Here is a 72,089-nt window from a genome sequence, read left to right as displayed (position 1 = left end):
TGCTTATTTATCTTATGCAACCAACAACCACTGACAAAGCCAATAGTCCTGCTATGTTGTAAGTATGATGTTACTTGTATCATATATCTGGATTTAAAGACAGAAACAACAAAATACCAGTCGGGCAGCACACTATGTTAAGCACAAACTTTTAGCTAACGTGTTTTAAGGCACGCCCTTATTTACATTGGCAACGCCCCCTTGAGAGACCCACCAGTTTTTCCATCCCACTTAAAGCCCTGGTCTTACCACAAACACAGCTGCTGCTTGCGCACGAGGAAAGCTTTGTTTATTTACCAGTAGCATTGAAAATAACAATTAAGGTCCCAGTGCGTTTCGGGAGAGCCTATTTTTCATTGACTCGGCCCCATCATTGCTGTTGTCAGATTCACCAGACAATCATACACCATGCTGCTGCCCTGTCTGCCCGGAGGGCCCGCTTTGTAAAGTAAAGGTGTGCTCTGTGGCAGCCGGACCCTTGCCCCAGCCGGTGTTCAGCAAGTTCAGGGACTCTCAGAGCCTTGGCCTCTGCTCATGCTAATAAGTCTTTTGTTATGCGTGATCGTGCATTTGCACGTCACTGGCTGGGCTGGGCTGGCTGGTCTAACTTAAGCGCTGCTTGGGAGTCTCACTGTCAATAGGAACAGTTGCATTGGTCGAGACTTGTTTCCTGTAAACTATTCAAATTCCTACATGTTTTTGTACTGGATCTTTATTTTAAACAAGTAGAAAAAAATACAAATAATGGCGCGATACTCCAGCGAGAAGCTAAAGAGTCTGCATTACATTCAAATCAGTTTTCATCCTGGCGTACCCAATTGATAAAATATTGTGAGTGAACAACTCTCCATGTTGCATGAAATTGGAACACTAAAATTCATGACCTAATGTTCATAAAATGGAGCAGCTAAGGAGCACCTTTTGTTGTTGTCCGCATAAGATTCTTTCCTGTTTTTGTACCCTCAGCGCAATGAATACATATGCACACAGGTTAAGAATGGCTCACATCTATATTGTGCACCCACTTTTTTGATTTATATGCACACAAAAACCTGCAGCATTGCATTGTACCAAACATTATGTATGCTGATGCTAAAAGGACAGTAGTTTCATGATGCTAAACGTGAATTTGAGTTTTACCGTGAAGCAAGTGTAAGCAGGAAAGTGCACTGTGTGAACTTTGTACTCAAAGCACACGCTCCCTTACAAATCTCTTCATACCGACAAAAGCATAGGGGTCAAATCGTGTAGTATGTGCAATTGTGCCGAAAATTATACATGTGTTGCAATATCACACAATTTTCTTTTGCCCATTGGTGGATCCTGTTTTCATTACGTTATGAGTCAAGACTTTGGCTGATCTTGCTTTGCATGGAATCTGAGAGGTGTTTTCGCTGTTATCACCTCATCTCTTTTTGCACAGGGATATTGCCCATGCTATACAAAGCTTTGCATTTGTCACTGTGCTTGCATCAACTTTCGCATAAAAAATCCTTTTTAAAGAGGAACTTTATCAGTGCTATAGTTTGATTTGCATGTTCTCTCTCATTAAAGTTTAGTAAATCTAGATCTACTTTGCTTTCAATCTGTTCCCGATACTGAATAGCTAAACAAGAAGGCGTTAGACACATTAAGTCTTGGGGCTACATTTATCAAGAAATCACGTAGCGCGGCAAGCCACCTTGCTGCTGTGTGTGATAGGGCAGGAATGTGGTGTATTTAACATTATACGGCACATTCCTGTCTTTTCCTTGCACAGGCCCACAATGTGCTGCCTAGCGCAAACGCAGTCACCCTTGCAATATGGTGCAAGGGCACCTGCACTGAGAGCAGGATTGCTTTTGCGCAGGAAGCAATCCTGAGAGGCAATGTGTCGGAGGAAAGGCATGAGTATAGGAAGAGGGAGGAAATAGGAGCAGCTGTGGAAGGTAACATTAGAAGTATGGGTAGGAAAAAGATGGGGTAGGAGGGGGTTAACATAGCTAGATGGCTTAGGCAAGTTAAGAAGGGTAATTAATACGGGCATTGATTAGTTACGAGGATATTAAGGTCTCTCCTGATAACAGGTGAGTAAATCGGAATTCGTAGTTCGGCTGATTTTAGATGAATATTTTAAAGTTCTAAAACTCCACTCTTTAACACCTTGGCTGCTAGGTGTTTTCCCCCCCTGTGCTGGAAACTGCACTTAGGCTGTATTCATGACGAGCTCAGCTCGTCATCAGCACAGCTCAACTGTGCATCATGACGAGCTGAGCTCGTCATCAGCATCGAAAGGGTTAAAGAATATCCAAGTTTAACCAGTCAATGTTAGCCTATGGAAGACAAGTGAGTTATCAACTTTTAGGTAAGTACTCGACTGGCAGAGTTAAGGTTCTGGGCATAGACTCAGGGGTCTCCCAGGGTCCGGTAGTTACAGTTGGAAACCCTCAGCGGCACAGGGGCAGTCGGGGGCAGAGGTAGTTAGGCCAAATGTTATCCAAAATAGGCAGGGGTCTTCGGTTGGTGGCTGCTGGCTAGCAGGCCACCCGGCTGTGGGAGCTGGGCTACTGGTCACTTGCTCAGGGCAAAGGGGTAAGTAGGGTAGTACAAAGGTTGCACTGCCAGGGGCACTCGGGCGGTTGGGTGCAGGGTGCTTTTGAGCCTTCGGGCGCTCAATGTTATTCAATGGAGTTCTTGAAAAGGGAACAAAGGCTGCAGGCTCAGGAATGGAGGATCTTCTGGAGCGACCAACACTTTGAGGGGTAAGTTGGGATCTTGGAGGATAGGTAGGCACCCCGGAGTTGGGCACAGGAGGCCGGGGGCGCCAGGTGCAGGGATGTCTTTGGACGTCGGGAAATCTTACCTCTGCTGGTCGTGGTTGGAGGGGTCCCTGGTACTGAGTCTGTAGGCATCGTCTGGGTCATCGAGGAGGGTCTTTGGGCACGGGATTTCAGGTCAGAATCGCCGGGGGGACGTCCTAAGTGTCTTTGTCCACTTGGGCACAGTCCGGTCTCGATGGGTGCAAAGTGAGTTGGATTTGCGGTTCTTGGCTGGAGAAGCTCACAAAGGCGGCATGCCTTTGAAGCTTCCCCCTGTCCATCCTGGAGGAGGAGACCTAGGACCTCGCCCAGGATGTGCATTGTTGCAGTCCTAGGAGTGCGGGGGGCTCTCCAACCAGGGGTCCAGCAACATGTCTGCTGTGTGGCAGCCTAGGCAGCCTCTTAGACAAGACGTGGATTGTAGGTTAGGTTTCAAGTGGCATCTCTAAGACGCCCTCTGTAGTGCATTTTACATTAAATCCCACACTGGCATCAGTGTGGGTTTAATTTGCTGAGAAGTTTGATATCCAACTTGTCAGTCTTCAGTGTAGCCATTATGGTGCTGTGGAGTTCATATTGACAACATCCCAGCACCATATACTCTTAATGGCATCACTGCACTTACAGTGCCCAGGAATGGCCCTGGGTACTGTAGGGGCACAGGGCTCATGCACCTGTGCCCACACCACTAGTATAGAGCACCCAGCTAGAGGGGTGACTGATGTATGCCAGGGCAGTGGGTTTGTGGGCATAGCACACAGAGATGTGCACCATGTTGACTCTTTGTTTAGTTCTGCACCAGGATACTCAGTCTGCAAAGGCAGTGTGTGAGTGTCAAGGTACAGGGCCCCTAAGGGTGGCACAATAAGTGCTGCAGCCCATAGGGGTCGTCTCTGGTCAAAATTGGACGGTATAAGGGTTGGCGCAGGTGCGTCACTCTATATGCTCCTGAGGCTTGAGCCGGGAGAAAAATGCTGCTGCTATATTTTTAGAAAGTGTACTTTTACCATTGTTACTTTTACCATTGTTTTATAAATTACCTTGTGTCCATTCGTTTTTTAGCCTTTACGTGATGTTTTTATGTCCGTTCTGACTGCTGCTAAAATTTGCTACCTTGCACGCATGCTGCTAGAGCCTGTTTTAATACTTAAAAACAGTATTTACTATTAAATTTGGGAAGGCACTCTGGGATCTTGGTGCTCAATTCCGGCTGAGACCGGGTGCTGTACTGGTCAAAGTGGGCCGCCATTTTGGGGGAATTACGGTCAGCGGGCTAGTCTTTTTCACCCCTGATGGTATAATTGGAAAGGATAGCTCGTCCACCCAGCGGGCGCGCCGCTGGCGCGCTGAAGGCGTGCCAAGGGCAAGCCCGTCTGCGCCTATCCGCGCTCGACCAGCGCTCCGCGCCAGCACCCATGTAGGTTATGGAGCTGGTGAGCCAGTTATACAACAATACTCTAGTGTTTACGTAAGCAGTGTTAATGGCAGGGCCGGAGAGGTGGGGTGTCCCCCCCTTGATAAGGAGGTTCCCTGCTGCTCTACTATGTGCCCTAAGTGTAATGTGGTGCTACCTGCCCTACTTTACAGTCCTGCTAACTCCTGTAATCATACTAGAAGGAATAAGGCAGACACCTTACAATTGCAAGGGCTGAAGTGCATTTTGTTGAATGCTAGATCCTTGGTAAAGCACAGTCTGGAGTGCGCCAGACTAATTGAGGATGAGGCAATAATGGTAGCCTTTATCACAGAATCTTGGACTGATGAGGCATCGGGCCAGATTTAGTGAAGGCTACGCCCCCAGGTTATGCTTGGCGCATTCAGTTCCAAAATAGGCCTGGGCGGTAAATTCTGTTCCGCTCACGGAATGTGCAGAATTTGGGTAATTTTGCGTTTTGAGAATGCGAAATTGTCCAAAATTCTGCGTTTCGCGACTTCGCAAATTTTTTTGCTTGTTCAGGTTCTCAAATGCATGTCTGCAAGATATTTCCCCCGAGCATGCAAACAGCGATTGTGAACAGTAAAAAAGCATCGCGAACAAGCAATCCCATGTGTTCGCAGAATTTCTGCGTGCTCGCGGAGATTTTTTACCGTTTCGCAGAGATTTGCGTAACGCCATTACGCAAATTCCACCCACCCCTATTATGTTATGTTATATGTTATATGCTGTTTTGTAACGCGCACAACTACTACCAGAGTATCCTGGCGCGGTATACCGCTAGGGAACCCGTCCTGGCTTTCCCTGTGGGATGGTCCCTACTGGGAGTCCCCAAGGTGAAGCCAGGCAAAGAGATTGTGTGTGAAGGTAATCATGTTCGAGTCACCTCAACGATTGTGTGTGAAGATTATGATGATTAAGTGCCCACACAAATAGTGTGTGAATATAGGACCGTTCAAGAGCTCACACAGATTGTGTCTTATTCATTTCCCCACAAAAAAAGTGTTGGAATATAATGTTCAAATCTCCCCATAAATAATGTGTGGTTACTAACATGTTCAAGTCCCCACAGAGATATGATGTCTTTCCTGGCTGGCTGCAAATCCACAAACACACCTGTTGTGGATGATCACTGTTAAGTGGGAAGTCTGGGACTCTTCTTACTCCAGTTACATGCTGAAAGAGTCCGGAAAGCATATCCTGCTAAAGGGAGCAGTATATCTGTTTTCAATTAACCCAGAATGTCTATGTGGGTATGCAATAACTTGAAAAGTGCAAGTTAGTGAATAAGCTGGAGCCAGTACAGCTGAGAAACAGGTGTGTCGTGTTGCTTCAGCAGCTAAAGTGGGGGCTATAGTTCTTTGTGCTCCTATTATGTCTGCACCTGGGCAGACAACATATCGTAATGAATGCAATAAATTTATACTGCCTCAATAGAAAAGCAAAAAGGAGAAAGGAAGAACAAAAGATGGGTAAAGAGAAAAGGAAATGAAAAAAGGAATATTTTAAGGAAGGATGGTTGAAAGGATGGAAGATGGGTGTATGAGTAGGTGGATGAATGAGTGGGTTGGTGGAGGAGTGGGTGAAAGGATGCATGGAATGAATGGATAGGTGGATGGACAGGTGAAAGGATGGCAGAGGTAAGACATGGATTGATGGCAAAGCGATATATGGATAGATAAATGGAAGGAGATGTTAAAGAATGACAGAGTAAGTAGCTGGATGGATGAGAGAGTGAAAAAATTGGTGGATGAACATGTGAAAGGATGGCAGAGGTAAGACATGGATGGATGGGAGCGTAAAACAATGGATAGAAAGGTATATGGACAGGTGAAATGATGACAGCGTAAAGGTATTGCTGGATGGATAAATGAATGGATAGATGGATGGGCAGGTGAAAGGATGACAGACTAAAGTGATGGATGGATGGACAGATGGATGGATGGATGGATGGATCGATGAGTGGATGAAATGAGTTAATGGATGACAGAGTAGATGGATGGTGAATCGATGGCAGAGTGAATGGATGGCAGAGTGGATGGATGGCAGAGTGGATGGGTGGCAGAGTGGATGGCTAGATGGATGGCTGAGTGGGTAGATGAACAGCACAGTGGATGGATGATGATGGATGGCATGATGGATGGCTGAGTGAGTAGATAGATGGTAGAATGAATGGGTGGATGGCAGAGAGGATCAGTGGAAGAGTGAATGGATGGATAGTGGAGCGGATAATGGATGGATGGCAGAGTGGATGATGGATGGATGCCAGAATGGAGAGAGGGATGACAGAGTGGCTGGATAGATGGATGGATGGATGGATGAATGGATGGATGCATGGCAGAGTGGATGAATGGCAAAGTGGATTGATGGATGGCAGACTGGAAAGATGGATGGCTTGATGGATGTAAAGGGGAAGAATGAATGAATGACTGATACAAAGTAAAGGTAAAATAGTAGATATCAAAAGGTGGTAGAGTGAAAGGATGCTTGGATGGAAGAACCAAGGCAGCTCAGCTAGGGCAGGTTTGACTCACTTACTTAGGGTCATCAAAGCTTTAGTTCAAAATCGGGGAGTATGTTCATTTTCTGGCTACTCTCTTGTTTAGAAACATAGAGCAGTGATGCCACCCAGTGATCTAGATAAACTAAACATGGGGCAGTGCTATATAAACATTTGTAATATTCTGTTGCACTCCCTTGGACAAACAGGAAAAATAGTGGAGAAGTGTGGCTCAGGGGTTAGAGGCGGCAGACCCGGAAGCTGAGATCGGCCCTGGACCAGGGTTCAATTCCCCGCCTCGGCGGGTCTTGTGCTCAAAAATTCCACGGACCCGATAATTCTCGCTCCGGTGCCTTCTCAACTCACGGGTTCACACTCTGCGACTCTGGGCAATAGCTTGCTTAATCTCCACAATGGCCCCTCGCGGCGGGATGCCTGGCTTTCACCTTGTGGATACCCTGCCGGGGTTATCTCACAGGGGAATACCAGGACGGGTTCCCTAAGCAAGCGCCGGGAAACCCTTTGTGGGTAGCTGTGCGCTATATAAGCTCAAATACATTTACATTACATTTACAAAGCACCATATTTTCAAAGAGTCGCATGCCAATGATGTCTGTTTTGTGTGATTCTAAGCATTGCACGACAGTGTCAAGGCAAGCTAGTAGTGTCTTTTGTGAAATTTATATACGACGAAGCCCTCCAGTACAAACTTCAACATAATGTCAAGAGTCTAAGGGTAAGCTGTGTCAAGTGGATATTTTTGCAGAAATTATATGTGTGTCAGGAAATATCCTAGGCTTTTTCGTATACCCATTGTTTGCTCCTGGTTTCATTTGGTGGTATCACTTCATGCAAATGCAGGACACATTAGTTAGGTAGATCTGGCTTTGTGTGGATTCCAGTTGCCATTGAACTGTTCCCACCCTAATAGTGGGGTTGTGACCACAAAGCAGAGAATTTGGTGCTGCACTCACATCAATATTTGACACATAAATCATTTTATGTGGCAAAGTTGATTGAATCCCCCTAAATGTCATACGAGTACATGATAAAAATGTGAATAAATCATGGCTGTATTTATAATAGATGTAATATTTATAATATACGGTCTACAGCTTAGCCACTAACTTAGACTATTTCCATGCTAGGGTATGAGCTGTAGGTAATGTAGCACAATTACATTCCAAAACAGACAAACATCCACTGTTTTCTGCCCACACCCATATCCATACCTATGGCTCTTTCTTCTTAGATGTATACCAATATTTTCTAGGCTTACCCAAAATATTAAGTGTAGTCCCTCGTTTTAAAAAGTACTGCTCTTCTTAAATGACAGTCTATTTACAGCAACATTCATGCTTCAATTCCAATATACGTATGGTAGATTCCTTGCTAAAGATAGGCCTCCAAAACCTATAAACACTCTTTATAGTCTGCAGTTACGCAAACCCCACAATCTCTTCTCCCAACTGCTGACCAATATGATCATAGAAAACATATTATGGCAAAGACATTTTTCATTTCTAAACAAGACACTTTTCACCCCCTGAATGTGATATACTTGTCCATACTTTAGGCATCCTATGTCTGCAGTGAAAGCCATTCGTCTCTTGGGTGGAGTATGAGGCTCTCCAAGATTGAGTCATTTTTATACAGAATAAGTGTATAGTCATAGAAGGGCTTTGAGGAGTTAAAATAGTTCAGTTGTGTACAGCAATTATGTGCTCCAGACATTTTGATATTGAAGTATGTTATGCCATGAGCAAATGTTTTTGATCAGTGAGGCCCTCTGTTTTGGATGCTTCATTCCCTGACTAGTTGCTTTCAAGGTCCTAGGTCAGACACAACACATACTACTTCCCTTTCCAGAGGTGTGCTGTTACCAGCAGGGCCCATCACCCACTATGGGAGTGGAATCAACTTCAGAAGGTTTAGGTGCACCGGCCTATTCACTTGTTAATGGGAAATTTGTTATGTGCAGGGGTCATTGCCCTGAAGCCCTGCCTGAGTTTCTTCTCCAGGCAGATGATAGTAACATTCCCAATTGAAGGAAAGATGAAGGAATATAAACACACATGCAGTTCATCTTCTCATGTGTAACAGGCTGCAGCTACCTCACGACAGATCTCGAGACCTGAGCAGTAGTCTATATCATCCTCACTCATGGCTGTGGTTGCATTAATAGACTTAACCCCCACAAAAGTTCTCAAGTTCAAGCAACAGAAGCCGCTTCTCACATACTTCTGTAAATGCCTCATTCCCACTAGTGCTGAGCTTGTGTCACTCCACTTTGAAGCACTTTACATGAGCACCAGTTAAGTCATGTACAATTTCTTTAGGCACAGGGAAATTAAGTATTTGACCAGAATCACAGGATGTCAAACTAACGTCAAGAATTGAGTTTGAAGTTTGCAGCTCTAGCATAATGCCACATCCTCTCTACCCTTCCGACTTGAAGACCTTCTCACTTATAAGGCAGGTGGTTGAGCACAGCCTATGCTACTGCAGTATGTTGTAGTTAAACCAGTATGATCTTGGAAGGCAAACTATATTTAAATACAAAGGAAGGGCAAATTGAAGTGGACATCAACATGAGGGTGCCCATTTTACAGCAGAACTTTGCACCTTAGCTGAAGCACTAAGTCCAAACAGTAATAAGTGTGGGTGCCAATGCAGTACTAAGGGCACTGTAAGCCCAAATGTAAGCTAGGGATTTGGTCTCCTATCCACCTCCACTTTTTTGACTTTTAAAAGATACCCACTAATTAGCATGAACTAGGAGTCTGTGCCTCTGCACCTACTTCACTACGGTTTATATATATCAGAGTCTCATAGGTGACACCTGTTGGCTTTGCCAATGCTTGTTATATGACTGTTCTTCACCCATCTATGGGAATGAAGCTGATTTAATTTTTAAAGCATTAGGAACAGTTTTAAAATTAAGCAATTCAAGTAATTTCAACTTATGGCAATATTTGAATATATTTTTAAGAATGTCACTAATGTTCTAAGAACATGCTTTTCTGGTAAAATTAAACTTCCCATTGCTGTAGGCATGACATTACTGCAGATCGGCATCTGAGAGAGCATAGCTGTTCACACAATGCAACTCTAGGCACTCATCTAGCCATCATCTTAACATATTCCAAAGTGCATATTATTATGTAATCAAATTTGTAAAAAACAATCAGATCAGTTTATATTGTATCAAGTTTTAATGCACCATCATTATTTAATTGCAGATAAGGATCATACCACAATAGTGATGTAATCTGGGATTCAAATCGTATCCAAATTGCTTGTAACAATGTTTAACAATTTTTAAACTCAAATAGTCTGAATTCAAAATTTTCATGTAAATAAAGTTTTACTTTATTAAATGGGGAAAATGTTAGTTTGCATGAAAAATATGTTTTAACCCTGGGTTTTGCAGCTTTTCTCTTGAAATATCTGTGCTTTCTGCTGCTAACTTGTGTTCCTGGTGAACAAAGTGTGTTTAAATGCAAAGTGTGTTTAAGCCTGCAGTACCGCCTCCTGTCTATGGGGGCAGAGGGAGCAAAAATATAAACACACTTTCTGAAACACAGGTCCCCACAAGACAATTTTTTTAAAAGCTGTAAAAATTGAGAAAGATGTTTCTGAAGCCATTTTTTATCATTTAAAGGACATTACCTTGTGGGGACCTGGGTTCAGGTCCCAACAGTGCAATCAAGTCCCCACAGCGTGAGTGTGTTATCACACCCAAGTCCCCACAAGGATAGTAACACAAACCCAGAGCCACACACACACACACACACACACCCAGAGCCACACACACACACACACACTCAGAGCCACACATACACACACCCAGAGCCACACACACACACACACCCAGAGCCACACACACACACCCACACCCAGAGCAACACACACACACACACACACCAAGAGCCACACACACACACACACCCAGAGCCACACACACACCCAGAGACACACACACACACCCCCAGAGCCACACACACCCCCAGAGCCACACACACACCTAGAGCCACACACACACACCCAGAGCCACACACACACACACACACCCAGAGCCAAACACACCCACCCAGAGCCACACACACCCACCCAGAGCCACACACACTCTCCGGGGGCAGGGAAGCAAGCACAGCGACGGGGCAGGGAAGCAAGCACAGCAAGGGGTTTTAGGCTATGTAAGATACACTATAGGGTAGCTTTTCCTCAACACAGTATCTAGAAACATGACTTGCCCCTGTGTCACTGTGATGAAGTTTCCACACAAAGCACAAGTCACTTAATACTGTTTGCCCCTTATACACAGATTATAGGCAAGATTATTTAATTTCTGTTCCAAAGAATTCTAATTCAAGAATGCATAAAGAGGACTTGACCTTCTTAAAGAAACTTTCTACCCATGAGATATACTAAATTTGATAAGTAACGTCCCTGAACTAAGGAAATATATGAAATGCTGGCATTATGAGTAACATTTGTAATTAAGAATTTTTAACCTTGGTATAGTGCTGGTGATGTAATCGGTTGGAGTTTGGGTTTTAGAAAATAACAAAATATTGTCGAATTGGTGCATTATGAGACCCAGTCCAATTTTTAGTAAAATGTGAACGAATTTAAATGCTTAATAAACAAGCAGCAGGCAACAGAGGCAGACGCAAAACCGGAGCACAGGCAGCAGGCAACAGAGGCAGACGCAAAACCGGAGCACAAGCAGCAGGCAACAGAGGCAGACGCAAAACTGGAGCACAAGCAGCAGGCAACAGAGGCACAAGCAAAACCAGAGCACAAGCAGCAGGCAACAGAGGCACACGGAAAACGGGATGTAGTTTCCGTGATGACGTGGAGTGAGGTGGTCACCCTATATAGGACTGTGGGGGTGACCAGTAAAATCACGAGGCCTAACGGAAGGTTGCAGCTGCATGCGAGAGAGAAACAGTGAAAGACAGAAGAGAGCTATTTAAAAAAAATGCAGACTGAGCTACACAAAGAGAAGAAATAAGAAAGACGAGATGGGTAGAGAGAGGAGAGATAAGGAGACAGGGAGAGAGAAAGATTTGATAAAAATTTATAACGCGCAAAACAAAAACCCGCAGGTATCACGTCGCCTAACAATACAATCAGAAAATTGAAACATACATCCTTACACATAGGCTTGCAAGAAGAGGCGAGTTTTAAGGGCACTACGGAATTTCTGTAGGGAAGGTAGGGACCTAAGATCCAGAGGAAGATCATTCCACCATTTGGGAGCTAGGGTGGAGAAGGCCCTGCCACCCCACTTGGCTCTTCGTATGCGGGGAACTGTCAGGAGCGATTTCCCGGAGGAACGCAAGTTCCTTCCAGGAGTGTAGTGGGAGATGATGGAACCAACTCCTGTGTCGCTGTTTTTTGCAATGGCTCTATAGGTCATGCATAAGACTTTGAACCGTACTCGGTGTTCTACCGGTAGCCAGTGCAGCGTTTTCCTGGCCAACGTGGCCGAGGAGCGTCTGGGAACATCCAGAACAAATCTGGCTGTGGCATTCTGAACTACCTGTAAGCGCTGCAGGAGGCTCCTATTTAGCCCCGCATACAGCGCATTACAGTAGTCCAGGCGTGAGCCAATGAGTGCGACAGCTATTTGTTTTCTGGACTGCAAAGAAAGGTATTTCCTAATCCTTCGCAGGGTGTGAATTAAGCCCCAGCAGGTGGAGATGGTTCTACTCACCTGTCTGCCCATATCCAGGGCAGGGTCTATCATCACCCCAAGATTCTTAGCAGATGTTGTGGGGGAAGGGCACATTCCTAGCGAGTCAGGCCACCAACTGGCTGACCAGATGTTTTCTTTCCCTCCAAACACCATCACCTCAGTCTTCTCCCCATTCAGTTTGAGTGAGTTCTGAATCATCCAATGACCAACCGCCTCCATACAAGATCTAAACTTGGAGGCAGTCTGCACATCTGAATGGGGAAGAGAGACGAGTATTTGGGTGTCATCTGCATAAGAGACTACCTCCATCCCGAAAGTTCTTAATAGTCTGGCTAGTGGGGTCACGTAGATGATGAATAGGGTCGGACTAAGAGCCGACCCTTGACGGACCCCACATAGCACTGGTCGGGATGGAGATAGGAACTCCCCCAGCTTGACTCTTTGTTCCCTCCCATCAAGGAAGGAAGTCAATAGATCTAGAGCTGCGTCCTTCACCCCCACATCCCTCAGGCGAGATGTAAGTACTGAGGGGGAGAGGGTGTCGAAGGCCGCAGTTAGATCTAGCAGGACCAGGAGGGTGGTCTGGCCCCCATCCACTGTCGAGCGGATCTTATCGAGCACGATGCTGAGGGCCGACTCGGTGCTGTGTTCCCTCCTGAATCCATGCTGGGAGGAGTCCAAGCAGCCCGAGCTTTCCACAAAGGCAGCGAGATGCTTGTTAAGATGTGCCTCAAGCATCTTCGCTGGAGCAGGAAGCAGTGAGATTGGATGGAAGTTTTTTAGGACCTCCAGATCGAGGGAGGCCTTCTTTAGCAGGGGTTTCACTACTGCGTTCTTCCACTCCGAAGGGAAGATACCGTCTCTCATGGCTAGATTCATTATTTCTAGCAGCGGTGGTAGGAAGGTCTCCCTACACTGCTTGATGATTTTCAGTGGGCAAGTATCCAGGGGGGAACCAGATTTGGTCTTATTAAGCAAGATCTCCAGATCTTGCAAAGCCAGCGGGGGAAAGGAGTCCAGAGTGCGCAGTGTGGAGATGTCAGTGGTGGTCATATTCATCTCAACCCGAGCAGTGGGCACACTGATACGAGCTCTTTGTTCCTCAAGAGCCAGGTGGATATCCTGTATTTTGGTGTGGAAAAAGCGGGCAATCCTATCACATAGATCTTGCGATGGTACAACAGGGTCAGGGGCTTGTAGGTTGACTAAAGAATCAACAATTTTAAAAAGCTCCTTCGGCGAGGAGAGCGAGGTTGTCAGGGCTACAAAGTAGTCTTGTTTGGCCTGCACAATCTCAGACTTATATTTCCTGACAAGGAGTTTGTGGGCTTCCTTGTTCTTAAGGTCCCAACTAGAGTGCCAGAGCCTCTCCTTCCTCCTCACTTCTTGCCTGAGGAGTCTAAGGGAATCTGAGAACCATGGGGCAGATGGTCTCTTTCTGGCTCGGCGGCGGGTCTGTACTGGGGCCAGTTCATTCAAGGCCTCAGTGGTAACCTGTTCAAGATGGCCAACTGCGGTCTGTACGCTGTCCATGCCCGTAATAGAAAGGCTGGCAGCCCAAGGCGCAAAGGAATCACTGCTGATATTCCTAAAATTTCTGGCAGTTTCCATTACGTGATTCCCTTTTTTGCTTCCATCCACCCTATGGTATTCCAAGAGAAATGGAACCGCAAGGTGATCGGACCAAGATAGATACACCGGATCCTTGGTGGTCAAACGATGGTCATTGGAGAAAATGCCATCTAGTGTGTGGCCTGCACGATGTGTGGCCCCGCTAACTCGCTGCGTGAGTCCACAGGACGCCAGAGCCTCAGTGAGACATGATGTATCAGAGACATCAAGCCGTTCTAAATGGTAATTAAAGTCAACCAGGATGGAGAAATTTTCTCGACCAAAGTAGGGTTCCAGGAACTGGAGGAAGTTGTGCGTAAAATCGGTCCTCGGGCCTGGAGGTCGATATAATAGGATTCCATTGAAGAAGGGACATTGCGCTTCCTTTATTGTGAAATAAAGAGCTTGGAAACAATCCGGGAAGTCGGGTATAGGTACAGTATGGCATTGCAGGTGGTCTTTGTGAAGGATCGCTATACCCCCTCCCACTCGTCCCTGTCTGTCGAGTCTAGCCAGGCAATACCCTTCAGGGACCGCTTCGATTAGGTCAGGACCAGATGAGTCTTTGGCCCATGTTTCAGAAAAAGAGACAGTTTAGTATAGTGTGAGAGAGGATCTATGGAAAGAGAGAAGAATAGGGGAGATAGATCGAGAGGGAGATGGGCTCTAGCACAAATATGCCCCCACGAGTTCCGTGGCTCTGAAGACGAATGCCTCCTGTCGTGGGAGTCCCTCGTGGGGGACTCGAAAGAAATGCTCCCGCTTTGGAAGAGCCTCGTGGGCTCTGAAAACAAAATGCCCCTGAAGCTGCTAAGACGCCCGCACTCACCGGGAACTTCTTGCAGACACAGCGCTCTTCTGCCTGTATGCTCTGTGGCTCTTCCTTGCTCCAGGGGGGACGGGCTCACGGACAGCAGGAGGGGGGACAGGCTCAAGGACAGCGGGAGGGGGGACAGGCACATGGACAGCGGGAGGGGGGACGGGCACACGGACAGCCTATGCTGGTCTAGACGCAGAGCTGCTGCCAGTGCTCCACACTGCACAGAGTGCACAGTATTAATGTGCTGTGTTGCGATCGACATGCAGTGCCAAAGTTGATGAAAAATGCTGCACTGCGTGTACATTGCTCGAGTCATGTCGGGCGAAACAGCCTGTACTTCTTCCTGAAATCCGTGCCACAGGTGGATCACTGGCAAGGACTCGGGCAGTCCAAGGGCACCCCCAGAAATCCACCTCGGATTAACTAAAGTGGTACATTCTAGACTAGAATTACCAGGAACCCGCACCGCGGTACATCTTCCACCCGAGTGTCACGGTGTAATCCATTCTACAGCAGAGTACCACAAAAAGGTACCTTTTACATAGGCTAACCACAATGTGGTGTCTTTTATTCCACAGCCCCACTGACAAGTACATTTTTCAGCACCACGAGATTCTATGCTTTACATAAGGTATATTTAACAGAGGCTTTACAATACACGGACAGCGGGAGGGGGGACGGGCACACGGACAGTGGGAGGGGGGACGGGCTCACGGACAGCGGGAGGGGGGGACGGGCACACAGGCAGCGGGAGGGGGGGACGGGCACACAGACAGCGGGAGGGGGGGCGGGCACACGGACAGCGGGAGGGGGGGACGGGCACACAGGCAGCGGGAGGGGGGGACGGGCACACGGACAGCGGGAGGGGGGGACGGGCACACAGACAGCGGGAGGGGGGGCGGGCACACAGACAGCGGGAGGGGGGCGGGAACGGGCTCACGGACAGCGGGAAGGGGGCCGGGTGGGCACACGGACAGCGGGAGGGGGGGACGGAGGAAGGCAGGACAGCAGCAAGCACTCACCAGAGGTCGGGGCAAATGACAAAATAAAAGGCGGCCAAAAAAAAAAAGTAAACGCCCACTGCCGCAATGACGTTGTCAAAGGGGCAGGATGAGAAAAATCGCCGGGAACGCCCACCAATCGCCTCGCTGAAAGACGGACGCCTCTCTCTTCCAATGGCTAGCCTCCATTTATGGAGCTAGCCAATGGAACAGAGAGGCGGGACTTTTGTCCATACTAGTAAACAAAAGTTTTCGCCTTGCGCGAAAGTCTGCTGCGCAGCTTTCGGCGAGGCAAACCTAAAAACAATGGGGCATATGTACAAGGGAAGTGACTAAGAGAGGTGTTAGCCTGCCTCAGTGGTCGAAGTGGGGAAAAAAAAGTCGGGGAACTGTGGGTGGAGAATCAGGAGGCGGGAATAACCTAAGATTGAATCAGTGGGCGGAGTCAGGGGTGTGGCTAGAAATAGCAAAACATACCAATTTTTAGTACGTTTAGTATTTCACTGACCCGTTACAGCTTATAACGTTATTTAATTAAAAGAATGGATATGTTTATTTGAGGTTTAATTCAGGAAAAAGCAAACACTCATAGGGAATACAGGTTTATGTAAAGCATGTGAAATATAAGCAGGAACAACATGCTTTTACGCTCATTGTTCAGAAATCCATGATTATTTATTGTCTCAAACATTGAGGTCATTAATGCAGGGCTCCTCCTATACAAATGTGTTAAGCAGGGCTCAGAAGAGAAAGGGACTCTTCATATTCATGTCAGCCAGCTAGCTGCTCAATCATAATATAGCCAAAAGACCAACTGGTGGGCAGAATGCAGAGCAATATCATACATTCACCTCAGTGCAGAGAGCTGGGCCTAAATCCATTGTTTATTTGCTCGCCATTCCAGTTTGGACCCAGCCTTATGCAAATTAGTCTTGATCCTGCGCCCAATGAGAACAGTCTAGCCCGAACTGCCAGGCCAGGTCCTCCCTGGACTGGAAACAACATCTTAGGACCGGTTTCGGGCTTTCAGCCCTCATCAGCCAGGATAGCCTGATTCCAGTGGCATGGAGAGCATGGGACTCATGTCTGAGCATACCTGTCCCACTCGGGGTGACAAATGCAAAAAGAACAATTGATGGACAGAATGCAGAACAATGTCATACATTCACCCCAGTTCAGAGATCTGGGCTTAAATCCATCGTTTTTTGCTCACCATGCCATTCCAGTTTGGACCCAGCCATATGCAAATCAGTCTTGATCCTGCGCCCAATGTGAACAGTCCAGCCCGAACTGCCAGGCCATATGTATTCAAGTGTCCTTTCATTCGGTAAGTGAACACAAAGCAGTACCCATTGAACTATACACATAACATATTGCTCTTTAATATACATGGTACATGTTCTTTGCAGCAGGCATATTATCCCTCTTCACTACCTTAGATGAGTAAAACAGCCACTAGACAAAACATGCTCCCGTCTCTCCCCAGAAGGTACATTGATTACCAAAGTTATCTTGGCACTTGTATTGTTTTTAAAACTCCTGCACTTGTACAAAACCCGTCCCCCCAAACTAAACTGGCCCCCTACCCTTCCAGTCGCCCTGGGAAACGCCTGCTCCTGCCCTTTCACTGCTCCTGTCCAGTCAGTACTCCTGCTCTTGCTCGATCAACACTCCTGCTTCGTCAATTCCCCCGCCCCCTCCCTTCTCCTGGCCCGTCACTTCAAGTTCAAGTTCAAGTTTGGCATTTATATAGCGCACTACTCACCCATAGGGTCTCAAGGCGCTTGAGGGAGGTGGGGGATTACTTATCAAATATCCAGGTTTTGAGTTGTTTTCTGAAGGAGTGGTGGTTTTGGGTAAGGCGAAGATGGGTGGGGAAAGAGTTCCAGGTTTTGGCCGCAAGGTAGGAGAAGGATCTTCCCCCCATGGTGGATCTGCGGATGCCTGGTATTGTGGTGAGGGCTTGGTTGGACGATCGGAGTTTGCGGGAGGGGGTGTAGAAGGAAAGGCGTGTGTTGAGGCATTCGGGTCCAAGGTCGTATAGTGCTTTGTGTGCGTGGGTGAGGAGACGAAACGTTATTCTTTTGCTGACGGGGAGCCAGTGGAGGTCTTTCAGGTGACTGGAGATGTGAGCTCTGCGGGGGACGTCTAGAATGAGTCTGGCTGAGGCATTTTGGATACGTTGGAGCTTTTTCTATGATTTGATTGTAGTTTCGGCATAAAGGGTGTTTCCATAGTCTAGTCTGCTGGTGACCAGTGCGTGGGTGACTGTCTTTCTTGTTTCGGTGGGGATCCATCGGAAGATTTTTCTGAGCATGCGTAGAATGTTGAAGCATGATGAAGAGACGGCGTTGACTTGTCTGGTCATCGATAGGATGGAGTCTAAGGTGAGGCCCAGAATCTGTGTGTGGTCCGTAGGTTTGAGGGCGTTTCCCAGAGCCGGTGGCTACCATGAGTCATACCAAGCGGAGGGGGATGATCCTAATATGAGGACATCTGTTTTTTCCGAGTTCAGTTTAAGGCGACTGTTCTTCATCCATTCGGCCACTTCTTTCATCCCTTCGTGTAGATTGGTTTTGGTGGTGTTTGAGTCTTTGGTGAGGGAGAGGATCAGCTGGGTGTCGTCTGCGTAGGAGATGATGTTGAGGTTGTGTTTGCGAGCGATGGATGCGAGGGGGCTCATATATACGTTGAAGAGTGTGGGGCTGAGTGATGATCCTTGTGGTACGCCGCAGATGACTTTGGTGGCCTTTGATTTAAAAGGGGGGAGGCGGACTCTCTGCGTTTTTTCCGGCGAGGAATGAGACAATCCAGTTCAGTGCTTTTCCTTGAATTCCGATGTTGCTGAGGCGGTGAATAAGGGTGCTATGACAGACTGTGTCGAAAGCTGCAGAGAGGTCGAGAAGGATGAGGGCAACTGTTTCTCCATTGTCCAGTAGTTTTCGGATGTCGTCTGTTGCTGCGATGAGGGCGGTCTCGGTGCTGTGTTTGGCACGGAATCCGGATTGTGATATGTCAAGGGATTTGTTGGATTCGAGGAAGGCGGCGAGTTGACTGTTGACAGCTTTCTCGATGACTTTGGCGGGGAATGGGAGGAGCGAGATCGGTCGGTAGTTTTTAAGTTCATTGGGGTCTGCTGTGGGTTTCTTCAAGAGGGCGCTGAGTTCGGCGTGCTTCCAGCTTTCTGGGAAGGTAGCGGAGTTGAAGGAACTATTGATGATGTCGCGAAGGTGGGGAGCGATGATGGAGTCTGCTTTGTTGAAGATGTGGTGGGGGCATGGGTCGGTTGGTGATCCTGAGTAGATGGAGTTCATCAGGCGGATGGTGTCTTCAGTGGTGATTGGTTTCCAGTTGCAAAGGTTGTTAGGAGGGGGATTAGGTTTTGAGGTGGGTCGGGTGGTCTGGTCACCCGACTGGTTGATGAAGCTGTTGTGAATGTCGGCGATTTTGTTGTGGAAAAATGATGCTAGGGAGTCGCAAAGGTACTGGGAATGAGTGATGTCATTGGTGCCGGCTGAGGGGTTGGTGAACTCTTTTACTATGTTGAACAGTTCCTTACTGCTGTGGGCGTTGTTGTCGAGTCGATCTTTGAATGCTGTTTTCTTAGTGGAACGTATTAGTTGATGGTGTTTACGAAAGGCGTTCTTGAAAGTGGCTAGGTTTTCGGTGGATGGGTTTCTTTTCCAGGCTTTCTCGAGGGTGCCGCATGTCTTCTTGGATTTTTTAAGTTCATCGTTGAACCAGGGTGCTTTCTTGAGGTTTAACTTGGTAGGGTTGTTTTTTAGTGGTGCTAATTCGTCAGCGCTGCGCCGTGATCCATTGTGCAAGGTTGGTGGCTGCTTGGTTTGGGTCTGATGAATAGGCAGGGGGGTATTGGTGGAGCGATGTGAGAAGCTGGTCGGTGGTGATTTTGTTCCAGTTTCTGCGGGGAATTTGTTGTGGGTGGTTGTGGGTTGTAGTCTTTTTGTAGTTGAAGTGCACGCAGCTGTGGTCTGTCCAATGGAGAGTTGTGGTGTGGTTGAAGGAGATGTATTTACTGGATGTAAAGATTGGGTCGAGCGTGTGTCCGGCACAGTGGGTGGGGGTGTCGACAAGTTGTTTGAGTCCAAGATTTGCAAGGTTGTCCAAAAGGGTGGTACTGTTGTTGTCGTTGCTCTTATCCAGGTGGAAGTTGAGGTCGCCTAGTAGAATGTAGTCCTCGGAGGGGAGGGCGTGTGGGCTGATGAAGTCAGTGATGTCATCACAGAATTGTGTGCGGGGTCCTGGTGGCCTGTAGATGAGGGTGCCTCTGAGTGTGGTCTTGGGGTCGATGTGGATCTGGAAGTGGAGGTGTTCGGCGGTTGCGAGGTTGTCATCGGAACTGGTTGAGATGCGAATGGTGTTCTTATGAACAATGGCAATGCCTCCTCCTGTTTGGTTGGTGTGGTCCTTACGGATAATCTTGTAGCCGTCAGGGATGGCTATGGCGATGTCGGGTGTTGAAGAGGCGTTCATCCAGGTTTCTGTGAGGAAGGCGACGTCCGGAGCTGTGGTGTCAAGTAGATTCCAAAGTTGGATGGCGTGACTGTGGACAGAACGGGTGTTGATAAGGATGCATTTCAGGTGGTTGGAGCCGGTGTTCTGTTTGGTGATTGTGGATTTGGTGAGGGTCCTAATGCAGGCAAACTTGCAGGAATTGCAGGTGAAAGGTCCATGGGTGAGTCCAGGAGCGGCTTGGCAGCAGTTTGGTGGTCGGCCGGGGTTGAGGGCTGAGAGGGAAGAGGCGTCGTATAAAATGCGGGAGGGGTGGGCAGTGCGGGGGCCAGGGGGTCTGGGGGCCCGTCACTTCTCCTGCCCCTCACTTCTCCTGCCTATCATTGCTCCTGCCCTGTTCACAGCTCCTGCCCTGTTCACCGCTCCTGCCCTGTTCACCGCTCCTGCCCTGTTCACCACTCCTGGCCCGCTCACCGCTCCTGCCCCACTCACTGCTCCTGCCCTGTTCAATGCTCCTGTCCTGTTCAATGCTCCTGCCCCATCACCTCTCCTGCCCGTCACCTCTCCTGCCCCGTCACCTCTCCTGCCCCGTCACCTCTCCTGCCCCATCACCTCTCCTGCCCCATCACCTCTCCTGCCCCATCACCTCACCTACCCGTCACATCACCTGCCTGTCATGTCACCTGCCTGTCATGTCACCTGCCCGTCACTTCTTTTGCCCGGTCACCTCTCCTGCCCTGTTGCCTCTCCTGCCCTGTCGCCTCTTCTGCCACGTTCACTGCTCCTGCCCCGTTCACTGCTCCTGCCCCGTTCACTGCTCCTGCCCCCTTCACTGCTCCTGCCCCCTTCACTGCTCCTGCCCCCTTCACTGCTCCTGCCCCCTTCACTGCTCCTTCCCCCTTCACTGCTCCTTCCCCCTTCACTGCTCCTGCCCCCTTCACTGCTCCTGCCCCCTACACTGCTCCTGCCCCCTTCACTGCTCCTGCCCCCTTCACTGCTCCTGCCGCCCCTTCACTGCTCCTGCCCCCTTCACTGCTCCTGCCCCGTTCACTGCTCCTGCGCCCTTCACTGCTCCTGCCTCCATCACTGCTCCTGCCCCTTTCACTGCTCCTGCCCCCTTCACTGCTCCTGTCCTTTCACCGCTTTTGTCCTTTCACCGCTCACACCTGGTTACTGCTCTAGCTCATGACCCGTCACCTTCTCTGCCCCGTCACCTCTCCTGCCCCGTCACCTCTCCTGCCCCGTCACCTCTCCTGCCCAGTCACCTCTCCTGCACCATCACTTCTCCTGCCCCGTCACCTCTCCTGCCCTAGTACCTCTCCTTTCCTGTCGCCTCTTCTGTCCGGTCACTGCTCCTGCCCAGCTCACTTCACTCTGTGTACAACATTGACAAAGGTGTCAAGCAGTGCTGGCTGATAAAGTTTGAAAGTGGTGGGGGTGTAAAATGAAGACACCAATTATCAATTAGTGAGCAAACCTAAGTAGGCATAAGCTAAAGAGGAAGGGAGGCATGGTATGTTGTTGACTGGACAGGATAAGCCTGGTACCAATAGTGTAGCGTAAAATGAACAGTGTTATTAAACAAAAGAGAAAAAGTTAAAAAAGATTGGTGCTGGGTACTTTTATGATACGTCTTATGGGTCTACCAGCACAATACTCTTGACAGGTCAAAACGTGTCATTGCTAGCTCTTTCAAATTATTCACAAAGAAACATTATTTTGCACTTCATGTGTTTAACGCAGTTCTCGCTCTTTTGCTCTGCAAAGCGATGAGAAGAAAGTCTTTCAAATCACGTCATTTGAAAACACACACACAGTCATTTAACATTTCAGCAAGGGCAATGCCAAATACTTTAAACTCACCAGGGCCTGCATATGTTGACTTTCAGCCAAGCACAAAAAGACAGTAAAAAGGTTTGCATGGTGTTCTGCAGTCATACAGACAATTCCAACCATTCTCTTATAATGGTGTACAGATTCCTCGCTGCACTCCTGGCTCTTCTAATGCACCTCCGCAGGTTGCTAAAGGAAACAGCAGGCTGCGCGCACCACGCGGTGGCACTTCACCAGTGCATCTGTTTCTAAATTTTGAAACTCATTTCACTGGTGAAATTAAATCCTGACTAGAATAAATGTTAGCGTACAGCAGCACCATGAAGTGAGAGAAGGAAAACAGACATAGTGGCTGATGTGTAGTCACTATGGTAACACGTATTTAAATTCGCACATGTGAGCCCCCTACTAAAAGTATGTGCCAGGAGTTGCTGATACAATTGTGCCCCAGCATCCTGTCTGCAAGATATCGACGGAGCTCACTTGGGGAGGCTGATCGGTGCTGAGGAAGATGTTCTGCAATCACCTTCGATAAAGTCCGCGCTACATAAAAATGCATTAAATAAAAAAAAAGATTGTGAAGATAACAAGCCACGCATTCACACTTATCTGTAGAACATTAACAGCGCCAGGGGCTAGATTCCGGGGTTGAGTTTGCCGCCTCCATCCACTAACCACACACACACAACTCGTCACAAGATAGCCACTGGTGTCAAGTTCCCCACAGTACCCTGCTTGGGGAAAGCTCATCTCTAATCATCAACTCTAATCTCAGGGCCACTTGATATGCTAAAGGCAGAGGGCGGCGCATTGTCATTCGAAAGAGGTAATCAGCCTCAATCGGAATGACAATGGGCCTCATCGGTCTGTTTGAGTTCAGGGAGGGACTGCTGCAGCCTCTGGAGTTCACAGAGAAGTGCAAGCAGCCCCTGGAAGCGAATGAAAAAAGTTTTAAAGTTGGACTATTCTTGCCGTCCCGGGACTCATTTTTGAAAGCAAGAAGTAGGGGATCGGACTGAACAATTTTTTAGAAGTAGGGACACGCCGTGCCCACCGATCCCCCCCACTTCTACCACTGGCCTGCCTGGTTTAACGCCTCCCTCAGCCACTTCAGAAGCGCAGGGTTGCACCATATTTACAAGAGTATGGTGCAGCCCTGCATTTCAAAGAATGTTGAGGGTAGAACACGCTATCCTCGAGGCTGAGCACCTATTATACAAAGAAAACAAGTTTCTACTCAAAGTTCATTGATTTTATTTGCTTCATCCAAATTTTGCAGTTCATAAGTTCTATATGTTTAAATGAATGATTCTGACCAACATAATTCAATTCTTATGTAGCCATGTCATGATACGATTTTCAAATGTTTCAATACACCCAATGCATTTCGGGTCCATACCAACATGACCCTTCGTCAGGGGTCTGAAAATAAAGCGCAAACAGGACCAAATTAGTCACTCTCCAATTTCTGAAACAACACAGTACATTGCACTTAGTAACCAAAAAGTAGAAAATTCAAAGTAACGCCTCAGCGAAAGGTTAAATGACACCAACTAATATTGTTTACCAGTGTTAACTGAGTTGAGCAATTACCGAAATGTCTCACATACACAACTTTAAAAACTAAAACATCCCATTCTCACTTACGAGTCACAGGACGCGGCTGCGTCTTCGCGGATGTGGTTCAGTTTCCGCATTCATCAGCGGATGTTCTCATAGCCAGAATTTTAATCACGTGATCAGGACCGCGACCAATGTCAGCGCGGATCAGCCGATCATGTGACAAGAGTATCACGGCTTCACAAACAATCGGCATGAAGTGCTCACGGTGTTGAATCTCTAACTTTATGCGTATAAAGTGCAAATTGCAAAACACAATCCTGACGTGTTGCTTGATCTGATACTTACTCAGAACATAGTATAAATTGAAACACAAAAACAATAAACACTGCATGATATACGGGGATCAGACATTATCGAAAGTCAATGCTCAAGATCAATGTGTTTATAAAAAACACGCATGTTCAATCCGATCATTTAGCCCGATGGGCTGGGTTGAGTTCAATTTTTTTATCCAGTGGAATTCTGCCCTTAGTCTCTGTTTCACAGGATCCATGTCGGGGCGTTGTTGGATGGTCTCGATCACCATGAATTTCAGTTAGGAAATTTGATGCCCCATCTCTTTCCAATGGTTTGCCAGAGTAGATTTCATGTTGCTTAGTCTAATATTGCTCTTGTGCTCCGTGATCCGGACCTTAATCTTACGCTCAGTTTGTCCAATATATATTTTTCCACATGGGCATTTGAATAAATAAATACAGTTGGCGGTGTCACATGTACTAGAGTGATGCAGATCAATTGAAAAGCCTTTCGTGGGATGCATGAATGTTTTTCCTGTTATCACATTATTGCAATGGATGCAATTAAGGCATTTGGACATTCCTTTCCATACGATTTTGGGCTTGGTCGGAGTGTTCAATAATTCTTTGAGATTTTTAGACCTTTGACAGGCAAACGTGATTTTGTTGTCAAACAAGTTGTTGAGGTCAGGTTCGGTCTGAATCAAATGGCAGTGTTTATTTATGATGTTTTTGATTTTGTGAGAATCCGAAGAATATTTTAGAACGCAAATGGTTTTTTGTTGCGGTTGTCTGAGCTTAGGAACCAGTAGATTAGTTCTCTTCATTTTGTCAACTTTAGTTAAAGCTTTTTCCAAGATGTCTATGGGATAACCTCTCAGTTTGTACTTTTCTGTTTGTTTTTGTATTGAAATCTTTGCTTCATGTTCATTGGAAGTGATTCTTTTGAGTCTGATATATTGGGAGGTTGGCAAATGTTTCTTTAAAGCTTCAGGATGGAAGCTTTGGAATAAAAGACTCGCGTTTCTGTCAGTAGATTTATGAAAGACTTTGGTGCTGATGACATTGTTGTTTAAAGTGATTTGGACATCCAAAAATGCTATGGTTTCATTTGAAATGTTGTGTGTAAACTTAATCCTTTCATTGTGAGTATTTAGTTTGCAGATATTGGTCTCAAGTAGTTCTTTTGGTCCACGCCAAATCAAGAAGATATCGTCGATGAAACGCTTGAAATTGATCAAGCCATCTGTCCAAGTTTGATTGCTCAAAATGAAATCTCTCTCAAACTTTTACATGAAGATGTTTGCATAGGAGGGAGCTCCCCCGAAACCCATAGAGGTGCCATTAGATTGATTAAAAAATTGGCCATTCCACTCAAAATAGCTGTGGTATAATGCAAATTGCATAAATTGCAAGATCAAGATTTGTTGATACACTTAGCAACCTAGCGCCAACGCAGGAACCCTGGCACCATAGTGCAAAGGTGTCTGCTTGCAGGGGAAGATTGTTGAAGTGCAGGAAGGTCGCCCTTCCTGCATATAAACAATCTTGAAATGCCCTTTTGTAACTTCTGTGTGCTCTGCCTAATGCAGCACACACAGAAGTTGCAAAACAACATTTTAAAAAAAATGATTGTTTATGTGCAGGAAGGAGGGCCTTCCTGTACATAAACAGTCATTGGCCTTTTGCTGTTTTCATGTATGCAACGCAGCACACATGAAACAGCAAAAACGTTGCGCCAGGGTAAGACCAGGTTTTCCCATGTATTATTTCCGGCGCTGCCTCCTATTTAGGCCTCCCTAGTAAATAGGAGGCAGCGTCCGAATCAGTGGGTGATGCGGCGGAACACCCATCATAACACCTATTGCCCTCCCGTTTCACACTAAGCATAGCGTGAAAAGGGGCCTTATTTACAAGGCAGTGTTAAGCCACGTTAGGCGGCTTAACTTTGCCTTGTAAATATGCCAAAGCCCCTATCGTAACCAGAACGTCTTAAAAAGTGGCGGTCCCCTGGCAATAGGGACTTGTACATATGCTTCAATGTATTAAAGGTGGACGTTGGAGTGAGTCAAGCACACCAATATAGCTACAAAATAAAAACATATTACCCCACTCATACCAACTCTCAATCTCACATTGGACCCTCGACACAGAAAACATGAATAGCGACTGGACATGCCTAAATGCCAACCCTAACCCGCCAGATATAATAGGCAGCCGCGGTCCGTGCAGGTAACAGAGGTGGGGCGGTAGGGCCAGGTAAGGGGAGATTTCGAAGGACGATGCAGAGGAAAGAGTCATTCTTTATTTAATTTTCCCTCAGCATCGTCCCTCGGAAGCCCCCCTTACCTGGCCTCACTGCTGTTACCTGCACGAACCGCAGCTGATAATAGGCCTGTCAATACAGAGACAGCGCCAAATTACATGCATTCACTGCCACCTAGCAACGCTTGACTGCACACCTGGCCTAACTAAAGCGAAATGAGAAGTGGTATGTTAATCTCTCAGGAATCAAACGGTGTACAGTTCCACAAACACAGTAACGGGTAAGGTTTCTATGCGCTGGTTTCTAAGCAAAGATCTCCAGAGAACTGTTCTGGAAGTGAGAGGAGGGAGCAACGAGGAGAGGCCCCTGCTGACAGGACGGGAGAGAGAGCAGGTAGCTGCTACTCAGGGCCGATGGGAGACACCTACCTGAATACTGGGGTGAGACTCTAGAGTAGAGGGAGGCAGACATAGATAGCAAAGGGAGTCACACGCGCTGGCTGAGGGAGAGGCAGGAGCTGGCTGGGGTAGAGGCTTGCACATGCTAGTGGAGGAGGGTGAAGAGGGAAAGAATCTGTCAGTGACAACGGGGTACAAAAAAAGACAGATTGTGATACCCTTGCATTGGAGAGAAGAGGGAGCTAAAACCACGACGTTCACCCAGGGAATCACCGATCTTCGACCAGGAGGGCATATTTGTGCAGAAGAGCACCAAACGCACAGATTGGATAGACAGCATACACCCATGCTCGGTAGAGAACAGACCTTCACCAGAGAGTAGAATTTGACACCCAAAAAGCCCTGCTGGCAGAGATCAGAAGTTAGGTTGTGGGAGAGGAGAGCGGGTTTGTAGGAAGTAGCACCTTAGACCGCGCCCTAGGGTGCTGGACATCTTTCCTGTGCTTATTAAGGGATTCTACTGCTTCACACTGGAATACGGGAGCCAGACTTCCAAACTCTTACAAAATGTAAATTAATTAGAGGCAGCTATAGCCTACCATGTGATACTGGAGACTCAGACATAATATATATATATATATATTTTTTTTTAAAGAATAAGTATCATAATAAGTGAAGACAAACAAGTTATTGAATTTAAGAGGCATTAAAGCTTCAGGCATAAACAAAAAGGGACACAACTGCGTAGAAAGCACCAAGAAGTCATGTGTAATGTTAGAGGCTGTGCAACGTCTGTCTGAACTGTTAAGAACACACAAGGAAACAACTGTTGTGCTTTATTGGCCTCAACTACTGTTGAAATCTATGTTCCTAGGTGAGTATCTACAGTCACTGTTACACGGACACACAGCTAGATGACTGCTGTGTGACAGACATCAAAGACAGACAGATGTATATAGACAGAAGTATGGACAAACTGGACGCTGAGACCAGCACACTGACAAATTCATGGACAGGCGACAGATGTAACTTTTATTCCAAACATGTTTTACACTGGTCGCCGCCAGATCACGCGAGGGGTGTCCCAGCATTTTACTAGAGAGTGAAGCAAACAAGAGATGTCGAAGCAGAGTGGGGCGCATGGAGAGGCAGATACGAAAGAAGGTTTGATGGGGAGCTCAGAAATAGGTAGGATGAGGTGGTCAAGAAGGAGCTGCTCAATCCACCGAGTCATTATGGGAAGTGCCTCATAATTTATGGCCAATAAGGTTAGTTGGCTCAGATTTTAGATGCAAATGAGCCGAGCCAGTGAGGTGCGAGTTACGTTTTATCTATACGTATCTAGTGTAAAATTAGCATTAATCATGGTGAGGCAGCATTTGCCAAATGAGACATGCTAGCTTAGGTGGAATCGAGTGTTGGTAGGGATGACGGAGTTTACTAAATATTGTAAATCAGTTTAACATTATTCTGGGATCATGGAGGAGCCAGATGATGTCGTGAAAGTATTAGTGTGGCGCGCTCCCAGTGGCTTAGGCCTACTGCCAATCTGGCCTGAACATTCTGGACCAGTTGAGTGAACTTTAGATTAGTGCAATCCTGTGAGCAGCGAGGCTAGGGTTCCAGTACTGCAGTATTCATCTGTCCTGATGTTACTTTGGCTGTATGTTGGACAGAGGAGATACTCGGCACTCTATGTCATAGCTAGCTAGGAGAAGTGTGGCTCACTGGTTAGAGGAGGCAGACCTGGAAGCAGAGGTCAGCCTTGGACCAGGGTTCAATTCCCGGCTCAGCGGGGTCCTGAGTCCTAAAATCTCCATGGACTCGACAATTCTCACTCCAGTGCCTACTTGACCCCACGGGTTCACACTCTGTGACTCTGGGCAATAGCTTGCTTAATCTCCACGACGGCCCCTCGCAGCGGGCGGGATGCCTGGCTTTCACCTTGCGGATACCCTGCTGGGGTTATCTCACAGGGGAATAGCAGGACGGGTTCCCTAAGCAGGCGCTTAGAAACCAGTGGTGATTTGCGCTATATAAATTCCTGTACATTTACATAGCATGGAATTGAATTCCTGGGCTTTAGGCTACATATGTGTAGTCTCATTTCCCTTTGGCTGACATTTTGTTTTGGTGTCCCTCTGGCACATCCACTTTACATGCATCGAATTTTAGACTGCTGGAAGCCATTTGATTAAAATGTGTCGTCTTGTCGGGGTCAGTCTTGGGCATGGGCGAGCTGGGCCCAGGCCGCCAATATTCAGAGGGACTTAATGTCATGCAGACAGCAGCTCGACCATCCCAGTTAGTCTCAATCAGGTCCCTTTAAAGACTTTGTGATCAGCCCTTAATGTACATCAGTGTAATTCATAGCACCCCATCAAGACTCTGCACTCCTCCCACCTCCCGAGATCACATCACACCGATCACACACACATTTTGTTTCGTACCCAGGGCGCTGTCCGGGTCAATCCAATTTAGGGCCGGCCCTGAGTCTTGTGAAAGAGAAGTCCTTGGTGTCAGTGGTTAAGGACCAACTCAGACAGCCCGAAAAGGAGTCGATGGACTCGGTGGGCGGACAGAGAGCAGGACAGAGACGAAAGGGGAACACCTGGGTGGACGGGAAGGAGTGGTGGGCAAACGGACAGACAGGAGTGCGGGGAGATCGAGTGAATGATAGCTGGATGATGGGTGAGCTGAAGAAACGCATATGAATTTGAATGAAGGGTTAATGGACAGGAGGACAAGCAGAAGGGTCAGATAGGTGTGAAGGATGAACAAACCGGGGGGCAAGCAGGGTTGGACAGATAGGAAGAAGGGATGGTCGGAGACAGGTGGACAACCGGAATAAACATGTGGACAGGATGGGCATACAAGCAGATGAACTGGTTGAAGAATGGGCAGACGGACAATAATAACGCCCAGGTGGATACCCTGGCAGACAGATGGACAGAACAGATGGATGGGTTCTTAACTTGGCTAAAGCCTCTGCCTGCGCCGGACTGAGATCGCCCACTCTCCCACTCATGGTGTCAAAGACTGAGGGCCCTCGTGGCTGTCAGTGATACGGCTCAGTCCTGCTGTTCTTGTAACTCTGATCTTTTCTCACTTCGTGTATATCTTTTTCTGCTTCCTCACCTCTCCTTCCTTCTCTCGACTCTTTGGGGCAGATTTATGTTAACTGGCGCTTCCCCAGGGATGCGCCAGTTAACGTGTGCCACAATCCGCCACCCATGGTGCGCCGCATTTATAATGCAGCGCACCATGGTGCAAAAACGGCACAGATGCGTGACGCATCTGGGCGACGCAAGCGCAAGCGCGACGCAGCTCCAGCAAAGCTCAGGGGTACACCATCTGCACAATGCTGCGTCAAGACCTACGCCTGCTTCAAGCAGGCGCAGAGATTTGACGCAGCATTGCCCTGAAAGTGACTGAGTGAAATCTCAAAGATTTCACCTAGCCACTTTCAGGAGGCGTTCCTGCGCAGGAACGCCCCCCTGCGCAGGAACGCCTCCTTATGGCGCAGGTCTTTACAACGTGACGCACCTCCTAGATGCGTCACGTTGTAAATAGGGCGCATTGTGTGCGCCGCAGTTGCGTTAAATAAAGTGACACAAGTGCGGCGCAAAGAGGCGCAACGGCCTCATAAAACTGCCCCAATGTCTCTCGCGCAGAAACACTCTCTTGAGCATCCAAACCGCACCCTCGCACCGGCCCTGCCAATCCCCTCAGTGCCCCTCCACTCCCCTGTTCTCCTCACGTCTCTCTTTTTGTACCTTCTGCAGTCTTTGCTCTCTCAGAGACCCGTCTGTTCCGGTGTTTTGTCTCTTCCTGCAGCGTTTCCTTTCCCTGAGCCCGGTGTTGTGCAATAATACTTGGTACCCCAGGGGAAATGCGTCTTCTCTGCGCTGTGCTGTTTTCGGAGCGCTTTCTTATTGGACAACGTCTTTTCTGTAGTCCGAACCCTCAAGGAGAAGGCATCGCTCCCCGCCTCGTAGGGGCAACGAGAAGCAGCTGCGCTCGGAGCACTACTACTGCTAGAAAGCAACTGCAACCTTTTTACCCAGAACATAACAAACCCCTTCAGTGAAGGTCTCTGTGAGGCGCTGCACGGGATCGGTTTGTTCACCTTCCCATCAGCTCTTATAACGGGTAACGACAGCTTGTCTGGAGAGGCCGAGAAATACAGACATCTTTTAAACTGCCGTAAACTAATTACGTGTTATGCACCTGAAATTGTCTGACTAAAGACCAGACCCAGACCCGAAAACAACGCTTTAATGCAGCAAATACACAGTTAGGGGCGGGGCTCAGCACAAAAGCTTTGAGAAATGTCTATGATTTCATTATTTTGCCACTTGTAGGTCCCTAGCTTGCAACAGCTTGCAGCAAAATGTACACATTCAAATGTGCTGGTTCCTGAGCTCCCATCCCCCACTGTGGCAGCCGCGAGGGGTCAGTCACGGATAGTGTGTGATGTCGAGGTGGACAGCAGCGGAATGGCTGATTCATGGGATGTCTAGACATCAAACAAAAGAAAGCTACCACATGCAAACAGCAGCATCCACCCTGACACTGCGTCTTCTTCACATGTCTGGTGGCTGAGGCGTTTCCGGAGCATACCCGGTTCCCGGAGCAGTTTTACTCAGATAATAATCTAAAGCCCATATTTTGGAAACACTTGGACTGTGCCAGCTCTTTCACGGAAAGGTGAGAGGGTCGTCGTTTCACGCACTGACTTCTCATTGAAGAGGGAGAACTTCAAAGCCATTTCAGACACACTGCTGACGCCATTCCATTCTCCCCTACTATGCACGGACAGCGGGAGGGAGGCGGGTTAACGGACAGTGGGAGGGAGGCGGGTGAAAGGGTTCACGGACAGCGGGAGGGGGGGGGGGTGGGTGAACGGGCTCTGGTCCGGTGTAAACTGCGGGGTTCCCAACATTCAGGTTAAATCCAAGAGCCACCGGGCGGAGGCACAGGGCGAGGAGAGCCGCGGGGAGGGCTGCCATGGTTGGTATCCTGGGTTCTCTGTGCGGACCGGCGCTGCTCTCTGCCCCCTGTCCTGTCTCTACGGCCCCTGCTCCAGATTGCTCTTAAAACCGTGGCTGCGGGCTCTTTCCTGCCTGTGAGCCACTGCAGCGGGGCCTGGGAGGAGTCTGCCGAAAGTCACCAAGCCCCCTCTAACTCCGTGACAGAGGAGAGCTGCGGGCGGGGAACGGACAGCGGGAGGAGGGCGGGAACACGAATGGTCGGACGGGGGGCAGGAACGGGCACACGCGTGTAGGCCTAGGCAGGAAACCGGGATACCTCCCGTGAAAGTAAAAAACACTAAACAGCAAGCACTCACCTGGACTTCCTCCAGCGCTCCAGCCGACTCCTGCAAAAGCCAATTCCAAATGAGAAAAACATGCGACCAAAAGAAACAAAAAAGGAAACGCCCACCGCCGCAATGACGACATCGCAGAGGCGGAGAGGGAAAAAATCTCGGGAACGCCCACGAATCTGGTCCGGCCTTGACGGACAGATCCGGCTTCCAATGGCTAGCCTCCATTTATGGAGCTAGCCAATGGAAGCAGAGGCGGGACTAAGCTTCACACTGTAAAACATAAGATTTCTCCTGGGCGGAGCTAGGAGCTCCGGCCCCAGGCGAAACCAAAAAATGGCCAGTCTATAGATCAAGACTGCCCAGTGCCATCATTAAAGGCAGATACAGACACGAGCACTACTATAATATTTGTGTAATTCTGGCATCATTAAGTGCTGTGACCTTCTGGTGTTTTGAGAATATCTTCGGTGTATCAGTGCTCCCTTTCATAGTTGTAAATAACAACCTATATTTTTAGGTCTGGGGATAGACAAGACCTTTTGTTTTTCCCAAATAATTCTATAAAAAAATACGTACATAGACATACATATATATGGGCCTTTCCCAACCCTTTTCATCTACCGGTCTGTTGTAGTGTCAGTCTCAATTTAGTTCCACCCATAACAGCCTTCAGCATAGGTCAATGGGACAGCCCACGTCAGCCACTAGCTTTCTTCACACAGAGAGACAGCATTTTCCCTATAGACATGTGGCCATTCGCCTCCCATGTAGTGCGCTTCATCTTCACTCCTGTCCTGAATTTCATTTTCTCTTATATCAGCTGCATTTGGGGTCCGCAAGGTGCCCCGCCCCTTCAGTCCTAGCCTTCATTTGGAGGCAGTGCACTTCAAGCAGTAACATATTGAAAGACATTGGGGACAAAAAAACCAAGGAGACAGGTTTCTAGCAACCAGAAAGTATTACATTCCCCTGGGTGCCCTACTAGTTTCAATGTCATCATAACTCATTCAAATCAAACCAACAGCAAACACAACCATATACCAATGTAGATTTAAAAAAATACATGGCTTTAATTATTCTCTTTTAAACAGAATTAAAACGATTTTTTTTCATTTTAAGTATTGCATATACAAATAACACCATTAAAAATACAGTACATATATCCATATAGGGAGAGATCATTATAGACTACATAATTAGTCTTTACAAATAAATACATCAAAAGTGACAACCACCTTCTTCCGGACAATTTGAATATTACTTTCAAAATGAAAAAGTTCCTATGACATCTACCAGATATAATGTAAAAACATTCATTTTTATAAAATAACATGCATTGCTGTATAACATATTCCAATATAATATTAATATTCAATAATATTCAAAGTAACAATTCCAAAAAAGAAACCAAATCAAAAATCCATGCCTCCAATACAAATTAAAACAAGCATTTACAATGCAATGGTTTCGCCTTTGGAAAAGTTAGAGTTATTGGCATTGTAAATGACAAAATTTGTATTTATGTGTTGGTTTTGAAAACAGATAAATAAATGGCATTGCCATTTACATTGCCATTAGCTTAATCTCTGCAGTCACTCTGCACTCTCTAGCACTCCCTAGCACTTCCTACTCACTCTGCACTCTCTAGCACTCCCTAGAACTCCCTACTCACTCTGCACTCTCTAGCACTCCCTAGCACTCCCTACTCACTCTGCACTCTCTAGTACTCACTCTGCACTCCCTATGCACTCTGCACTCCCTATGCACTCTGCACTCCCTATGCACTCCCTATGCACCCTGCACTCCCTATGCACTCTGCACTCCCTATGCACTCTGCACTCCCTATGCACTCTGCACTCCCCATGCACTCTGCACTCCCCATGCACTTTGCACTCCCTATGCACTCTGCACTCCCTATGCACTCTGCACTCCCTATGCACTCTGCACTCCCTATGCACTCTGCACTCCCTATGCACTCTGCACTCCCTATGCATTCTGCACTCCCTATGAACTCTGCACTCCCTATGCACTCTGCACTCCCTATGCACTCTGCACTCTGCACTCCCTATGCACTCTGCACTCCCTATGCACTCTGCACTCCCTATGCACTCTGCCCTCCCTATGCACTCTGCCCTCCCTATGCACTCTACCCTCCCTATGCACTCTACCCTCCCTATGCACTCTCTTCAAGTTCCAACTAAACGGAGCGGTCAAATGACCACATCCTAGGAGAGACCTTGGACAAACCTTCCAATCTTAAACAAACTGCAGTGTGATCTGATAAGTGTATAGGAGAATAGTTAATCGATTTTACTACATTCTTCCAAGACTGACTGACCAAAATGAAATCAATCCTTGATTTGTGGTGATATTTATGATTGTAAAATGAAACGCCTAGCTGCTGACCTGACCTAACCCCCCATATGTCCAAAAAACCATACTGTCTCATTCTTTCTACTAGAAAAGACCTAGTTTTAGAGGCTATTTGCGCACAACTGTTAGGAGATTTATCCAAAAAAGGATCTAACACTATATTAAAATCACCTACAAAAATAATCGGGGCTGAGTAGAGCAGTAAATGTAAAAAAATGGACGCGCTGTTGCGCTTGACGGTCTCTGCTTTAGTTTGTTTGCTGGCCTCAATGTATTGAACTTTTGTTAGATCTTCAGTACGGTTTGTGTTCCCTGCGTCTTCAGCTAGGATGAAGTGACAGAAACAGCTCAGTTAGAAGAGCGTTTCACTGTAGAATTAAAAATCTCCCCGGCTGTAGTGGACACTCCGTTTTCCTACTCTCTCTCACCTCTGCCTGCTGCCCTCCTCGTATCTCTGTGTCCAGCACCCAATACTTCAGTCTCTCCATGGAGTCACCCCCTTCCTTCATGTGGCTAGCTTCACAATTCCCTGTCACTCAATGCTACGGTAACGAAGCACATTCAAGTTGCGGCAGTAGCCTTTTGACATATAGGCCCTATACAAACGGTAAATGAATAATATAATGTACGTCACCACAGGCCGCTGGTTGAGACACTTTAGAGGTAATGGGTAGACTACACGTGGTACTTACATTGTTCGAGGTTCTAGTTTTGCGCCAATATGTGAGAGATGGGGTGTGACGCAGCAGTGTGTGCGGTATTTACATATCTTCATTGCCTCTCCTGTTCATCCACGCTGCCCCTGGTGCCTCTGGGCGTTGCTTCCAGGCAGTGACAGTGCAGCTGGCCCCTGAAGATGTATTGCACGGTATACACACACTTTTACACATGGCAAGGATGAGACAGGGGGCCCAGCTGCACAGCTGTCAGACCGCCCCCTCCCAAACCCCACCCCCACCCCACTTCTAATCCCTCCAGATCCCAAGCAAGGCCGGTTGGCAGATTTTTATGCCCTCGGGAAGCCCAATACGATAAAGAACCTTGTTGGGGGATGGGGGGAGGACGCCTCCCTTCTCTTCCCTGGAAACAGTTAAAGGTGCTCTGCGAGTTGCCCTGCAGCCGGGTCCATGTGCAGCAGCTGCGCGGCTCTCAAAGCGCTCTTAAAGGCATACACAGAGAGGAATTAGTGACTACTCATCTGCACTGCTGGCAACCCAATGGAGACAACCAACCCCGGAGACTTCTTTCAGGCTTTTTTTTTATCACGGAAGCAACTGTTCGTGATGTTTTAAGAGTGGAGGATACAGCACTGATTCTTTTGCAAAGTAACTATGTTTACAGCCATCTTCCACTGGTTTGCTTTTTGGATTTTTGAAAAATCTCGGGTTCGATCCCGAGTTTCGGCAGAACCTTTATGATGAGTAAGAAATCACCCAGTTTTGCTCAAAAACGTGCAAAGAAAAGGTGGATTTAACAACTTTAATATTTTATAATTGGCTTTCATCTGGCCCCGCAAGTGATGATAGAAGCTTGTAGCCAGTACAGTGGTGTGCATCTTCCATTGTGCAAATTTCCAAGGCACACATTTCGATTGTGTTCGTCCTTTTCGTGTTTCCTTCTGGCGTGGGTTTCATTGCACGAGCGGACATTGCGCACGCATATGATTTGTGATAGGCAAATCCTACAAGTGCGATAAGAGAATCCGGGCAGGTTCTGGGTGAGCTTGCATTGTATGTTTGAGCTTGTGAAGAGGGCAGCATGGACATTTCCGGTTCAAGGAATAGAATGGACACTTTGATAGTACATTGCACATTCTCGTGCACAACACGCAAGCACCTCTAGGATCTTCGTTATCTGGCCACCAGATTTTACTGGAACCTTCTTTCTCATCAGAGAAAAAGAAAGGTTCATGCCGGCGAGTTTAAAAAATAAATAAATAAATACATTAAAAAAACCAGATCACACCGAAAACAAGTCAGGTCCCGGGCCGTGCTGTGATTGGCTGACGTCACGGGGGTGTCCCGGGCCGGCAGCCAATCACAGCGCGGCCCGGGGAATGACGTCACGGGGGTGTCCCGGGCCGGCAGCCAATCACAGCGCGGCCCGGGACAAAGGGGCGGGGCTTAAAAAAAGAATGAGAAACGCCCCCGAATCGCGTTTTCGCAAGAAAGCGTGATTGACAGCCTCTGTCTCCCAATGGCTAGTCTCCATTTACGGAGCTAGCCAATTGGAAACCGAGGCGGTCCGAACATCCCTACTGAAGACAAAAGTTTTCGAACTGGGAGGGGCAATGCGTGCCCCTCGCCAGGTCGAAACCTAAAAACATGCATACTCCCAATCTGATATGGTATATACACACAATTAAACATAACCAATCATTGATTCTCCAATCACGTGCACTGCAAACCTATTGGAAACCCCCTCAATCAGACAATGGACATACTTTCAGTTACATCTTTAATTGTTATGGATGCGAAACACTCACCAATCTGAAATGTTGTGATGAATCAATTATAAGTCACCTTCTCACATGTGCTATATGGCTGAGATACCCGCCACCCCCTCTCAACACAATCCCCAAGAATGGGAATACGGAAACATTTCTGAACTTTTGGAAGGCGGGAGGGAGTTACCCTCCCGGCCGTATTTATTAAAATATGAAACAAAATTAAAACATTAAATTAACAGTTTCATATCATGTACAATTTCATTTCCACATTACGATGTTTTGGCTGACCTTAACACATTTCTAATACAAAGGTTCTCCTAGCCGATACTAACATCCTACAAATACTTTCTTAAATTGAAATTGTACATCCTAACGTTAAGGGCCAACGGCAAGGTCGTAACCGGTGTCAGATCCCTAAACCAGAACTACCCCCTCACTTGTGAGGGGCGGCCGCACAGAGGACTGTACCTCATGTGCACATACCAATTTCCCTTGTCTTGACGGGGGCCCCAATTAACTCGACGCCATTTTATGGTCGTCCGAGGACTCGTGTGAGGTGTCTAGAAGGTAGCGTAGACCCCCCTCCCCACCCCACACAACTTACCACATCTGCCGTCGCAGATGTCCTGGCCCCGGGAAATTCCCAGGAGGGGCCCGTAGCCCCTCCTATCCAGGGAGGGGCCTTGACCGCCTTCCCTTTCCTTTCGGCGTCCCATCCTTAGAAGGGACCGCCTCCCCGTTGAGGGGCCAATGGCCACCTCCCCCCGGGCGCTCCCATCCGTAATGGGTGACGCCCCCCCCATAGGGATCTTCCAATTACTGCTCACCGATCATGACCTTACCGCCACAGGCCGGATAGTTGACCGGCTATCCGGACCCCCCACAAAACTCCTACCTAAAGGTCATGCTGTAAACTCTTTAGCCATGCTACGAGGTCTCCTATGAGTAAAGAATTCCCCACCCGAGACAAATGTACCCCATCCTCTAGATACATACTGTCCCCCCTAATACAACCATGAGGAATCGAATGCAATGAACTTGAACGGAACAGTCTACCCAATTTGTTATTTACCTTCTTCACTGAATGATTTATAGCAGACACAGAATTCGCCCCCCGCCACACCTTTCGTGGAATCATATGGGACCATGCAATCGTGCACCCTGGAACTCTTCTCGCCAACCAACTTACTGTGGATAGTATTGCCTCGAGAAGTAGTCGTCTACCAGTGGTCACCAAATCATTGCCCCCAAGATGCACTATGATTATAGATGGCGGTGACCTTGTCCGCCCTAACAAACCCTCGAAAAAAGGTTAAAGCTGGTCAATACAGAGCCCGCCCCTTCCGTAGAAGGTCACCCTGTACCCGTATTCCCCAGCCATGTGAATCATGTCACCTGCTTTGAATACGTCCGCGGCACGCCTCACGTATGAGTGGCCCACGACCCACACCACTTTTTCCTCAGCCGGTGATCTTTGACCGCTGGTTCCCAGGTGTCGGGTCGACTGCACAGTCCGCCCCGCCTCGTAAGCTTGCGAAACTGTAAACCAAACAAAACAAGAAGCGTGAGTACATGATTACAGCTTCACAACATGTGCAACCGCACATACCTTTTGTAACAATTCGAGGACCAACGCCCCAACTGTTTCACTTTTTCCACACTCAGACCCCTGGCTGTAGCCTCTGTAGCAGCCCCTATCCGGAAGGAATGGGTCCCAAACTCGCCCGGGTTCAAGCCCGCGGCCGAAATTGCCATTGCAAGCACCCGCTGAAACTGAAACCTCGTCAGTGGGGTGGCATCAGTGTGTCTCAACAAGGTCCCCCCCCATGATGCCGCCCTCTGCGCCAAATATTCCTCAACGCATACGACGGGGCACATGGGAGATCCGGGAATCCGATGGACTACTACACTGTCCCCGATCGCACCCTGATCGGTCTTGGACCTGGCAAACGAGACAATCATCGTGTCCCCCTTAACTTGAACGTGCTCTCGGCACAGTCCCCCACCCGTATCCTGCTTGTTCCTTGCCACCAGTTCGCTTACCCGCATAGCCCCATGGAATGCTAATGCAAAAGCGGCCCGGAATAACACTGTTTCAGGCTGGGATGAACATGTCGCAGGGAGTACGGACAATAACAGGGCCAACCTTTCCAGACCTATCGGGTGCCTTTCATCTACTCTGCGACCCTCAAGGCGTTGCCACCCACGCAGCGCTTTCTGTACTACGAAAGATGCTGTAGGGTCCTGGATACCATGAGCCCGCGCCATGAAGGAAATGGCGGCCCGATGCCTCTGGGCCGTGGCTACCGATTTGCCTGCCTGATGTAAAGACAGCAAAAACATTACGACAGACTCTTCCTGGCCCCAGAGCTCCCCCCTAGCATAACCCAAAAAGGACCAATAGGAACGGAACGCCCCTTCATATGCCTTCCTTGTCCTGGGTGCTAAACTCTCTCCCACGTAGGCATGGGCGCAAAATCCGTTCCGCTCGCGGATTTTGCGGATTTTCGGTAAATCCGCAATCCGCGAGATTCGCGGATTTCCCGCAAAATCCGCAAATCAATCAATCAATCAATCAGTGACACTTATAAAGCGCGCTACATACCCGTAGGGTCTCAAGGCGCTGGGGGGGGGGGGGGGGGGTGCTGCTACTGCTCGAACAGCCAGGTCTTCAGCTTCTTCCTGAAGGAGAGGTGGTCTTGGGTCAGGCGCAGATCGGACGGGAGGGAGTTCCAGGTCTTGGCGGCCAGGTAGGAGAAGGACCTTCCTCCTGTGGTTGCTCTTCGGATGCGGGGGGCGGCGGCGAGGGCGTGGTTGGCTGATCGGAGGTGGCGTTTGGGAGCGTAGAAGTTGACTCGGCTGTTGAGGTAGCTCGGGCCTTGGTCGTGTAGGGCTTTGTGTGCGTGGGTGAGGAGGCGGAAGGTGATTCTCTTGTTGATGGGGAGCCAGTGAAGGTCTCTCAGATGTCCGGAGATGTGGCTGGATCGTGGGATGTCGAGGATGAGTCTGGCTGAGGCGTTTTGGATCCGCTGGAGTCTCTTCTGGAGCTTGGCGGTGGTCCCGGCGTAGAGGGCGTTGCCGTAGTCCAGTCGGCTGGTGACGAGGGCCTGGGTGACGGTCTTCCTGGTCTCTGTGGGGATCCACCAGAAGATCTTCCGTAGCATGCGTAGGATGTTGAAGCACGCCGAGGAGACGCTGTTGACTTGCCTGGTCATGGAGAGGGAGGAGTCCAGGATGAAGCCCAGGTTACGTGCATGGTCTGTCGGTTTGGGTGCGGTGCCCAGGGCGGGAGGCCACCAGGAGTCGTCCCAGGCGGAGGGAGAGGAGCCCAGGATGAGGACCTCCGTCTTGTCCGAGTTCAGTTTCAGGCGGCTGGTCGTCATCCACTCGGCTACCTCTTTCATCCCTTCATGTAGGTTGGCCCTGGCGGCGGCGGGGTTGTTGGTCAGGGAGAGGATCAGCTGGGTGTCGTCGGCGTAGGAGATGATGCTGAGGTGGTGTTTGCGTACGATGGCCGCGAGGGGGGTCATGTAGACGTTGAAGAGGGTGGGGCTCAGGGATGATCCTTGGGGGACGCCGCAGATGACTTCGGAGGCCTCTGACTTGTACGGTGGTAGGCGGACTCGCTGTGTTCTTCCGTCGAGGAAGGAGATGATCCATTCCAGCGCCTTGTCCTGGATGCCGATGTTGCTGAGGCGCTGTATTAGGGTGCGGTGGCAGACCGTGTCGAATGCCGCGGAGAGGTCTAGGAGGATGAGGGCCGCTGTTTCTCCATTGTCCATCAGGGCTCGGATGTCATCGGTGGCGGCGATGAGGGCGCGCTGCGGATTTTTTTGCTTGTGTTCGCACTGCTCGCGGCCCGCGGCGCGGGCAGCAACAATCTCGCACTCGCGAAATTACAAAAATGGCGGAGGAGTGAAGGAAGGAAGTGGCCCAGTCTCCAACTTCCTGTTCCTGTCCAGCAAGTTCCTCCCATTGGGGAGGGGTGAAGGAAGTGCCCCAGTCTCCAACTTCCTGTTCCTGTTTCCTTTCCTGGCCATTTTGGATTCGATCTTGACTGGGAAGGATTACTTTTTGTGGATGCTGCTGGATATTTGGATTTGAGGCCTTTTGGATTCAAAATTTGATTTCACAAGTAAGTTGATAAGTTGATGTTGTTTGTGGTGATTTTTGTGTGTGTTAATCGACTTTTGGGGTGGTGTTGGGGGCTGGCTATGTTGGTGGTGGGCCATTTGTAATAACTTTTGGATTCGAAATTTGATTTCACAAATAAGTTGATAAGTTGATTTTCTTTGTGGTGATTTTTGTGTGTGTTTTCCGACTTTTGGGGTGGTTTTGGTGATTTAGCGGGTGTTTTGCCGCGTTCGCGTCGTGAAGCAACAATCTCGCACTCGCTAAATTGCAAAAAGTGCAATTCTGCACCAGAAAACCACCAGCAGGCAGCATAAACCTTCTGAAACTTGATGGATGGCATTGGAATGTGGTGATTTGTGTTGTCTTTTTTGACTTTTTGGAGTAGGGGTTGGGGGCTGGCTATGTTGGGTGGGGCCATTTTGAAGCATGGTCCTCCTGGCCATGTGGATGGGGGTCAAGCGGCCATTTTGAAGGCAGGCAGTGAGCTTTGTGCCATAGGCCTGCACCCATTTTTCCTTGCTTTCACCCCTTGTGCCCAGGTTGAGTCAGTGGTACATGAAACTAACTACATGCCTCTCTGTGGGCTCTCTTGGATCAATGTTGAATTCCTGTTTCCCAAAAATGTAGCAATTCTTATTTTTGATATTTCCATATTGTGGTGTGCACGTGTATTCTAAATTTGATTTCACCAGTAAGTTGATAAGTTGATTTTCTTTGTGGTGATTTTTGTGTGTGTTTTCCGACTTTTGCGGTTGTTTTGGTGATTTTGCGGGTGTTTTGCCGCGTTCGCGTCGTGAAGCAACAATCTCGCACTCGCTAAATTGCAAAAAGTGCAATTCTGCACCAGAAAACCACCAGCAGGCAGCATAAACCTTCTGAAACTTGATGGATGGCATTGGAATGTGGTGATTTGTGTTGTCTTTTTTGACTTTTTGGAGTAGGGGTTGGGGGCTGGCTATGTTGGGTGGGGCCATTTTGAAGCATGGTCCTCCTGGCCATGTGGATGGGGGTCAAGCGGCCATTTTGAAGGCAGGCAGTGAGCTTTGTGCCATAGGCCTGCACCCATTTTTCCTTGCTTTCACCCCTTGTGCCCAGGTTGAGTCAGTGGTACATGAAACTAACTACATGCCTCTCTGTGGGCTCTCTTGGATCAATGTTGAATTCCTGTTTCCCAAAAATGTAGCAATTCTTATTTTTGATATTTCCATATTGTGGTGTGCACGTGTGTATTCATAAATGCCTACTTGCAAACTATTAAATGAAGCGCCACATATGCAACATATATTTAACTGATGTTCCTCTGTCTTCGTTTGCTTTTAGGTGCACAAAGTCAAGAACTCTGCATCATCGTTGAGCATCAGTGCCAGGAAGAAGTCCTGCTGCGGCCTGCTGTTCCGACATCTGAAGAAGAATCAGAAGATGGGTCCGAAAAGAGGTGCCCGTAGCTCCTCTTGCAAGAAAGATGTCTCTACTAAGGAGAAGAAGAAGCAAGTGGCACCACTTACCAAAGAGTCTGGTGCCTCGACCACTAAATTTATGTGGAAAAAAGAACCAAAGTCCACCATGAGTGCTGCACAGGTAGCCTGTTTATTGGTTCAATCACCAACGACCAGTGATGTTGGCTCAAGTACTATTCAACAACCAAAGCCGCAACAACAACTGCAGGAGCTAACAGTACAAGCACAAGTACATGCGCAAGGAGCTGTCCGAGAAGGAGCTGGTCGAGAAGGAGCTGGCCGAGAAGGGGAAGGCCGAGAAGGGGAAGGCCGAGAAGGGGAAGGCCGAGAAGGAGAAGGCCGAGAAGGAGAAGGCCGAGAAGGAGAAGGCCGAGAAGGAGAAGGCCGAGAAGGAGAAGGCCGAGAAGGCGAGGTCCATGAAGAGTTGCAAGTAGAGGTCAGTGAAGAGGGCCATGTAGCGGCGCATGGAGCGGTGCAAGTGGCCACAATGGTTGTTCTTCCCGAAGTCGGGGCACAGGAGGAAATTGACTTTGGACCCGGGGTATCAAGTCAGGAAGACGAAGCCACTCCTCCTGATGATTCATTTTCTCCCAGCTCCCCAGCAAGGAAAAGATCAAGGAGGGTGTGTAGAAGTTCCTCTTCAAGCCCCGCTCCATCAGATGATCTGGATCCAGATCGGCAACTATCTCCGACGTCTGAGAGGGAGGCACACCATGAGCTGAGAAAGGTATCAAATGTTAAAAGGAAGGGCCCCGGAAAGCTCATACTTATGGATCCGAACGTCGGACTTGATGAAGTGGTGCATTCTGATGTTGATGAACAGGATGACAGTAATGACCTAGTCATCACACACGTCATTCCAGCCACACCGGCCATGCAGCAGACAGACATTTATACCCTATCCCGACGTCATGCTGAGCGTGACCCTGGCGATGTGGCACTGGTAGCACCACCAACGCAGTCATGTAGTACAAGTTCACCAAAACCTACAGCTCCCATATTTTCTCCCCAGAGGGGAACTCCATCCAGCTCGACTCCCTCAAGTAGGGTTGCTGCAATAATTGCACAACCCAGTAGAGGTCTGCAAGGCTCATCCACCACTGCTTCATCTGGCATTGGCAGTATCATCACCTCGTGCGGCAAAACCAGAAGTTTCCAGTCCCCAGTTTGGAACTATTTTAGTGTCCATGCAAAGCATGATAACCTAGCCGTTTGTTCCATTTGTACGACTACAGTTAGCCGCGGTAAGATTGGTACCAACTATGGTACCGGAGGCCAGCTAGGTCATCTTGAAAGATGGCACTCTGTAGAATGGTCTGCGCACCTAGCAAACATCAAGGCAAAGGAATCCCAAAGGGCAAGTGGCCAAAATAAACCCGTACTAGGTGTTTCATCTGAAGATGACGGGGAGGTAGAAGAAGCGTCAGACATTTATTCGGGCGCACCCAGTACCCCTGGCAGCACCACACCCTCCGGAACACATAGGAGGCACACTGAGAGTCTGGGAGACACACCAATGCGGAAAATGTCAACACTGAGCAGAAGTGGGTCGAAGAAGGCATCAGCATCATCCATTAAACTTGTCCAGCGCAGCATTACAGACATGTTCTCCTCAGATGCGCCATTTCAACGCAACCACCCAATTGTGCGCCTGTATAACACTAAGCTGGCTAAAATGCTAGCGGTGGACCTTCTCCCTTTTTCGTTTGTCGAAGGTGTGGGTTTTCTTGAACTCGTGGCAACACTGGCCCCTAAATGGAAGGTTCCTAGCCGGTTCTATTTTGCCAGGGTTGCTGTTCCAGCACTACATAAAGAGGTGCTTGAGTTGGTTGGGGCAGCTTTGCAGAAGAGTGCTGTTCACACTATACACCTGACAACAGACATGTGGACCAGTTGCCAAGCCCTTGATTACATGTGCATCACTGCACACTGGGTCTCTTTTTCAGGGGTTGCTAAACGGATAAATGCAGGTGGTGACTTGGTCGACATTTTTAAGGGTGCTCGTAAACATGCAACATTAGCCATGTTTGGCATGGAGAAAACTCATACTGCAGACAACATTTTGCATGACTTTAACAAAAAGGTCTTGCAATGGCTGCCCAAAAGAAATTGCAAGGTTGGTTATGTTTCTACTGATAATGGCAGCAATGTAGTTAAGGCCATGGCGGAAGGTGACTATTTCAGAGTGCCGTGTTTGGCGCACTGTATGAACCTTGTCGTGCAAAAGTTCTTGAAAAAAGAACCTGCAGTCGACAAAATACTGACCATCTGCAGAAGAATATGCACACATTTCAACCATTCTTTTAAGGCCCGGAAGGAGCTGAGGCGCCAGCAAAATGTACGTAGAATGCCAGTGAAAGCACTTATCCAGGAGGTGGCAACACGTTGGAACTCAACCTTCTACATGCTTGAGCGTCTGCATGAGCTGTTTCCAGTAGTCAATGAGTATTTCTACAACCTGGGTGGTGATACGACAGAAATGATGCTAGCGGTGGAGCAATGGCAGCTAGTTAAAAGCCTGACAGACATGCTTCGTCCTTTTGAGGTCTTCACGCGTGAAGTCAGCAGGGAGGACTGTTCTTTGAGCAAAGCTATCCCATTGTTGCTGAAGCTCGAGCACCAAGTCAAGGTGGTGTCTTCAGAATTAAAGGATGCGGGAAAGAATGAAGCATATGAGTTGGCGCAGAGATTATTACAACGCCTAGTTAGCAATAAACGGCTTGTAAATATCAAGAAACAACAGCACTACATTTGTGCTACTATTCTGGATCCACGTTACAGAAAGCCATTGTTAGGAAAAGTATTAATTCCTTTTGAAACTTCAGATGTTACAGAGTACAAAGGTTGGCTAGCTCGGTCAGCCATTCGTTTTGAAAGAGAGAGGAAGGAAACTGTAGGAGAAGACAGTACTAGTGAATCAGCAGGCCAACAGGCGTCGGATAAAAGCACTTCTGTGCCTGTGGCAGAAGTGAGTGTCTTTTCCTCTGAGCCGTTAACCACACCAGCAACCGTATCATCTGCACCAGGCACAGGCGATATGTCTGAAGAGGATTGGCTAAGTCAGCTAGGGTTTGCTTGTCCCAGAAAGGACACAGAAGTGCAAAGTACAGGAATGCGGGAGAACATTGTTTCAATGGTGCAGGCCTACCTGGATGACTCAACAGCGGTCAATATTACTGAGGACCCATTGGCGTATTGGCATGGGAAAAGAAACATATGGCGAGAGCTCACCAACCTGGCTATCAATTACTTGTCTTGCCCACTCGCAAGCGTGTCTTCAGAACGTGTTTTTAGTTCTGCTGGTGGCATTGTGACTTCCAAAAGGTCCCGCCTCTTGCCCGCAAATGTGGAGCGGCTCACCATGATAAAGATGAACCAGCACTTCATACCACCAGATTACAAAGTACGAGAATGCACGCAGGAAGAAGAGGACACCGACCTACCTGAGGAAAGTTCTCCTCAGTTACCACAAGTACTACCGACTGAATTTGCAGAGTATGAGGACGAGTTCATTTTCCCTGACACCGAGTTCTGAAAATGAGTCAATGATTCATTAACTTTATTTTTAGTTCGACTCCTTATTCACTTTTATTCCTGTGTGTCTGTCTTTCTTTGTTTACCAAGTGCTTGATCCCATTCACAACAAAACTGTAATCACCCAATCAAAGAACAAGCCCATCAGCAGAACTGTCTTGCCGCAGCATTCATCAGGTTCACAAGTTAGTTGCCAAGAACTCAGTCCTGGTCGTCTATCCTCCTCCTCCAGACTCATTCTATCCATTTCCCGTAATGCTGATGCCTGGATTCCGCACAATGAAGAAACTTACGTTGACGAGTTGCTGCAGAACGCTTTAGGACACTGTGAATTCCAGGTGGAGACAACCCTTCAACAAACACAAATTACAGGTAAGATAAGCGTTTGGATGGGAGGTAGTATAATGGAGTATTAGGAGGAGAGGCGAGAGAGTGACAGTGGTACTACTAGTAAACTCCTAGGACTCTTGATTATGGAAACTCTGTGACAGGCATTTAACTTTGGAAAACATTTGGCCAACTACAGGTTGCTTTTGCTTTGCAGAAAATCCACGCCGGGAAACTCCAGTTGGGGCCCAGGTGCGGAACGCTTTAGGACACTGTGAATTCCAGGTGGAGACAACCCTTCAACAAACACAAATTACAGGTAAGATAAGCGTTTGGATGGGAGGTAGTATAATGGAGTATTAGGAGGAGAGGCGAGAGAGTGACAGTGGTACTACTAGTAAACTCCTAGGACTCTTGATTATGGAAACTCTGTGACAGGCATTTAACTTTGGAAAACATTTGGCCAACTACAGGTTGCTTTTGCTTTGCAGAAAATCCACGCCGGGAAACTCCAGTTGGGGCCCAGGTGCGGAACGCTTTAGGACACTGTGAATTCCAGGTGGAGACAACCCTTCAACAAACACAAATTACAGGTAAGATAAGCGTTTGGATGGGAGGTAGTATAATGGAGTATTAGGAGGAGAGGCGAGAGAGTGACAGTGGTACTACTAGTAAACTCCTAGGACTCTTGATTATGGAAACTCTGTGACAGGCATTTAACTTTGGAAAACATTTGGCCAACTACAGGTTGCTTTTGCTTTGCAGAAAATCCACGCCGGGAAACTCCAGTTGGGGCCCAGGTGCGGAACGCTTTAGGACACTGTGAATTCCAGGTGGAGACAACCCTTCAACAAACACAAATTACAGGTAAGATAAGCGTTTGGATGGGAGGTAGTATAATGGAGTATTAGGAGGAGAGGCGAGAGAGTGACAGTGGTACTACTAGTAAACTCCTAGGACTCTTGATTATGGAAACTCTGTGACAGGCATTTAACTTTGGAAAACATTTGGCCAACTACAGGTTGCTTTTGCTTTGCAGAAAATCCACGCCGGGAAACTCCAGTTGGGGCCCAGGTGCGGAACGCTTTAGGACACTGTGAATTCCAGGTGGAGACAACCCTTCAACAAACACAAATTACAGGTAAGATAAGCGTTTGGATGGGAGGTAGTATAATGGAGTATTAGGAGGAGAGGCGAGAGAGTGACAGTGGTACTACTAGTAAACTCCTAGGACTCTTGATTATGGAAACTCTGTGACAGGCATTTAACTTTGGAAAACATTTGGCCAACTACAGGTTGCTTTTGCTTTGCAGAAAATCCACGCCGGGAAACTCCAGTTGGGGCCCAGGTGCGGAACGCTTTAGGACACTGTGAATTCCAGGTGGAGACAACCCTTCAACAAACACAAATTACAGGTAAGATAAGCGTTTGGATGGGAGGTAGTATAATGGAGTATTAGGAGGAGAGGAGAGAGAGTGACAGTGGTACTACTAGTAAACTCCTAGGACTCTTGATTATGGAAACTCTGTGACAGGCATTTAACTTTGGAAAACATTTGGCCAACTACAGGTTGCTTTTGCTTTGCAGAAAATCCACGCCGGGAAACTCCAGTTGGGGCCCAGGTGCGGAACGCTTTAGGACACTGTGAATTCCAGGTGGAGACAACCCTTCAACAAACACAAATTACAGGTAAGATAAGCGTTTGGATGGGAGGTAGTATAATGGAGTATTAGGAGGAGAGGCGAGAGAGTGACAGTGGTACTACTAGTAAACTCCTAGGACTCTTGATTATGGAAACTCTGTGACAGGCATTTAACTTTGGAAAACATTTGGCCAACTACAGGTGAATCAACACGATGACAGTGTTCCGTAAAACAAACTTACTGCAAAACCACCACCCACCAGGCTCAAAAGTAGTAAAAAACAGCTATGCTCAGATAAAGTTTGAAAAAGTATATTTTTATATCCCTAACAAAATAAACTCCCGCAAGACCCTCCCTAACCCCAACAAATAGTCCATCAAAAGTCCCCAAAAACCCCAACTCCCAATTCCCACCCCCCAAAAGTCTCTAAAAAAGGGGCAAGGGACACTCTACGGATGCAGGTTGTTGAATTTGGCCTCCAGGGCATCAAACTTCTCCTGGATGATGGCTTGATCTAAACGGAGGCCCTCCACCAGATTGTGATACTCCTTCCATCTCTGGACCTCCGCCTCTAGGTTGGACACTCTGCGGAGTGCAAGGCGCAAGCGAGCCTTTACAGTACTGTGAGGAGGTGCAGCCTTTGCTGCTCGGCGGTGGCGTCTTCCAGCACGGCTCCGGTTGGCTGGAGCACTGCGCTTACCGGCAGAACGTGGGGTCACGGAGGAGGATGCAGAAGATGTTGTTACACTGGAGTGCGTGTCGTCCCCCTCCATTTCCACCAGCCGGCGATATTGCGCAACAGTGGCATCCAGCCTCCGTTGCCGGGCAAGTACAGCCCGCATACTCCTGCTCGGTTTCGATGTTTTGGTATTACCAACTATAAGAAGAAAGAAAAAACATAATCTGTAACGAATGCTCTTTAAAAATATGATTAACACAAAATGATTCAGCAGGAAGTTGTGTCACAGTACAACTAGCAACTAGCCAGCGCAGTACAAAACTATTGAGGCCAGTATCATGGGCGTCCGCATGGAGGGGCAAGGGGGGGCGCTTGAATCACCATTTCCCTTCCCACAACTCACTTGTATCCTTGGTTTGGTGCTCTTTCATATGAAAGAGATCTGACAGAAGTGAGTGTCTTTTCCTCTGAGCCGTTAACCACACCAGCAACCGTATCATCTGCACCAGGCCCAGGCGATATGTCTCTATCTCTCTCTCTGTCTCCCTCTGTCTCCCTCTACCTCGCTGTCTCTCTCTCTGTCTCCCTCCCTCACCCTCCCTCTGGCTCCCTCCCTCTCTCTCTCCTTCTGTCTTCCTCTCTCTCTGCCTCTATCTGTCTGTCGGTCCCAGCCTGCTGCAATTACCATATTGTAATTTGTCACTGGTCCAGCACTGGATACACATCATATGCTATCTAAGAGTCAGATAGTACCATGATCCAGCTTACCTGTACTCCACACCACCGCTGCCTGCTTCCTCACAGTCTGATTGTCCACTTGCGCCGCATCCTCCCCAGAGTCGCCCTCAGACTCCGAGTCGATGACGATCACGTCCGAGCTGGCCCCGCCACCAGCTGTTCCACCTAAAAAATATATTTAAGACTGTTAGATTACACCACTCACTAGTATTTGGTCTAGGAATGAAGAAGTTTGAAAACAGAAAAAATAATTGACTGTCTACTCTAGTCTAAAGTAAAAATGTCCCTCCTTCCAGGGAAGGCTGTTGTCTTGCTGCACTTTTTTGTCACAATTGATGAATGCTTGCTTAATTTTAACACACATCTTTTTTCTCTGAACAGACAGACGCTGGACTTCTACGGACAAGAGCAACCAACTAAACCAGGTGAAAGCTCGGCTCGACCACAAGACATGTGTTCCATTACTCATCAACTCAGCACCAAGCACTTTTCCTTTTCCAGCTAACTTTATTTTAATATATGTGTTTACTTTTACTTTTTTTAATAAAGCTTTTAAACTTGAATAGACTCTGTGGTTTTTGGTCCTCCAAGCTAGAGTGACCGAGAGAAAGGTTTTGTAATTTTTGCAAGGAGGAGTCCGTGCCGCTGACACTACCGAGTTTATACTATAGTATACAGTGTGCCAAACACGCCACTCTGAAATATTATTACTCTGGTCTTTGGTGTCCATAGTAAGGTTTGTGGAGAATTGTCCCTGCAACAGTAGTATTATTGATTTAGCTCCTATCTAAACACTGTTTCGAAAATTTAAATTAGGAACGCTTGGACAACAATAGGTCCTCTATATTTAAATGAAAACTTACTGGGGCCAGCAAAGGAGCACTCGCCGCCCTGGCCTGCATCATCCTCCTCCTTTGGAGCCACTGCATCCGCTGTTTCTGTCCGCTTGCCCCTGGGCGGACCTGACGTACAACATGAAAGAAAGAACAGAAAAAAATGATGATTGCTGCTTGTCGATGTCCTTGTCAACCAAATCAAACATTTAGAAAGAACAAGAACCAACTATTTTAGCCAAAAAGAGGGCTACAAAGGAAGGACTGCACCTGAGCCTCTACTCAGTCATTTAGGACAATGATGCGTCACTGAAACCCTGCGCCTGCATGAAGCAGGCTTACGGCTTGACGCAGCATTGCTGGAGCTGCGCCATCGTTGCAACGCAACTCCATCAATGAGCCGCCTTTACGGCACCGATGCGTAACGCTTCGGTGACGTTTTGGCACCATGGCGTGCCGCATTGAAAATACGGCGCACCATGGGTGGTGCTGGCGTGCCTCACACTTTGCATGCACAGGTAATGCACAGGTAATGCACTTAGGGGCATACTTACGAGTTCTGGGCTGCACACCTCCAGAGGTGCACCAGAACAAAATGCGTAACTCAAAACTAACCTTGCGTCACGGCAGATGCGCCGCAATTACAATGCGGCAAACCCTGGCGCAAGGGTAGGCAGATGCGTGATGCATCTCGTGACGAAAGAGGGGCGCATCTCTAGAGTCGCGTCGCAGGCGCGATGCAACTATAGCAATGCTCAGGGATGCCCAATACTCAACATACCGCATCAGTCCTTACGCCTGCTTCAAGCAAGCAGGCATAAAGAATTGACGTAGCAGCGTCGCGGAAGTGCCTGCGTTAAATCTTGTAGATTTCACGCAGGCACTTTTGCGAGGCGCACATCTGCCTGACCGCCACCCCCCCCCCCCCCCCTCCCCCTGCGTGGCAACGCACCCATTGTGGCGCAGGCCCAGGTCTTAACGTGGCGCATCTCCTTAGAAGCATCACGTTGTACATGACTCGCTGGGATGCGCCACGTTTACGTCGCTGTGCGTCAGGTAAGGCAGCGTAAACGTGGCGCAAGGGGCTTGTAAATCTGCCCCTTTGTGTCTAGCATTACGCAGTTCTGTAAAGTACACTCATACATTACTCAGCCCAATTAAATGAACACAAAATAGAAAACAAATAAGCAGTGGCACCGCCACAGAGAAAGAGAGCAGTGCACCTGAAATGCACAGAAGATTTTGAAATATTAATTTAGCTCTCCTATCAATGTAATCAGCAGCATTATTGTTCTTTGTAAAAAAGTTAAAGCAAACATTTGCAATATTAACACACAGAGCAGGAGAAAAAACAGAGTAGTGAGTGATGAAAAAATTGCTACTACTACTCACCAAGCCCGGGGACCTCCACTCCCAGCAGATCGAGCAGGTCGTGCTCCCGCTCCAGAATATCGGTCCAGCGGTGGGTCACCTGATTATAGGTGCGCTGGACCCCCGTGATCTTAAAAAGGGCCCGGCACACCTGCCCCCACCGCTTCCGACGCTCCTGGCTGTTGGTATAACCGGCAGCAATCCTGCCGCCTGCTGCGATGGTCCTCGGGAGACGGCGCTGCACAAAATAAACGAGTGAGCCCACCTCCTCAGGGCTGAAGATCTCCCTGGGCACCACCATTTCCGCCCTCAAGCGGCCACACGGGAGCCGGGCACGGGCTGCGGTGCCCGGCTTGGGCAGCTTGACAGCTGTCTTCACCATGTTCTGGGCAGGTAAGGAGATAAAATGAAAAAGAATAGGAGTAGAGAAGAAGGAAATAAAAGTTTAAAAAGTACTTGAAAAGTAAACAAAAGTAGCCTAAAACACAAAAATATAGACCTAAAAAACAAGAGGGATAGAAAAAAAGTTTAATAGATCAAAAACAAAATAAAATAAGCAAAGGATGGCAGAGATATACAGAGGATAGAAACACCATGCCCAGACACATAGGAATGAATGAAAAACAAGATGGCGGCCGATCACGTGAGCGTAAGTAGGTTCTCACGCGATTTCTCTCGCGAACTCGTGCGAACTTGTATTCGCAAGGCGCTCATCGCGCGAGACTACACATAGCGGGCGGAAACGGAAAAACGTCACGCAAACAAAATGGCGGCGCCCAGAAACCTTGGGGTAACTCGCACGAGTTCGCGGCTTACACGATCGATTTCGCACGACGCCGCGCCTCGCGAATAGTGCGAAATTACCGAAAAACGAGTTTTGCAAAAGGAAAAGCTATGAGCAGGTGCAAAAGTTCAACCTCATCATTTGTAACCATTCCCTGTAGTGCTTCCTGAAGGGGCCATCCAGAATTCGGTTAGGTTCCTGTTAAAAAAAAATTACATTGCAACAAACAGGAAAAGGAAAGGAAAGGGAGCAGACAAGCAGGTGCCAGCCTTCATTAATGTCAGTTGGGGCAGGGCAGGTGTTGTTGTAATTTAATTATGCAAAACTTAAGGCACTTAGCAGGTGTGCTTTGCTTTGCCACAATAATGTACACTCACTGGTCAACCAGAGGGTGCTGTGATGACACCGAGGGTGGCATGGGTGTGACAGCCAGAGGGTGGCATGGGTAAACCAGAGTGCCAGTGTTGACAGAGGATGGCAGTGCTTTGTTTGCCCCAATAATGTACACTGGTGAACCAGAGGGTGCTGTGATGATACAGAGGGTGACATGGGTGAGCCCGAGGGTGGCATGGGTGAACAAAGAGAGTGCCAGTGGTGACAGAGGGTGGCAGTGATGAAGAAAGGCTTGCAAACAGGCTGGGCACGTAGAAACAACAAGTTCGCAAAACTGGCGACCGGACAAGTAAGTTCGCAATTTGCGAAATTGCACAAAACCCTCGCGAACTTGCAGAAACCCGAGCGAACACCCCAAAAAATAAAATCCGCAAAATCCGCGAGGATTCGCGGATTTTGCGGATTTTCGCAATCCGCAAATCCGCAAATCCGCAAATTCGCGGATTGCGAATCCGCAAAATCCGCCCATGCCTACTCCCACGAGGTTTTGTAGTTCGGGGCACCGAGAGACCAAAGAGCTTCGGGAAATTGTGCCGCCACCGGGTCCGCTGTGGGCAGAAAGCCCCAGAAGGCCTGCATACGGAAACGAGAAAGCGCATCAGCAGCTTGATTCAGTACTCCCGGCACATGTCTCGCCCTAAAGAGCACGTTCAATCGCGTACATAGTAAAACAATTTCCTTGAGCAATCTCAAAATCCATTTGTATCGTGCTGCCTGACTATTGATACACTCAACCACGGTCATGTTATCCGACCAGAACACCACAGAGTGATCCCGAAACCCCTCAGGCCATGTTTTTAAGGCCACCAGAATAGGGAACAGTTCGAGAAAAGCAATGTTACTCGTCAGTCCACACTCGTGCCACCTTGACGGCCACTTTTGAGCCGACCACTGATTACCAAATATGGCGCCAAAGCCTATACTCCCCGCCGAATCTGTCCACAGCCCCAACTCCTCGGAGGACACCGCCGGCTTGTTCCAGACAACCCAACCATTGAAATCCGCCAGGAACGCCAACCAAATGCGCATGTCCTGGCGAATCTCGGCCGAGAGCCTCGTGCGGTGGTGCCCCTCTTTAAGACCGACCATGGCTTGTGCAATCGAGCGGGAAAAAGGGCGGGCCATTGGCATAACTCTAAGGGCAAAATTCAACTGACCCACAGTTTGCTGCAATTGATGTAAGTTCACCTTGGTCTCCCGAATACATGTTTTGAGGGAGGCCCTGAATTTCACCACCTTTTCCTTGGGCAACCGGAAGCAACCTTCTTCTGAATCGAGCTCTATTCCAAGAAACTCGAGCGAAGTTGATGGCCCCACAGTCTTACCTGGCGCCAATGGCACACCGAACTGATTCATCAGACTACAAAACTCTTTTAAGGCCTGTGAACATTCCTGATCCCCGGCCGCCCCAGGAACAGAAAATCGTCAAGATAATGCATAACATGCTGAAACCCCGTCATTCTTGTGAAAACCCATTGCAGAAAACAACTGAGTTTCTCAAAATAAGCACAAGATATGGAGCATCCCATCGGCATACATTTATCCATGTAATAGCGACCCTGAAACATAAAACCCAGGAGACGCTGATCGTCTGGGTGTACCGGGAGCAACCGGAACGCTGATTCGATGTCTGATTTGGCCATCAGCGCTCCGGGCCCCAGGCGATTCAACATGGCGACGGCCTCATCGAAAGATGCGTACCGCACCGAACACACCTCCGGGTCTATCGCATCATTCACAGAAAGACCTCTCGGGGCTGACAAGTTATGTATTAATCTAAACTCACCCGGGTCCTTCTTGGGGACCACTCCCAAGGGGGAACAAACAAAATTAGCCACTGGTGGCATGTCGAAAGGTCTGGCAACCCGACCCCGGGTCACCTCTTTCCCAATTTTTGCCTGTACCACCGCCGTATTCTGCAGGACCGACAGTTGGTTCCTACAATGTGCCTTACCCTGAAAATTCCCCACTGGGATGCGGAAACCATACGTAAACCCGTCTCGCAACACCCCAGCGGAGACATGATCCGGGTATTCATTGAGCCAAGGAATCATTGCCATGGTATCAACCGGGGTAGGTAAAGGCGCCCCTCGGACTATTTCAGACCTGTTTGGCGCTTCCCCTACCACCGTTATCACCCGTTTTGGCTCTGCACATGGTCTCAGGATGAGAGGACTGCCCACACCCCCCACAGTCGTGCCTAAACTTGCATGACCCCTGGGGCCTTGTACATTTTCCCCTGTTAAAATTCCAGCAGATCCCTTTTTTTACCTGTGTTGCCACTCGACCTTGAGTGATGCTCGTTACTTGCACCCGCCCGAAAGGGCGTCCCAGATGAATGGCGGGAAAACTCACCCCCGTTTCCCCCCAACAATGGTGCCTTTAACATGCCTGATTTCTCCATCCTTTGCCAAGAAATGGAGTCGTAACAATCCCACGTCAGAGATGCGTTGAACTCCTTGGCCTTCCGAAAAACATTATCGTAGCAAAACCCCTGATTGCCCTCATATGTCTGAGAAAACTCCATAATACGTGTCTGGTACACGGGCAACTCGGCCAACAGTTCAGGCCTTCGTTCCCCCATAATTGAAGTGAATATGCCAAAAGCTCTGCCCCAATTACCTATGTTCTCATCGACCTTAAAGGCGGCCATCTTGGCGTGCCAAACACTCGGATGCAGAAACTCTTTTTGACCCTTCACATGCTCGATCTCGTAATTATCCGTTAGCAAAGAAAACATGTTTACATACTTCTCAGCCCATATCTTTTCCTTGATTTCAATCGGAATATGCTGAGCCACTTTCTCCCTTCTCGAGGGTACGGACCCCTCCCCCGCAATCGGCAGTAGCCGCTTACCTAAATTAGAAGCTGTAACCGTAGTCGCTGCCGAACTCGTGCCCGCTGCGGTTTCACCCACTGGAGCCTGTGGGGGAACAGAAGAACATGGTGCCTTTGCAGCCTCTCTTGATTGCCGCAACTGCCTCATTACTGCCCTGGCGTCATCTGCCGTGGTGCCCTCACTATCTTTCCCCAACCACGCTGCCAGCTGTGCAGCCAACTCGGGAGGCATATCCTCCCCGTTCACAGGGGTGACTACGACAGGAATTGGTTGCCCCTCCTTCGGAACCGGGATCGGCTCCTCAGTCGGTGTATCGGGGAGCGCCGGCGGCGCCTCGGGAACCGGGGCCTCTCCCCCAGTTGCCCCCCTCTTGGACCTCTTGCCTCTCCCGCCAGGGACTACTCCCGGCAATGCTGGTCCGACGACTCGCTTAGGGCCCCCTACACCGTTCATTGCCGCCATCTGCTTCTTCATCTCGGCCATGTCTTTTACGAGCATGCAGAGCATCTGATCGGTACCGACCCGCTTTTCGACCTTCTTGCCCGGCATTCTCCAACGATGATTCTCTGAAAGAACAAAGACAAAATTACAACGCTCAAAAATGGCTCTTCGTTCCGTCTCGAGCTCACGTGCAGCGGGGAGGTGCAGCTTCAGAGCACAGGAACAAGAGGATGCTACCTTGGCTTGTCGCTCCTTTTATCCTTCTTCGGGCGGGCGTAAACCCGCCTCCGCCCGCCTCCGGGGGCGTGGCTGGCGGCTTCGGTGTCTAGGACAACCCACTCTAGGGCAGGAAAAAGCGCGCCCCGGCTACGCCGCTTCGGGCATACCAGCCGAGACTCGCCTCCCGCCCAAGATGGCTTCCCGGGGGGATCGGGGTACTCCACCATACGTTCGGGGGGACCGATTGGTCGCCCCTTTCCATTCCCTGGGGAACCTGTGGACAATCATCATTGTGGAATAGTCCCCGAAGGGGAAGAGTGGCCATATCGATTGGGACAAATCTCTGGTACTCCTACTGATTCTGTTATGAGGTGTTACCTACTATATTGAGGTGAGCTGCCTTTCATTTTGAATACCAATTAGATCTTTTACTATTGAGAAGATGATTAATTGATAGTCAACCATCGTTCATCTCTTTTAGAAAAGGAAACTACACCAACATAAAATGAAATGATGATTGTCCACATGTTCCCCGGGGAATAGCAAATGTGATAACATGACTTATAGTTGATTCATCACAACATTTCAGTTTGGTGAGTGTTTTGCATGCATAACAATTGAAGATGTCCATTGTCTAAGTGAGTTGGTTTCCTATATATTTGCAGTGTGTTTGATTGAAGGAACAATGATTGGTTATGTGTAATTGTGTGTATATACCACATGAAATTAGTAATATGCATGGTTTTTGAATTTGTATTGGAGACATGCATTTTTGATTGGTTTCCTTTCTGGAATTGTGACATTTAATATTATTGAATATTAATATGTTACTAAAGTATAATATATAGCAATGCAGGTTATTTCTAGAAAAATGAATGTTTTATCATTATATCTTTTAGATGGTGTAGGAACTTTACATTGGGGAAAAATATTTAAATTGTCCTCAGAAGGCGGCTGTCTTTGGTATTGTCCACGGAAACGCTCAACGAAGTGTTGAGGAAGAGATCTACAATGCCTGTGGGATCTGTACATTTTAAATGAAGTCACCAGGTGCAAAAAGCAGGTTTGAATCCCTGCTCCAGGGTCGGCTCAACATTCTGTGAATCTGGGCACATTACAATCTAACTAGTGCTCCTGTAAAGCATTATAATGCCTTTGTGCCGAGATTGCGTTACATAACAACTACACAAAAAACAAATACATAGAGGACTACTAGAGAGGCTTGTGCAACAATACGCGATTAAGCATTTCTTCACATAAAGCATATACGTAATTATTGCACAAAACGCCCTACTGCGACTTAGATCAAATGCATGTCTTTGCTATATGAAGCCTGTCTCATTTCACTGAAGGGTAAATGCTCTCCAAATGAACGTGACATATGTCCTGTGGCCTATTTGTTAACGGTTGAGAATTGGAACACTTGAAAATGGGACATGGCTGGTATTTTTCTTTGCTACCTTCATTACCTTTATAATTTAAAACATGGTTTGCAAGTGAGTATACAACTCCATACAATAAGCACACCTACAGAGAAACAGATGTTATCATTTTTATCACGAAGGGAATCGAAGTTTTGTAATTGTGCTAAAACATTTTTTTTTTGCGGAGACCAATTTTAAGAAGCAGCATCTCCACTAGGCTTGGGCAGTAAACTCTGCTTTGTTCGTGGAGTTTACAGAGTTTTCTGCACTACACACTCTCCGGAGCTCGTGTCGTGCTGCAGAGGTTTTTCCCCGCTCGTGCTCGCCAATGGTAAGTTGGAGAGCGTGAGCTGCCACGGGCAGAATTTATACCTGAGCGGCAGGAGGATCAGTCCAAACGACAGTTTGTGCCGCACTCCGCAACTTGTGGAACTCCCCTGAGTTTTTATGTCACTTCTCAGAGCATCGCTACGTGGAACTCAGCGAACTATGCCCAGGCCTAACCACCCTTTACAGCAGTGACTTACTAAGAGGGCACATTGGCTTGTCCATTTCTCGTTTGCCTCCTTTCATTAGTTTAGAAGCTGCTTTGAAAGGTTCACTGCACTGAAGCAGTGGACGGGATACTATGTGATGCGCCATTGTTTCCACTGCCATCAAGAAACGAGGAGCACGCTCACTTCGATAAGGACAGTAGGCTACTACATCGGCCTATTGAATCTCAATTATTACTTTGGGGTGACCATTTCACTACGAGCGAACGTCCGGATTAGCACAGAGGACGTTAGGCCGCTACACTGGCCCTTTGCATTCCATTTATTACCTTGGGGTGTCTTTTTCTCTCCGAGTGAACCTCCAGACTAATACAGAGGCCTTTTATGAATTCGACCCCATGGGCTCAGGACTCTTTTGAGCCTATACTGAGACAATTGAGCCCTGACGAAGTTCCAATGGAACGAAACGCATTGGCTGTGGTTGAATCCTAACAAATTGAAAGGATAAAGGACATATTTTGATAAATTGGAAGCTATTTTTTACTCCATTTCTGGTGCACCGTCCTTATCTTTATGAATTTGTGTATCTGGTCTTCAGTGGAGTGAAAGTGTGACGAACTCCGGACGGGTGTGCACAGACAAAGGACTTATTTATTCACTTTGAAATTGAGGTGCTGAACCATGGTTAGCCGCATTGATCCTTTTCAACAAGGGATAACATGTGATGCGCCATTGTTTCCACTGCCATCCAGAGCTGTGATGCATCGAAAGACTTTTCTGCAGTGACATGTGTCCAAAGATGAGTGTGGCCAGAGCCTAAAACGCCATTTAGTCATTCACTCCTTGACTGGTGTCGGGTTACACTTCCACTAGTACTAATAAACAGAAAGGAGTGAGTCATTTAGGAAACCCTGTGTCAACTCTCAGATCTTTCCATAATGGCTTTTCCAATGTTATTTTAAATTAACTGTCTGAATATACAAGAAACATATTCAAGACAGCATCACACTACAGGCAGCACTTTTGCACCCCAAAAACTGGTAGTCTCATAGTATGACAGCACCCTCCAAAAACAGCAGTCTTACTCTAATAAAAGCTCCCAGATCATTTGCAAGGAAGCAGTCTCACACTCCCAGCTGCACTCTCACCCATAGGACTATCAGCCACACTAGACAGCACTTGTGTACCCCTTACAGTGCAACAACATGTACACCCCTCAAAGAATAGTAGTCACACTACAGATCTCACTCATGCTGCACAAACAATTGACAGCACTCACACTCTTTTTACAGAATGGCAGTCACACAGTACCAGATTTACTCCTACACTCCTGAAAGACTAGTGCTCTTGCACTGCCAGCAGTACTCTCACACCCCTCACAGACAGTCACACACTTCTGGAAGCACTCTCACACTCTTCTAAGACTAGTAGTCACACAGTGCTGCTAGTACTCTCACACCCCTCACAGAGTAGCAGTTGCACACTACCAACAGTAATCTCTCACACCTCTCACAGACAGGCATATACTTCTGGAAACACTCTCACACTCTTCTAAGTTTAGCAGTCACACACTACTGATAGCACTTTCACAACCCTCACAAACTAGCAGTCACACACTAGAAATAGCACTCTCGCACCCTCACACACAGTCATACACTTTTGAAAGCACTCTCACACTCTTCTGAGACTAGTTGTCACATACTACTGATATCACTCTCACACCCCTCACAAACTAGCATTTACACAGTAGCCACGGCACTCTCACAGCTTTCACAGACAGCCAAACACTCTGGAAGCACTCTCACACCCTTCTGAGGCAACTAGTCACACACTACTGATAGCACTCTCACAAACCTGCTGTCACACACTAGCAACACCACTCTGACACTCCTCACAGACAGTCATACACTTCTGCAAGCACTCTCACACCCTCCCAAACTAGCAGGCACACACTAGCAGCAGCACTCTCACATCCCTTACAGACAGTCATACACTTCTGGAAGCACTCTCACACCCTTCTGAGACTAGCAGTCACACACTACTGATAGCACTCTCACATATTAGCAGTCACACACTAGCAAAGGCTCTCTCTCACCCCTCACAGACAGTCATACACTTCTGGAAGCACTCTCACATCCCTCACAAACTAGCAGGCACACACTAGCAGCAGCACTCTCACATCCCTTACAAACAGCCATAGCTCACAAGACTTCCCTTCGACTCTCCACTTCCAACAGGAGCAACCCCCACTCCAACACAGAACATCTCCACTTCCAGGTCCAGACCAACCCCAGGACCACGCTACATGGCACCCTCGCCTACAGACCCCCTGGCCCATGCACCCAGTCCGCAACCACCATCACCGACCTCGTCGCACCCAATGCCATCGCTTCCATGGACTACATTCTACTCGGAGACCTCAATTTCCACCTCGACAACTGCAGCAATGTCGACTCCATAACCCTCCTCTCTAACCTCGCTAACCTCGAACTGAAGCAGCTCGTCACCACCCCCATGCACAGAGCTGGACACTTTCTTTCCCCATCTTCACAGGAAGGGCGAACATCCATTTCAGCCATACAGCGCAGTCCCCCTGGACGACCATCACTGTGTACACTTCACTAAGGGTGGGCATAAAATCAGTTTTGCAGGTGAATGTGCGGATTTTCCGCGATTTCGTGATCCGCGAATCTCGTGAAATTGCTGTAAAATCCGCAAATCAGCAGGAACGAATTTTCAGCCAAGCAAGGGTTACAGCAGCAGGTGCAAAAGTTGAACCTAATTTCTTTGTAACCTTTTACAAAAGGGTTACAAACAAATTAACTTCAACTTGGACACCTGCTGCTAATTGCTTCCTGGCGCCTCCTTGCCTACTTGCAACAATTCTCTGACCCTGCTCTGACCCTTGAAGCAGGGTCAGAGAATAGTTACAAGTAGGCAACGAGGCACCTGTCCAAGGAATTAACCCTCATCAGGAAGCACTTACAGATATAAAAAACAGGAAGAAGGGAGAGGATGGCAAATACACCCGTTTTGAGTTGTCAGGAGGGGTTAAACTAAAAGAGACCTTTACAGCACAATTTTCATATGCATTTTGCTAAAAATAAAAAGCTGTATGTTCTGTAGGGGCAACTCAGGAATCTGGCCCTTCAGAGATCCGGCCTCTCTTTCTTTCTCTCGTTCTCTCTCTATCTATCTATCTATCTATCTATCTATCTATCTATCTATCTATCTATCTATCTATCTATCTATCTATCTATCTATCTATCTATCTCTCTCTCCCTCTCCCATAAACGACTGCATGGGTAACTCCGCTATGCAAGCGGCTCGCGAAGACGCAAAAAGCCCTGTGAACACGCAAAAAACCCAGCATACACACAAAAAAACCAGCGAACACGCAAAAAAACAAAAATCCGCAAATTCGCACAAATTCACAAATTTTGCGGATCGCGAATTCGCAAAATTTGCCCATGCTTACACTTCACCTTCAACACATCCACCAGACCCAAACCCCCCCCACGCCCGCCTCGAAGGAACTGGAGTAAGATTACAGAGGAGCACCTCAATCCCACCTCCCTCCTAGACCCTCCCTGTGCCACATTCAACGCCATCTCCGCAGCCCAGGAACTTCACCAATGGATCTCCAGCTGCGCCGACAAACTCGCACCCCTCCTCCACACCAGCAAATAACGCCCCCTGAAAGTAGCTTGGTTCACCACCAATCTCCAAGCAGGCAGGCGCTCCTGCAGACGCCTCAAGAACACCTGGCAAAACCAGAAAACCACGGAAGACCTGAACATCTACTGGAATGCCCTGGAGGAATACCACCAGCATCTAAGAGACTCCAAGCGGACTTTCATCAGGAACAAAATCCACACCAACTCAGCCAACGCTAAAAAACTCTTCAACGTCATACAGCAATTCACCAAACCACCCAGCAAAGCCACGGACATCACACCATCTCAGGAACTCTGCAACAAGCTCAGCTCCTACGTCCACATGGAAATCAAGGCCCTCTACTACAACTTCTATGAACAGACACCACCCCACGCTCTACCACCACTGACAATGAACCAACCATCACCACTCATGGAATTCTGCCACCGTCGAACACACCACCGTGACCATGAAGAACACCCACTCAGGAGCACCCCCACCAGTGGGCTGCCCACCTCACATCTACCACAGGGCCGCCACTGCACCTGAACTAGGATGCACCATCAACGCCTCTTTTGAATCTGGCATTGCGACGACGATTGGAAGCTGGCGGAGGTCAAACCTCTCCCCAAGAAGCCCAAGGCCGACCCGACAGACCTGAAAAACTACCGGCCCATCTCTCTCCTCCCCTTCACTTCCAAAGTCACCGAGAGACTCGTAAACACCCAGCTGACTGCCTTCATCGAAGAAAACTCCATACTAGATGCCTCCCAGTCGGGATTCTGCAGCAACCACAGCATCGAGACGGCCTTCCTTGCTGCCACCTGCGACATTTGCATGCTACTAGACCAGGGGCACACCACAGTCCTCATCCTACTAGACCTCTCCGTAGCTTTCGACACCGTCTCTTATCGCACCCTCGCAGCCAGACTCTACGACGCAGGGATACAAGCAGTGGCGGTTTTACCGTGGGGGCGTTTGGGCGCCGCCCCCCCTGTTTTCTCGCCGTGCGAGAAGAAGGCAGAAACAAATGGTAGTTATTTATTTATAACTACCATTTGTTTCTGCCTGCCCTTCTCGCACGGCGAGAAATCAGTCAGCAAACTTCCTTGAGCTCGAGCCTCAGGGCAGGGGGGAGTGGCTTGGGGGAGTGGCTTGTCCACTGTTGTGAATACGGACTGTTTGGACAGCCTGAGAGGCTGTCAAAACAGACAGTATTAGCAACAGTGGGCAAGCCGCTCCCCCAAGCCTCCTCCCACTCTCCGTTCTGCAGCATGCAGACCAAGAGGAATGACGTGTTTAGGGCAGCCGGCCAAACCAATCAGCGCCGGCTGCCATGGAGGGGAGGGAGGCTGCCTGCAGCCTTCAGTGACGACGAGGCATTCAAAAAAATCCAGGATGGCGCGCGGGAGTCTGCAGTCTCGGCCCTCGGGACAGGACTCGAGTCGAGAGCCAGAGCGGGAAGCCAAGCCAAGGTAAGGTTTTTTTTACATTTATTTTATTATTTTATTATTATGAGGCTGTCTGTTATTATTGTCCAGCCGCCACCAATTTTACGCCCCGCCTATTTCAAATGTCACCAGCCGCGACTGGATACAAGGAACCGCCCTCTCCTGGATCCGATCCTTTCTCTCCGGTAGAACCTAGAGGATCAGACTCCCTCCTTTCCTCTCTGAACCCAAACAGATCGACTGCAGAGTTTCCCAAGGATCACCGCTCAGGCCTGCGCTCTTCAACATCCACATGCCTTCCTTCGTCCTCATCGTCAGACAACACAGGCACAGCATAGTATCATACGCCGATGACACCAAGCTCATCCTCTCCCTCACGAAGAACCCCGAAGACACCAGGCTCTGTTTCCAGGAAGGAAGGAAAGAAGTAGCTGCCTGGATGAAAAGCAGCTGCCTGGAACTCAACTCGGAGAAGACCGAGGGCCTCATCCTCGGAATCTCTACCTCCGCCTGGGACAACACCTGGAGGGCCTCCTCGATTGGGATTCTGCCCACCCCAGCAGACCACGCACCTCAGCATCATCCTCGACTCCTCCCTCACCATGACCCACCAGATCAACTCTATTACCTCCACCAGCTTCAACTGCCTTCGGATCCTCCGTAAAACCTTCAAATGGATACCCCGAGAATGCAGAAAAAAAGTCACCCACGCACTCATAACAAGCAGATTGGACTACGGCAATGCCCTCAACGCCGGAATACCATCCAGAACACCGCAGCTAGAATCGTCTTCGGAACCCCACGGCACGAACACATGACACAACACCTACGTGATCTCCACTGGCTCCCCGCCGAGAAGAGAGTTACCTTCAAACTGCTCACCCACGCCTACAAATCCCTCCACAACATCGGACCCTAATACCTCAACGAGAGAGTGTCCTTCTGTCGTAATTTGACAAAGACTGGGTTAGCGCTTAGCTTTGCTACACGTTATTTCCCTTATCTTGGCTTTACTTGAAAACGCCATTTTGAATGTTACGGCGGCCATTTTAGAGAATGAGCTACCTCGTGGTCAGCATGCCCTTTAGTCCTTTGTCCGTGCCACTGACCACTTGAGTTTGCCCAGCAACAGGCTATTTTTAGTAACGGTCAAGCCCGCACATGTGCAGTTCCGACTGACCAGTCACCCCTTAGGAATGTTTCGCCAAACTGACCAGTGGTGTTGTAACCCCTCCCATGAGTTGGCTGTGTTCCAAAAATGACCATATATGTACCGAAAACTCTGTAACCATGTACCGCCTACCTTTCTTATGTTTGAAAACTGTATAAAAGAAGGACTCGCACCGATGTTCGGTGTGATACTTCTTGCATTACCGAAGGGTGCTGTAGGAATGTACCACCACCCCATGGGGTCTTAATAAACTTGTCTTTTACATTTTCTAGTTTCCGTGCCAACAGTTCTTACGGTGTAGTGGGTATTCTGCGGAGTATGTAGGCCTGGAGAACCCAATACCACACTTCCACGTACCCAAGAGGAACCTTCGCTCCGCAGACCTCGCCCTCGCAGAGACCCCCCGCATCCGCAGAACCAGAGCAGGAGGAAGAGCGCTCTCCTACGTTACAGCCAAAGCCTGGAACGAGCACACTGTGAACATAAGACGTTCCCCCACCCTCCACACCTTCAGGAAGATCCTCAAGACCTGGCTCTTCGATTGAACTGGAGCTGCATCCCCCCTCCCCCAGCGCCTTTATACCCATACGGGTGAGTAGCGCGCTTTATAAATCCCCTGATTGATTGATTGAAGCACTTTCACACCCTTCTGAAACTAGTAGTCACACACTACTGTAGCACACTCACACTCCTCACAAATTAGCAGTCACACACTAGCAACAGCACCATCCCACCCCTCACAGAGAGTTATACACTTCTGGAAGCTATCTCACACCCCTCACAAACTAGCAGGCACACACTAGCAGCAGCACTCTCACATCCCTTACAGACAGTCATACACTTCTTGAAGCACTCTTACACCCTTCTGAAAGTAGTAGTCACACAGTACTGATAGCACACTCACACTCTTCACAAATTAGCAGTCACACACTAGCAACAGCACTCTCACACCCCACACAGACATTCATACACTTCTGGAAGCACTCTCACACCCTTCTGAGACAAGTAGTCACATACTACTGATAGCACTCTCACACCCCTCACAAATTAGCAGTCACACACTAGCAACAGCACTCTCACAGGCAGTCAGACACTTCTGGAAGCACTCTCACACCCTTCTAAAACTAGTAGTCAAACAGCTCTGATAGCAATCTCACACACCTCATAAATTAGCAGTCACACACTACCAACATTACTCTCACACCCCTCACATAAAGTCGTACTCTTCTGGAAGCATTCTCACACCCTTCTAAGTCTAGTAGTTACACTATACTGCTAGTACTCTCACACCCCTCACAGAGTAGCAGTCATATGCTACTGGAAATACTCTCACATCCAAAATAGGGTTAAAGTCACACACCCGCAGATGCACTCTTGCACCCCTCAAATACTAGCCGTCACTGCTACGAACAGCACTCCCACCCTACAGACTTGCAGCAAACACAAGAGATCTGCCATTTAACACTAAGAACCTCATTTATGAGGCCGTGCGTCACTTTTACGCCGCCGGTGCGTCACTTTTTGTGACGCACCAGCATCGTAAAAAATGTGCCTTGTTGCACCATATTTACAAAGGGACGCATCTAGGTAGATGCGTCACTTTGTAAACCCCTGCGCCACATTATACCTGCGCCAGGTATAATGTATGCAAGGGGGGTGTGTTGACGCAAGAAAGGGTCATGGAAGTGACGCAGTGAAGTCTATAAGATTTCACTGCGTCAATTTCTTATGCCCGCCTCACAGCAGGCGTAAGACTGACGCAGGCCCTTTCACATGGGACTTGCCCCATGTGAAAGGACACATTGCTGGAGTTGTGTCACTTTTGTTACACACTCTAGCAATGCATCACTTTTGCACCATACAGATACATCAGAAAAGAACACTGTTTTCACGCAGCGATGCGTCACTTTTCATAAATGAGGCCCTAAGTGTCTTGTTATTGACTGGTGAATTTGTGTGCAGTGTGGATGGGAAAATTGGTGAATGCAAGAATGAGTCAATGGGTTAATGAATAGATGCATGAGTGATTGAGTACATGGACAGATGGAGGAGTGACTCCATGAATAGAAGCATGTGTGCATTTTCAGAAAAATACCAGGCCTGGTGAGTTTGCCAATGCTTTTTTTCTTAGCTTTGGCTCTAATTGGAGAGTGACTGTATTTAAGTCTCAGTCCCTTATTACCGCCTAAGTAAATGGTTTGTCATGTTCTAATTATCGTTTGACCACATAGTGTCTGTGCCCCAAATATGTAGGCCTGGAGAACCCAATACCACAAATTGGCGACCATGAAGGGACTCATCGGCGACTCGGATGCCCGAAGGAGAGGTCGTGACGAAGGATTGGAAACTCGCCATGGACGCATAAGCTGCCATTGAGTGACCCGAGTCTTGGCATCCACGGTGTTTTCTTCCCTTCCTTCTGATCTGACCTTCCAGGTGGCGCCGGTCTCCGACTGAGATCCTGCTCGTCTGTGTTGCTGTACAGTGCCTGTTTGGCTGATTCTATCAAAGACCTTGGCAGTTGGAACCTGGATATTTGAGATTTGGGTAAGAATTGTGATCGGTAAGGTAGTCTGCGGACGCTTACTGAAGTTCTATGAATGTGACTATGATTTGAGTTAGCTAACATTTGAGTTTGTGAATTTGAATACATATGTGTAGTGCACTTCACATAGGCAGGCATGTAGAGATGTTTCTCTAACTTTGTTTTGTATTCTGAGCGGCACATTTGTGTGAGTATCGTAAGTGCCATTTTACGGTATCACGTTTTCGTGGTACTTTTTGAACATGCCTGTTTTAAGCACACTCCGAGGGATGTGCTGTCTTGGAAATGGTACCACCTATAGGTTAAATGAATCTCAGCCGGGACCCCCAGAGGGGACCCCTAATCGTGAAATGTATGTGAAATTTGGCCTTCCCCCTATACTGTACAGTAAATTATGGAATAAATATACCAAATCTGATCCCGAGTTGCAATGGCCACTACATGGGTCGTTTGATTTACGGAAGGTTCAGTTTGTGGAGCAATGTTTGTTTCAGCGCAGGTCTAGACAGGACATCTTTGATTGTGTGCGAATGTGGGAGAAAGCAGTGCGTGAACGAATGAAGCGTGAGATTGCCTTGGCGGAAAAAGAGCAGCGCAAGGCTGCTCGAGATAAAGCTATACAGCTGGAGGAGAAGGAGTCGCAGGAGAAGAAAGAGAAGGAGGCACGGGAACGTAATTCACAAACGACTGGTCAATTTCCTATTCGACGTCCGCTTTATCCTGTCCTCACTAATGAAGTTGATGATTTTTCATTATTAGATCGGTCTCCGCCTCAGTATGTTCAGCCTACGGCCCCGTCCGAGGATTCCGGTGATGACAGTCAGGATAAGACGAGTACGAGGTTAACTGCTGAGAGAGCTTCGGAATTACGAGGGTTTGCTAGAAAATTGAATTTGAATAGAATTACTATGTCAGAACTTAATGCTGAAAGGAATAAGTGGTCGGAACGAGAACAGATGTGTTTTTTAGGTACTTTTGCGGATGAAGTTATTGAGCGGTTTCGTAAGAATTCAGAGGACTTAGAACCTAAGGATGTATCAGTCTATCATGAGCAAATGCGTAAAGGTTTATTTGCTATTTCAGATGCGGATACCTTTTTTCTACGATTGGTCCAACTACGGGATGAGGCGTCCAGATTGCGGGAAGCACAAAAGGCCGCGGAGAAGTCCTTGCCAGGGTCGACGGAGAAATCCAAAGAGTGCTCTATCTTTGGAGCAGATAAGAGTTCTAAAGTGCATGTTATGCCTATGCGTGAAGCTGCACCTTTGTATGTTCCCCCTAAAGGGCAAGGTACAGATGACGATAAAACGTCAGTAGATGCAAAAGGGCATTTTATATATAATTGGGTGTATACGCCTTGGAATAGAGCGGATGTTATGGCATTGAAAAATGCCTTGCCTGATCCCCGTAAAAATCCGGCAGCTTTCTATGAAGGAGTAGAGGGGGCTATTTCTTCTTGTGTTATGACGCTTGTTGATATAGATCTTTTCTTTGGATTAATTCTCCCCCCTGATATGTGGAGAGCGATTCGTAAGTTTGATGATCAAGCAATGTTTGGGGCAACTTGGAAAGATATACGCCAGGCTGATCTAGACAGGGAGCCTGCATGCAAACCATGTCAGCTAATTTTAGACCTTCCAACAGCTATTTTGAATAAATTAAAAACACTTGTTCCCCCTAAAAAGATTGATTGGACCATGTTAGCATCGTGCAAACAGAAAATAGATGAATCGGTTTCTGACTTTTTCACACGTTTCGAAGAAGCGTTTCATGATTACAATGGGCAATCATTAACAGATGATACAGGTAGGCATCTGTTTGTAGATAAGTATGTGGCTAATCTCCTACCGGAGATTGCAAAACGATTGAAAACAAGTGAAAGTTCTTGGACCGACCCCTGCGTCTTTGTTAACTATGGCACAGTATTATGGGCGGCAGGAATTAGAGGCTAAGACAAGTGTAGATAAGAAGGCGAAGGAATTGAAGACAAAGGTGATGTTGGCACAGGTTCGTGGTGCGCAATCTAGAGGGAATGACAGAGGTAGACGAGGAGGGGGTACTACGTCATATGGCCGTACCGATATTGGTGTGGATCAATGCGCATATTGTAAAGAGATTGGGCATTGGGCTGAAGATTGTCCGGTGCTTCGGGAGCAACGTAGTCAGCGTGGTCGAGGAGGTGGAAGGTCACGGAATAGTTATTCGGGAGCGAGAGGTGGCGGAGGTAATCGTGGTAGGTTTGAAGCGAGGGGTCGTGGTCAGTTCGAACGGAACACCTTCGATCGGCGAAATCAGTATCAGATATCGGAGGGTGAGAATGTGGAGAGTCAGGATTAAATGCATGCACAGGATTGCGTAGGATGGGGTGTGGAATCGGTTGAAGTGCCAGTAGATCAAAGAGGTCCATATGTATCAGCGGGCATTTTGGGTTCTACTGATCAGTTTTTAGTTGACACAGGAGCTACTCGTAGTGCTTTGTCTAAAAACATGGTTCCAAGGGCTCCCCTATCTGGCGAAACGATTACATGTATAGGGTTCGATGGCACACCCTCTCCAAGCCCATTACCTCCTCGTTAGTCTTCCTCGCCACATGATTTACATAGTGAGCATAAGCTCAACGACAGAACCCTCCAAAGCAAAAAAAGCCTCCCACCCCCTCCCAACATGGCCGACCAGTCCCACCTGACCTCTATAAGAGGCGGACCGGCCCAACCAACAGCCTGTTTTTTTTGTTCTGCGCGATTCTCTCCAGAGGCGCTGTTCAGGTAAGATGGGCCGGCGTGAGCTGGCCCTTGGGTTGTAGGGTTGAGGACCTGCTCTAGCGGTCCCGGGTGCCTTATGCCTAAAAATCCCCCCCCCCTCTTCCTTCCCCCGGTCCTATGGGGCCGGTTAGGTGCTGCTCTAGCGTGCCAGGGGTTTACAGGGGGGGGGGGGCGGCCGGGGATGTGGGGTGTTGGTACATTCCCTTGTATCCCCAGGTCGTTACTAATGGGCCCGGGCCACTGTATGGGCGTTGGGTCCGGCGCTGGGCGTTATCCTGTGTGTATGCTGGGGCCCCGGTTACCTTTGAAACGCCTGGCGTGGGTCCTTGGGGCTCACGCTGTTCTAGCAGTGGACTATTGCTACGGACCTGATATTTCTTGTCCCGATGCCAATTCCGATGATGGTGTCGCTCTTTAGGGCTCCTCATCGCATTGGCTCCACTTTCTCCCTGCATGCGGCGCGTTTCCCTGGTACTCCTGTCTACTGAAGATTGCTCGGTGGTAGTGCGCATACTTTCCATGGGGGAGGCGCCGGGTTCTATCCCCGGCATCTCCAGACTTTTGCCATTCACGCATCACCGTGGGTGGCCCCGGAGTCTTTCCCGCTTCCCGGCCAGCCTGCGTGTATCGGCCTCGCCTGACGAAAACCTGGTCAGATACGCTTCGACGCTTGTCCAGGTTGTGGCATTATTATACCGAGGGATACAATTGCGGGCTTGATCCTACCTCTTCGGCGGGCCCTCGGGGGCCCTGAGGGCCGGGTCCGGGTGTGTGGGTTCTGCGGCCTCGGGTCTCGGCGCTGGTCGCTTCCGCCTCCGGACGGGAATTTCATGATTCCCTAGGTCCCGCGGCTGTTTGCTGCGCTGGGGTTGGCTACGGGTGATTCCCGCCTCTTGGGGGCGGGGCTTCGCTCTGCCTGAGGCAGCCGGTGTAGCGGCCGGGGCTGTGGGGTACTCTTACAGGCGGCAGGCGCGGCGGCTCGCGGAGCGCTGCAGACGCCCTTAGGGTCCAGGGTCCGAGGCGCTGGGGCTCACAGGTAAGGCTTATGCCGTTGGTGGGGTCTGTCCGCACGAAGGGTCCGTTCCTGCATGTGCAGTGATGTTTGTTTTGTTGATGTTCCACCGGCCCCCTCCGCTAGTGTCTGCCGTCCTCAGGCGGCTCTGCTGATGCACGGATTTGTCCCCGGCGCCTGGGGCGCGTTCAGGAGGACACAGCTGTTCCGTTTGTCGTCCTGGGGGCCCGTGTTTCCCCCGAGGACTGTGGGGTCTGGAGCGTGGAGCCAGATTGATGGCTCAGTGGACGGATGCGTCCACTACTGGGTGCCATATTCGACCTCATAATGTCCTGGCCCCTCTTCCGTCACCATCGGCGGAGCCTTCCCTTTCCTGATGTGCTCGCTTCGGCTGCATTTTTTTCCATGGGATAGTGTACTGAGGTGCTATAGCTCAAAGGTAGGTCTTGTACCTTTGGTGCGGACAGCCCTCACAGGCCAGGGTTCGAATCCTGCCATTGCTGTAGAGCTATCCCATGGTGGTTTTGGTTTGGCCCGGGTGCCGGGGTCGGTCCCCTGCCGCGGCGGGTCTTCAGTTCATGGGGTGCCATGGCCCGGTTTTTTCCTCGCCTCGGTGCCTTTTCCACTCGTGGCCTCCCATTCTGCTTCTCTGGGCAATGGCGTGTTTTGTCACATGCACGGCCCCCACGAGGCTTAGGTTGCCTTGCCTCCACCTTAGGGGTGTCCGGGGGGGTCGTCTCACTGGGTGTGCCAGAGGGGGTACCACGGCGGCATTGGGCCATTCCGCCCTGTAGGCACCTGGTCTCGTACGCTCTCAGTAAATGAGCAGGGTCGGGCCTGGTTGATCCCTGGATGGGAGTCGGCCTGGGAATACCGGGTGCTGTAGGCTTTAAGCATTCATACCGGCGCCTTGAGACCCTTAGGGGGTGTTGTGCGCTTTTCTTGGGTCGCTTACGCGACGGAAGTTTTAGCGTGGCCCCTGTGCTGGGTGGTCACGCGTCAGGTTGTGGCATTATCCCCGGGGTTTCTCTGGGTGCGTTATCTACGCTTGTCTCCGGTCTCCCTTCCTCGGCCTGCGTCCGTTGGGCGATGTGGCCGAGGGGCTGGCTCGGCCGTCTGGCCTGGCTACATCCGGATCGGCGGGGTCAGTGTTTTTCTGCGACGGGCCTGTTCGGGCGCCTGTCCGTTCGTCTGGGGCCCGCTCCCCTGGGCGCGGCCGTCCTTCGGTCTCCTCGTCCGCCTATGGGTGAGGGCGTCTCGCCTTCTCTTGGGTGGGGCCCTTCGACATTCCCCCCGGATTTCGGGGTGTCAGCCTTCACGTGGGGCGTC

General features: G+C 48.6%; 1 protein-coding gene across 1 annotated transcript; it reads left to right on the top strand.

The window, feature by feature from the left end:
* The first annotated feature begins 42,788 nt into the window (after positions 1-42,788).
* Positions 42,789-49,927, top strand: LOC147701013 (zinc finger BED domain-containing protein 6-like). Its single transcript, XM_086929836.1, has 6 exons — positions 42,789-46,623; positions 46,796-46,897; positions 47,070-47,171; positions 47,344-47,445; positions 47,618-47,719; positions 49,746-49,927. Exon 1 carries the CDS (start codon positions 42,931-42,933, stop codon positions 45,976-45,978), a length of 3,048 nt encoding a protein of 1,015 aa, XP_086785962.1. The 5' UTR covers positions 42,789-42,930; the 3' UTR covers positions 45,979-46,623; positions 46,796-46,897; positions 47,070-47,171; positions 47,344-47,445; positions 47,618-47,719; positions 49,746-49,927.
* Positions 49,928-72,089: the final 22,162 nt, after the last annotated feature.

The sequence above is a fragment of the Lissotriton vulgaris genome, chromosome 7 (assembly GCF_964263255.1).
Source record: "Lissotriton vulgaris chromosome 7, aLisVul1.2, whole genome shotgun sequence".
NCBI classification, from domain to species: Eukaryota; Metazoa; Chordata; class Amphibia; order Caudata; family Salamandridae; genus Lissotriton; species Lissotriton vulgaris.
Note: the sequence above shows the minus strand (reverse complement) of the source record. Positions and strands in the feature narration are given on the sequence as shown.

Excerpts from the sequence above, each read along its gene's own strand:
- LOC147701013 (XM_086929836.1), top strand. The coding sequence starts at position 42,931 with ATGGTTGTTCTTCCCGAAGTCGGGGCACAGGAGGAAATTGACTTTGGA.